General features: G+C 44.2%; 1 protein-coding gene across 1 annotated transcript; it reads right to left on the reverse strand.

Annotated features, from left to right (window-relative positions):
- Nucleotides 1-11,160: 11,160 nt before the first annotated feature.
- Nucleotides 11,161-33,648, reverse strand: LOC141203931 (dynein axonemal heavy chain 12-like). Its single transcript, XM_073663896.1, has 3 exons — nucleotides 33,568-33,648; nucleotides 32,170-32,452; nucleotides 11,161-11,169 (listed from the first exon to the last, which is right to left on the reverse strand). The coding sequence occupies exons 1-3, from the start codon at nucleotides 33,615-33,617 to the stop codon at nucleotides 11,161-11,163; spliced, it is 342 nt and encodes a 113-aa protein (XP_073519997.1). The 5' UTR covers nucleotides 33,618-33,648.
- Between the last annotated feature and the right edge of the window lie 38,441 nt (nucleotides 33,649-72,089).

Genomic DNA, 72,089 nt, shown 5'->3' on the forward strand with positions numbered 1-72,089 from the left:
ACACACCCATGACACATGCAATCCCCAGGAGAGCCAGTGCAGACACCGCTGGAATAGTGCTGGCACTGGAGGTGAGTATAGGTGTTATTATTTTACTGGGGGACACACATATGGATTGAGATGTAGTTGTCTGAGTAATGGAAAACCCCTTTAAGCCTCCATACACAATAGACTAAGCTAATAGTCTAAGGGGACATCCAGACTCTTCCCTGACAGATGAGGTCAGAGGAGGTAAAATTCAAACTGCCTGACCCTTAATGCCCGACCCTTTTGTTATTCAGGTGATAAGCTGCTGCCAGAGCCGTTTGGCAGTGATTTTCACAGTTCTCCACTTTGAAAACACATGAACATTTAACCAAGCCAAACCTTCTCGTGTATGAGAGTTGGGAGAGGTAGTGGACGGCCGAACCAGCAATCAACTTTAGTTATTGTGTGTGGCCACCTTAACTTGTGTGTGCAAGTCACAGATGACCACAGGTATTTAGACTCTTTGCAGTGTATGAGCAGCGCTGTAGAATTGGTGTCTGGATGCACCATTATGTATTTTACACTTTTTCAGAGAGTGAGGAATATTCTGTATGTAGTATGTGGTAATTGTCTGTATATCCTGTACTCCATGTGTGTATGTGTAAGTAGTAGCTGTGCATAATATAAATATATATGGTTTTATCTTATTTTCTTACCTTGTCCTCGACACGGTTCAATCTTGACCCAATTGTATTAGAGCCTCGATCTTTCACTTTATCTGGAAATAAATAAAAGTAAAAAAAAGTCATTTTTAAATTTACTATTAGAAATTAGCATTTTTTGGGTCCACTGGCATTCAACCAAATTTGTGAAACTGTTTACGATTTACAGTTCAGAGAATATAACATGAGAAACGATTTACCTATTCTTCCACAAAGCGATGAAATATGGCATCCTTATTCTGGACAACCTCTTAAAAAAAGGCTTTCCCATTGTTACAAATGACGGCATGTTGCTTGGATTTGCCATCATATGGTGTCAGATTATTACCATTACTATTGTTAATTTCTCTAAAACATAGCATTTATTCCATTTCATAGTGGTAGGAAGTGGAATCTATCCAGAAAGAAACAGCGAGGGCTTCCCCAATGACTGGTCCAGTCTGTAAGAAAGGAAAAAAATCACTGGTGTAATCAAAAAGTATTTTTATTGAAGAGAAATTCCACCTAAAACTTGCAAACTGTCTCTTCCAGTGCAACCTATTAGAAGTAGCAATCCTAAAAGTCAATATCAACCTTTTAACAAGCCTTGCCACATGATTTAGGATAAATGGCAAACTAGAATCTCAATTTGCAGCCATGGTGTTTCGGGGTGTTGCCCCTCAGCAGTGCAAAGCATGAGATCTGATTTAGCTGTGTGAGAGACTTCAGAAGGAAAAACTTTACCCCTTAGATCCCAGTGAGGAGAGTGAAATGCCAGAGTAAGGAGGCTTATAAACCATGCAATGGCTCCCCGGGGAGCTTATGAGCCTCCTTACACTGGCATTTTTTAGACAAATTATCTTACTTTTCCTCTAAGGATTCAATTTTCTTCCTTTTTTCTATTACTTTATCACTGTTGATGACTCCCACTGATTTGCTATAGCAATGAGATGTGCACATATATACATATATACAGTTGAAACCAGAAGTTTACATACACTATATAAAAAGACACATATGCATGTTTTTCTCAATATCTGACATGAAATAAGTATAAACCTTTCCCGTTTTAGGTCAATTAGGATTACCATAATTTTTAATATTTGCCAAATGCCAGAATAATGAGAGAGAGATAATGTTTTAAGGCATTTTTATTACTTACTGCAAAGTCAAAAGTTTACATACACTAAGATTACTATGTATTTAAACAATTCTGGACTGTCCATATGATGATGCCATGTGTTTGGAAGCTTCTAATAGTTTTTTGGGCAACATCTGAGTCAATTAGAGACACACCTGTGGATGTATTTTAATGCACACCTGAAACACACTGCTTCTATGTGTAGCATCATGGGAAAGTGTAAAGAAATCAGCCAAGATATCAGGAAGAGAACTGTAGACTTGCACAAGTCTGGCTTATCCTTAGGTACAATTTCAAGATATCTGAAGGTGCCTCGTTCATCTGTACAAACAATTATATGCAAGTACAAACAAGATTGGAATGTCCAGCCATCATACCACTCAGGAAAGAGACGGGTTCTGTGTCCCAGAGATGAACGTGCTTTGGTCCGACATGTGCATATCAACCCCAGGACAAAAGCAAAAGACCTTGTGAAGAGGATGGCAGAAGCTAGTAAGATTGTCAGAGTGACAATTCACAGTGAAACGAGTACTGTATCAACATGGGCTGAAAGACCACTCTGCCAGGAAGAAGCCATTACTCCAAAAGAAACATAAAAAAGCCAGATTAATGTTTGCAAATGCACACAGGAACTAAGACCTTAATTTTTGGAGACATGTCCTGTGGTCTGATGAAACTAGAATTTAACTTTTTGTGCATAATGACCATCGTTAAGTTTAGAGGAAAAAGGGAGAAGCTTAGAAGCCTAAGAACACCATTCCAACTGTGAAACACGGGGGCGGCAGCATCATGTTGTGGGGTTGCTTTGCTGCAAGAGGGACTTGGTGCACATCACAAAATAGATGGCTTCATGAGAAAAGAAGATTATGTGGCAATACTGAAGCAACATCTCAAGATATCAGCCAGGAAGTTAAAGCTTGAGCAGAAATAGGTCCTCCAAATGGACAATGACCCGAAGCATACTGCCAAAATGGTAACAAAGTGGCTTAACCCCATCATGACAAAACCAATTTTTTTTAAATCTGACCAGTGTCACTTTATATAGTAATAACTCTGGAATGCTTCAACATATCCCATAGCTTTCGAGACTATTATAAAGTATCATGCATCACAAAAAACAATGGTAAATTTAGGCTGATATGGTTTGCGTTTATTTATAAAAATATCAGAAACTTGGCAAAAATGTTTTAAAAATTGCACTTTTCAAACTTTGATTGATTATGCCTTTAATCCCAATAGTCATACCACACAAAAACAGTACTAAATAACATTTCCCTCATGTCTGCTTTACATCAGCACCATTTGTAAAATGTTGTTTTATTTTGTTAGCATTTTAGAAGATTTAAAAATGTAGCAGTTATTTTTCATTTTTTTCAAGGAAATTTACAAAACTTATTTTTATAGGGACCTGTTCAGTTTTGAAGAGACTTTGGCTGCGTGCCCACTGTGCGTTTTTCAAGCGTTTTTGCTGCGGAATTTTCGAAGCGAAAACGCTTAAACGCTTGGTAATGCGTGCCCCATGGTCCTCACTGATAACCCGCATGTGCTGTGTGTTGGTATATGCAACAGTTGTGGACTTCTTTGTTTGTGTGAAGGAGGACTTTATGCTGATCTGACAGTAGATGGCGATGTTGTGTAAAGTTTCCTTGTTTACTGTATTGTGAAAGAAAAAAAGTCTCTCTTGTATTTTCTATTTTGTTCTTACTTCCTGATGCAGTACTGTGTGACTGTGCGTTTTTTCCTTTACCTCATGTTCTGAGAAGTAAAAGCTTGTTATCCCATGTAATCTGCTTTGTGAAGTTTTATACTGCAACTGTGGGTATCCAGAAGCTGTGCAACACTGTGCACATGCTGCAGAAATTTACGCTGTGGATTATCATTGCGGAAAAATCTGAAGCATACCCATTAATTTTGGATAAATTTTGGACTGAAGGCATCAAAACTATGAATTAACACATGTGGAATTATATACTTAACAAAAAAGTGTGAAACAACTGAAAATATGTCTTATATTCTAGGTTCTTCAAAGTAGCCACCTTTTGCTTTGATGACTGCTTTGCACACTCTTGGCATTCTCTTGATGAGCTTTAAGAAGTAGTCACCGGAAATGGTTTTCACTTCACAGGTGTGCCCTGTCAGGTTTAATAAGTGGGATTTCTTGCCTTATAAATTAGGTTGGGAGCATCAGTTGTGCAGAAGTCAGGTGGATACACAGCTGAGAGTCCTACTGAATAGACTGTTAGAATTTGTATTATGGCAAGAAAAAAGCAGCTAAGTAAAGAAAAACGAGTGGCCATCATTACTTTAAGAAATAAATGTCAGTCAGTCTGAAAAATTGGGCAAACTTTGAAAGTGTCCCCAAGTGAAGTTGCAAAAACCATCAAGCGCTACAAAGAAACTGTCTCACATGAGGACCGCCCCAGGAAAGGAAGACCAAGAGTCACCTCTGCTTCTGAGGATAAGTTTATTAGAGTCACCAGCCTCAAAAATCGCAGGTTAACAGCAGCTCAGATTAGAGACCAGGTCAATGCCACACAGAGTTCTAGCAGAAAGAGAGGAGGACATTGAGTTTAGCGATAAAAAACATAATTTTTATTAATTCAATTTCTTAAAAACTTGCATACATAATTTAACATACAGTTTAAGATGTAAAGATGGGTACCCAGTGAGGGCTGAAGTGCCCAGTCACACAGCACATACACAGGTCGCAGAGATCAGCTGCATTTATTGGACAAAAATGGGGCAGTACTTATACCAGGCACTTTGCAGAGAGAAAAAAAACGGGAAGGGGGGGGTTAAACATATATTGGTAGTCCATACAATATTACGTGCAGAGGTCCATGTAATAATCTCCCCAATGAATCATAAAGTGCAGGTGTCTTGCGCAAAGAAAAATAAATAATAATAGTAGTAATCCATTCAATGTTCCATGCAAAAGCTCTATGTAATAGATTACCCAGTAGATTGTATAATCACAGTCCCTGCAATAATGTGCCACTAATGACAGGTGAGATACATATACATGGGAGCCCTCAGTAAAGAATGTATTAGGCATGCCATAAAAGCATGAATATAAGAGGAGCTTCCCCAAAAAGTAGAGAGTCAGAGAAACAGTCAGAAACAATGCATACCCATGTGTGTGCAGCCCGCACCAGGTCGTCAGCCTATCCCCGAACCCACGCTCTCGCCGTATGGCTTCCTCAGAGTTCTAGCAGCAGAAACATCTCTACAACAACTGTTAAGAGGAGACTTTGTGCAGCAGGCCTTCATGGTAAAATAGCTGCTAGGAAACCACTGCTAAGGACAGGCAACAAGCAGAAGAGACTTGTTTGGGCTAAAGAACACAAGGAATGGACATTAGACCAGGGGAAATCTGTGCTTTGGTCTGATGAGTCCAAATTTGAGATCTTTGGTTCCAACCACCGTGTCTTTGTGCGACGCAGAAAAGGTGAACGGATGTTCTCTACATGCCTGGTTCCCACCGTGAAGCATGGAGGAGGAGGTGTGATGGTGTGGGGGTGCTTTGCTGGTGACACTGTTGGGGATTTATTCAAAACTGAAGGCATACTGAACCAGCATGGCTACCACAGCATCTTGCAGCGGCATGCTATTCCATCCGGTTTGCGTTCAGTTGGACCATCATTTATTTTTGAACAAGACAATGACCCCAAACACACCTCCAGGCTGTGTAAGGGCTATTTGACCAAACTGAGAGTGATGGGGTGCTACGCCAGATGACCTGGCCTCCACAGTCACCAGACCTGAACCCAATCGAGATGGTTTGGGGTGAGCTGGACTGCAGAGTGAAGGCAAAAGGGCCAACAAGTGCTAAGCATCTCTGGGAACTCCTTCAAGATTGTTGGAAGACCATTTCCAGTGACTACCTCTTGAAGCTCATCAAGAGAATGCCAAAAGTGTGCAAATCAGTTATCAAAGCTAAAGGTGGCTACTTTGAAGAACCTAGAATATAAGACATATTTTCAGTTGTTTCCCAAATTTTTTGTGTTAAGTATATAATTCCACCTGTGTTAATTCATAGTTTTGATGCCTTCAGTGTGAATGTACAATTTTCATAGTCATGAAAATACAGAACAATCTTTAAATGAGAAGGTGTGTCCAAACTTTTGGTCTGTACTGTATGTATATGTATATATATATATATATATATATATATATTATTTAGAATCATTTATTTTTATTTCAGACATGTAGTTCATACACATTCTAAAATATGTAGATCTATATTCTTTCTATTTGAACAAAGGAAATGTTTGATGCCTAAAAGGAGTTTTCATAAGTGATCTCTTGAGCAGCTCAGAGCTGTGCAGTCTCCTTACTTCCTGATTTCTGGCAGGACGGGCTCTTCTCCCAGAGTGATAGCTCTGATGAGCAAGCACACAGCCACAGACAGTGAGAGCCTAGATACTGGGTGCAGGAATTGTGATTCTACAGGATGGATAAGAGCATCTCGTCAAAAGCCTAAAGGGAGAAGGCAGGGAGCAGCTAACTGGTGTATAGAAATGAATGGGCTGGACAGAGATAACGGTATGTTAGGAATTAACTTTTCTCCTGGAATGTGACTACTGCACACTCTCCAGCCACTAGTAGACCTTGGTAAACTCCAAGGAAATGAGCTTTACACTATGTAAGATAAAAGCTCTCATTGCAGGAGAATGACAGCAGATAGAAAAAGCAAGTCAGTGGCAAACTTGTGTATTTTCATGCTGTTTAACTAATTAAAGCAACTTAGTAATTTGAGAATACCTGTTTATTGACAAAGGTGTTATGAGACTTAATGAGGTTGTCTGGTTTAGAAACCACTTGCACATACTTGGGGCACTATACAGGTTAATAGTGGGGATTCTCCGTTGTAAACCTGAACCCATTTTATGCAGACTAGAGAGCAGTTACATGGAGTCATTCCCACTTTGAAGGTCCCAGTACTTCATTCATTACATAGCTTATTGATTTCACTGGATACTGTGCAGTACCTCCTGTTTCCTTTGGTGGCAGTGCAGGAGAATTAAATGCTTGTTGCCAGATTTTCAACAAATGGCTTATCGCTGAGATTGCCAGCAACAGATCATCCTTTAGTCAGCATATTGGGGCCCTTCTAACAAAAAGACATTAACTAATGCAGACATTCCTTTTAAGTACAAAGCATATGCCAGTATACTATCTGCAAAGTAAAAAATAAATAAATTCTTAAGTGCTTAAAAGGAACGTGTCCTCTGTTTAACCCCTATCTGCCCTACATGTATAGTGCATGTTGGGTGCGAGTGTGTGGAGTGGACTCTGCAACTCCACCCGCAATATACCTGCAGATTCCAGCTGTGTTATACTGCCGGTATTTGTCTGTAAAAGCCGCTATTAGAGCAGCTCTGGTTGCTGCTGTTAACCCCTTAGATGCTGCAGTAAATCCCTGACCATGGTAGTTAAGGTGCGATGTCCCAGAGGTTCACCATTTTGGATGCCCATGGGATGTTGCCTTCCACCCCCCTTCACTAAGTGAAAGTGCTGCTTATGGATTTCAGTGGCAACCATGAGCCTGCTGACCGCCCCCATGGCTGCCATGTTGGTACATGAAAAAGTGGGATTGAAACATCGTATATAACCCAAAAAATGTTATTAATGAAAACCTCAGCAATTAACAAGCCCTCATAAAGCTCTATCGACCGAATCTCTGAAATATTTTCACCATCAAAATAAAACTATACAAGTTTGATATCTGGTTTTTCAAGTTTGCTCGACATGAAGAATCATGTTCACAGGTCATTTTCACTGCACAATGAAACCTTAGAAACAAAACCCAAATACAATGAAAAACGCAATCCCATTTAACTTCGCTTGGAATTTTTGTTCCAGTTTTCCAGTATATTGTAGGGTAAAAAAAAAACAGCCCTCATACAGCTATGTCACACGAAAGGGGAGAAAGAAGGAGAGGAACAAAGAAAAAGCCCAAAAACTAAAACTGTCCATGGTGAGAAGGGATTACATTAAATTTACTTTAAATGTCATTTTTTTTAGATTTTCACTTTTTAACATCACAATCAAAAAAAAACAATCCTGAAGTCTTACAATTTTCACACTGGCCACTAGTCCTAAGAATAGACTCATTGTGAAGGAAGGGTGAGGAGGTGAGCTGTGACTATCATTTATAGTGAATGGTGGCTACTTTATCTGCTTTATATAGAGGTGTCATCTTTCATTGTCATTTTCAGTCATGATAATAAAACTGCTGAAAAATCTTCTGCATACAACAGGAAATATGAAACTAATTTTGGCCAGGGTGATAATTGCAGGATCTGTGGGTGTGTTTTTTTAGTTTAGATGGTTACTATAGTGGAAAAAAAAGTAAAAAAAAAATAATAAATTTCATGTTAAAAGGTAATTTAAACAATTGGTTATTTTTTGATAACACATTCTCTTTAACTTCTCTAATAAGATGGCAATATTGCACCGCTGCAAAAATAGGAAGAAGTAGTTTGTCAATTTTAAAGCAGCTTCTTGGAAACTAATGACTTAGTCATTGATATAACATCCTGACAAAATGACTGTTCACTGTCTGTTTCTGAGAAATTAATTCAAAGGTCACAACCGATATGGCTGCACTTCCTATTATCACTTTTGGAAAGACAGACAGTGGATAATGATTATTTCTATTATATATGATCTACGGTATATTCTGATTTGCTAAAAGTGAGATAAGTGACAAGTCTATTGGAAGTAGCAATCCTGAAAGTCAATATCGACCCTTTAACGAGCCTTGTCACATGACTTGGGATAAAAGCCAAACCAGAATCTCAATTTGCAGCCACGGTGTTTCAGGGTATTGCTCCTCGTCAGTACAAAGCATGAGATCCGATTTGACTGTATGAGAGGCTTCTCACTGGGATCTAAAGGGTCATTTTTCTCCTTGTGGAGATTGACATGCCTGGCATGCCAGTGTATATATAGATACTCGGCACTCAAATATTCAGAATGATAATGCAATTCTTTATTTCATAAAGAAATCCCAAAATTCAATGTAACGTTTCAGCCTTATGCAAAAGGCCTTTTTCAAACACTGAGACATAAATGACACAGATAAAGAAATCAATATTACAAAATTAACACCACAATAGAATTTTTTATTTTAATTTTTTTATTATAAGAAAATAACATCCTGTTGTATTGTTGAAATCACTTGAGATTTATTTAAATATAAAGACATTATTATATAATGTCAAATTAATGTGGGAATTCACTTACTTCATTCAAAATAAATGACAATATGACCAATTAAATTTCAATATCTCATATACAGTTGAAACCAGAAGTTTCCATACACTATATAAAAAGACACATAGTATCTGCATGTTTCTCTCCATATCTGACATGAAATCAGAATAAACCTTTCCTGTTTTAGGTCAATTAGGATTACCATCATTTGTAATATTTGCCAAATGCCAGAATAATGAGAGAGCGAGAATGCAGTAAGTAATAAAAATGCTTAAAACCAAGTCAAAGCTTTCCATCCATTTCATTAGTATTTGGTACCATTGTCCTTAAAGTGAATGACTTGGGTGAAACATTTGGGATTTCCTCCCACAAGCTTCTCACAATATAAGGCTAAGTGCCCACGTTGTGGAAATGAAGCATGCGCAATTCCACGCTCGTTTATCCTGCGTTTATCGCGCTTTTTCCACATGCGGAATTCCACGCGCATTTATCCTGCGTTTATCGCGCGTTTTCCACATGCGGAATTGCCTTGCGTTTTTTATTGCATTGCAAAGGCAATTCCGCTTGCGGAAACGCAAAATTAATTGACATGCTGTGGATTATTGCGCGCATCAAAAACGCTGCGGAAAAATCCACAGCATGGGCATAGAACTTGCGGATTCCCCTTGGGGACCATGGGGGGCAGATTACCTAGCGTTTCACAAGCGTTTAACCTGAGGAAAGTCCGCAGCATATACGCTTGTAAAACGCTACGTGGGCACATACTCTTAGGTCGGAATTTGGGCCCATTTCTCCTGACACAACTGGTGTAACTGATCCAGGTTTGTAGGTCGTCTTGCTCGCACCGGCCTTTTCAGCTTTGCCCATACATTTTCAATAGGACTAAGATCAGGGCTTGGTGATGGCCGCTCCAAAACATTGACTTTGTTATCCTTAACCCCTTATTGACCAATAGACGTCTTTTTACTGATCTGCAATATAAGAGACTAGCGTTCCCCGACAGGTGACTATCCTGTAGCTGTCACCTGTACATTATAGCTGACAACTTGCTGCATCAGCCATGATCAGTGTTGGCACAGACCATGGACGTTTAACCCCTTTGATTCTGTTGTCAATAGTGATTATAGAATCTAAATAGTTAACACAGTGTGGGGGCTTCTTTTTAACTTTATCGGCACCTTGATATCTTGATTGTGTGGTCCTGATGTTTGCCTTGGCAGCTCATGGCCAAATAACTACCTTTAAAGTATGCCGGCTATAATTGCCTGTTCAGAAGTTATCAAAATCTAGATTGTAAAAATAAACTTTTTCATTCTTGTCATTCCACTTTCCATTACTTCCTGAAAAGAACCAGAAGGGTTAATGAACTATATGAAAGCAATTTTAAATACGTTGAGGGGTGCAGTGTTTAAAATGGTAACACTTTTGGGTGGTTTCCAACATATAAGACTCGCAGGCTAAGTGCCCACGAAGCAAAAATGCTCCGGATTTTTTCTGTATCTCCCTGGCAGGAAAAATGCATGCGGATTTTACATGCGTTTTTCCTGCCAGGTAGAAGCGTTTGTCAAGCGTTTTTGCATGCGGGTTGTCAAGCGCTTTTCCAAGCGATTTTAGCATCGCTTGGAAAAGTGCTTGACAACTTGGTCACACTATATAAATCCTTGCAACCGGTATGGATTTATATAGTGTGACCAAGTTAATAGTTAAAAAAAGAATAAAAATGGTAAACAAAAAAAACATTCTACTCACCTTCCGATGGCCCCCGGTCTCCTTCTCCGGTGCGTCCGGTGTCTTGGGCGGCTCGCGATGGTGTAAAAGGACTTTCCATGACGTCATTTAGTCTTGTGACAGGTCAAGCGACCGCCGACATCAGCGGTCACGTGACCTGTCACATGACTAAATGACAATAATTAATAAAGACTAAGCTCAACTATTGAAAAAGAAGGGTGCCAGGAATACAACACATGCATCCATGTAGATAAAGATTCCGGCACACCAAATAATATAGAAAAGTCTCATATAGGTGATAAAATAGTAGATGCTTTATTTCTCCAATATCAACTGGTTCAAATCGTGGTCAGTATACAGTTGCCCAACGTTTCAACCCCAACAGGGTTTTCCTCAGGGGCATCAGAAGAGCTTAAAAACCAGAGCATAAACATAAATAAAGACATAAGTGAGATACAATATAGTAGATAATACAATCAGTAATATATACAAAAATAGGTACATGTTGATGGAACAAGACGAGGGGGAAAAAAGGGGGGGGAAGGGGGCTAGGGGGAGGAAAAGGAGGGGAAGGGAGAAAAAAGGGAAAGTATTAGGTAGAACAACGGGAGTAAAGAGAAAAGGGAGCGTATACACTCAAAACAAAAGGAGCGGACCGTTGTAAAGTGAAAGAATTTCAAGATACCTAGTTGCTATGTACTGCTTAATATCTGGGAATCTATCCACGTTACTGCAGAGAAGCTCAGGATAAATTACAATAAAGAGAACCAGTCGTTGTTGTCGTAAGGGAAAAATGTCAGCCGGCAATAGTAGCTGTGGATAGACAGCAAAGGGAAAATGAGTCACCAGTATCCAGATATAACCTGTATCAAGCCACGAAAATACTTGCCTTAAGCAATAATAGTGGTAATGGCCGAGGAGGTATGCCTACGGGGTATGGTAAGTGGACCTAAGACCAGAAAAAGTGGGTAAATACCGAAGTCTACATGGGGTCATGATGATCAGCCCAGAAGGCTCTTACCTATGTGCCTCTTGGAAAGTGTATCCTGCCGGTGGTGGTGTGGTGTCAGGAGCGGTGACGGTGTTTAAATAGCGCTGTGTGACTTCCTGCTTCCGGAGTGCGATGACGCAACATCAGGTCTCGTGAAACGCAACTTCCGGTTGCGTGGAATGCATGACAGCGCATGCGCGCGACACAATGGGTGAGATATACATAGAGGGAAAAAAACAGCGCGTGCGCAGGATGCACACTGTGGAATCACCCCCCCCGTCTTTCCCCTTCTCCCTGCATGTACCATCATATACTTTCTGTATATGTTTCCCCAGCCTTTCTCCTCTTATGTATATGTTTATTCATTTTTTCCTTCTCCCAGGCATACATTAACATTTCCCCAATATGGTCCTCCTCTTCATCTATATTACCCTTATCCATTTTTAGCTGCCGCTCCCTGAACTCCTAATGGCTTTCTTTAGGTTCACTCAGCTGCACAGTACGCAGTACATAGCAACTAGGTATCTTGAAATTCTTTCACTTTGCAACGGTCCGCTCCTTTTGTTTTGAGTGTATACGCTCCCTTTTCTCTTTACTCCCGTTGTTCTACCTAATACTTTCCCTTTTTTCTCCCTTCCCCTCCTTTTCCTCCCCCTAGCCCCCTCGCCCCCCCTTTTTTCCCCCTCGTCTTGTCCCATCAACATGTACCTATTTTTGTATATATTACTGATTGTATTATCTACTATATTGTATCTCACTTATGTCTTTATTTATGTTTATGCTCTGGTTTTTAAGCTCTTCTGATGCCCCTGAGAAAAACCCCGTTGGGGTTGAAACGTTGGGCAACTGTATACTGACCACGATTTGAACCAGTTGATATTGGAGAAATAAAGCATCTACTATTTTATCAACTATATGAGACTTTTCTATATTATTTAGTGTGACGGAATCTTTATCTACACACATGACTAAATGACGTCATGGAAGGTCCTTTTACACCACCACGAGCCGCCGAAGACACCGGACGCACCATACAGGAGACCGGGGGCCATGAGAAGGTAAGTATAATGTTATTTTTTATTTTATTCTTTTTTAACTACAGGTACTATGGTACCCGGGTCTGGAGGAGAGTCTCCTCTTCTCCAGACCTGGGTACCATCCGCACATTGAATCACTTAATATCCACATGTGTACATGTAGTCATTAAGATATTATGCAAATCAATGGAAGTCAATGGCGGCAATTACGCCGCGTTTCCGCAAAATTAATGGATATGCTTCAGATTTTTCCGCAATGATAATCCGCAGCGTAAATTTCCGCAGCATGTGCACAGTGTTGCACAGCTTCTGGATACCCACAGTTGCAGTATAAAACCTCACAGAGCAGATTACAGGGGATAACAAGCTTTTACTTCTCAGAACATGAGGTAAAGGAAAAAACACACAGTCACACAGTACTGCATCAGGAAGTAAGAACAAAATAGAAAATACAAGAGAGACTTTTTTTCTTTTACAATACAGTAAACAAGGAAACTTAACACAACATCGCCATCTACTGTCAGATCAGCATAAAGTCCTCCTTCACACAAACAAAGAAGTCCACAACTGTTGCATATACCAACACACAGCACATGTGGGTTATCATTGAGGACCATGGGGCACGCATTACCAAGCGTTTAAGCGTTTTCGCTTCGAAAATTCCGCAGCAAAAAACGCTTGAAAAACGCACAGTGGGCACGCAGCCTCAAAGTCACTTCAAAACTGAACAGGTCCCTATAAAAATAAGTTTTGTAAATTTCCTTGAAAGAAATGAAAAATAACTGCTACATTTTTAAATCTTCTAAAATGCTAATAAAATAAAACAACATTTTACAAATGGTGCTGATGTAAAGCAGACATGAGGGAAATGTTATTTATTTCTGTTTTTGTGTGGTATGACTATTGGGATTAAAGTCATTATCAATCATAGTTTGAAAAATGAAATTTTTAAGACATTTTTGCCAAGTTTCTGATATTTTTATAAATAAACGCAAACCATATCAGCCTAAATTTACCATTATTTTAAAGTATTCTGTATCACAAAAAACAGTCTCAAAAGCTATGGAATATGTTATTCCAGAGTTATTACTACATAAGGTGACACAGATTTAAAAAAATTGGTTTGGTCACGAAGGGGTTAAGCCACTTTGTTACCATTTTGGCAGTATGCTTCGGGTCATTGCTCATTTGGAGGACCCATTTCTGCTCAAGCTTTAACTTCCTGGCTGATGTCTTGAGATGTTGCTTCAGTATTGCCACATAATCTTCTTTTCTCATGAAGCCATCTATGTATTTTGTGATGTGCACCAAGTCCCTCTTGCAGCAAAGCAACCCCACAACATGATGCTGCCACCCCCATGTTTCACAGTTGGGATGGTGTTCTTAGGCTTCTAAGCTTCTCCCTTTTTCCTCCAAACTTAACGATGGTCATTATGCACAAAAAGTTCAATTCTAGTTTCATCTGACCACAGGACATGTCTCCAAAAATTAAGGTCTTTGTTCCTGTGTGCATTTGCAAACATTAATCTGGATTTTTTATGTTTCTTTTGGAGTAATGGCTTCTTCCTGGCAGAGTGGTCTTTCAGCCCATGTTGGTACAGTACTCGTTTCACTGTGAATTGTCACTCTGACAATCTTACTAGCTTCTGCCATCCTCTTCACAAGGTCCTTTGCTTTTGTCCTGGGGTTGATATGCACATGTCGGACCAAAGCACGTTCATCTCTGGGACACAGAACCCTTCTCCTTCCTGAGTGGTATGATGGCTGGACATTCCAATCTTGTTTGTACTTGCATATAATTGTTTGTACAGATGAACGAGGCACCTTCAGATATCTTGAAATTGTACCCAAGGATGAGCCAGACTTGTGCAAGTCCACAATTCTCTTCCTGATATCTTGGCTGATTTATTTACACTTTCCCATGATGCTACACAAAGAAGCAGTGTGTTTCAGGGGTGCATTAAAATACATCCACAGGTGTGTCTCTAATTAACTCAGATGTTGCCAAAAAAAACTATTAGAAGCTTCCAAACACATGGCATCATCATATGGGCAGTCGAGAATTGTTTAACCACTTCGCTCCAGAGCCTGTTTTTGCCTTCGTGACTGTGCCAATTTTTTCAATTCTGACCACTGTCACTTTATGAAGTAATTACTCTGGAACGCTTCAACGGATTCCCCTGATTCTGCGAATGTTTTTTCTTGACATATTGTACTTCATGATAGTGGTAAAATTTCTTCGATTTTATTTGTGAAAAAATCGGAAATTTGGCGAAAATTTTGCAATTTTCAAACTTTGAATTTTCATGCCCTTAAATCAGAGAGATATGTCACACAAAATAGTTAATAAATAACATTTCCCACATGTCTACTTACATCAGCACAATTTTGGAACCAAAATTTTTTTTTGTTAGGGAGCTATAAGGGTTAAAAGTTGACCAGCGATTTCTCATTTTTCTAATAAAATTTACAAAAACATTTTTTTAGGGACCACATATTTGAAGTCACTTTGAGGGGTCTTTATGACAGAAAATACCCAAAAGTGACACCATTCTAAAAACTGCACCCCTCAAGGTGCTCAAAACCACATTCAAGAACTTTATTAACCCTTCAGGTGCTTCACAGGAATTTTTGGAATGTGGAAGAAAAAAATGAACATTTAACTTTTTTCACAAAAATGTTACTTTAGACCCATTTTTTTTTATTTTCGTAGGGGTAACAGGAAAAAATGAACCCAAAAGTTTTTGTGCAATTTATCTTGAGCGCGCTGATACCCCATATGTGAGGGAAAACCACTATTTGGGCGCACTGCAGTGTTCGGAAGGGAAGGAGCGCCATTAGACTTTTTGAATGTAAAATTTGTTTGAATAACTAGCAGATGCCATGTTGCGTTTGGGGAGCTCCTGGTGTGCCTAAACAGTGGAAACCCCCACAAGTGACACCATTTTGGAAACTAGACCCCTTAGGGAACTTATCTAGATGTGTGGTGAGCACCTTGAACCCCAAGGTGCTTCACAGAAGTTTATAATATTGAGCTGTAAAAATAAAATTTTCACATTTTTCCCACAAAAAGGTTTTTCATCCCCTAATTTTGCATTATCATAAGGGTAATAGGATAAATTGCACCATGAAATTTGTTGTGCAATTTCTCCTGAACACGCCGATACCCCATATGTGGGGCAAAACCACTGTTTGGGCGCAGGGAAGGAGCGCCATTTGACTTTTTGAATGTAAAATTTGCTTGAATAATTAGTGGACGCCATGTTGCATTTGGGGAGCCCCTGATGTGCCTAAACAGTGGAAACCCCCCACAAGTGACACCATTTTGGAAACTAGACCCCTTAGGGAACTTATCTAGATGTGTGGTGAGCACCTTGCACCCCCAGGTGCTTCACAGAAGTTTATAATATTGAGCCGAAAAAATAAAATGTTCACATTTTTCCCACAAAAAATGTTTTTCTTCCCCTAATTTTGCATTATCATAAGGGTAACGGGAGAAACTGCACCATTAAATTTGCTGTACAATTTCTCCTGAGTATGCCGATACCCCATATGTGGGGGAAAACCACTATTTGGGTACACTGCAGGGTTTGGAAGGGAAGGAGCGCCATTTGACTTTTTGAATGTAAAATTTGAATAATTAGTGGACGCCATGTTGCATTTGGGGAGCCCCTGATGTGCCTAAACAGTGGAAACCCCCCACAAGTGACACCATTTTGTAAACTAGACCCCTTAGGGAACTTATCTAGATGTGTGGTGAGCACATTGGGAGACATAATAAACAAATCAGTAGCAGGTGAAGAATTGGTTTTATTTATTTTTTACGCCTTTCCTCGTGCGGTATAAGTGATGAGATTACTTTATTCTTCGGGTCGGTGCGATTACAGAGATACCAGATTCATATTGAGTTTTTATGATTGACAGCTGTCACACACTAAAAGACGCTTTTTTTTGTAAAATCTAGTTTTTGTGTCGCCATATTTTGAGAGCTATAATTTTTCCATATTTCGACCCACAGAGTCTTGTGACGGCTTGTTTTTTGCGGGACGAGTTGACATTTTTATTCGTACCATTTTTGTGTACGTGAAATTTTTTGATCGCTTTCTATTCCGCTTTTTGGGAGGTAAAATTAACAAAAACCAACAATTCAGGAATTGTTTTTTGAGGTTTTTTTTATGCCGTTCTGCGTGTGGTAAAAGTGATGAGGCAGCATTATTCTTCGGGTCAGTACGTTTACAGCGATACTACACTTACTGTATATTTTTTTATGTTTTGGCGCTTTTACACAATAAAACAATTTTATAGAAAAAATATTTTTTTTGCATTGCTTTATTCTGAAGCTATAACTTTTTTATTTTTCGGCTGATGGAGCTCTATGGTGGCTTGTTTTTTGCGGAATAAGATGACGTTTTCAGCGGTAGCATTTTTATTTCCATTTTGCTTTTTGATCGCATTTTTTTCCACTTTTTGTTTGGCGATATGAGGAAAAAGCATAGTTTTTTGCTCCGTTTTTTATTTATTTTTATTACGGTGTGCACAGAAGAAGTTAATTAGTGTGACAGTTTTATAGCTCGGGTTGTTTCGGATGCGGCGATACAAAATAGGTGTACTTTTTTTGTTTTTGCATAAGTATATACGGATTTATCGATTTAATATTTTATTTATTTTGTGATTTTTTTTTAGTAGTTTGAAAACATTTTTTTTACATTTTTACTTAGTCCCTGTATGGGACAGTAATTTTTATTTTTCTGATCACTGATCTCATGTAATGTAATAGACATATATTACATTACATGAGATCTTTGCTGACTGTTTCACAGTCAGTGTCTCCTGCCAGGCTTCAGCTGCAGGCTGAGCCTGGCAGGACACCATATATGGCAGATCTGAAGGCGGTCATGTGACCTCCAGCTGCCATAGCAACGCCAGGTCCTGGAAGGTATCAGGGGTCGTCGGAGAGGTAAGTAGACGACCCCCTCTCCTCCTGCTGTCTTCTATATGCCGCGATCACTATAGATCGTGGCATATAGAAGACAGCAAAGGGTTAACATCACTGGGACCTGATCCAATCAGGTCCCGATGATGTTCCCTGTCAGAGCTATCGCTCTGCACCGCACCCTCAGCGCTTGCAGGACCCTCGGGGTCCTGAGTGCTGCGGGACCACCCACCGTTTTTAAGCGTCCGCGCTGCACAGAGCCCAGGCTGCGCGGACTTTTATCTACAGTGGGCGGTCGGGAAGTGGTTAAATTTAAAAAAAAAGTTTCACAAAGTAAAATAGAGAGTTACCTTTTTGTTATCATCTAGGACTGTGTTCATACTTTCTATCCCTAGCGTATCAATAGGTCCATCAAAGATAACCCATTTTCTTTCCGGAGTCTCAGATAACGCAAACTGCCGGAAAGTATTAGCGACTATCCCATCGGTCCACTGCAAATGAAGAGAGGCATCAATAAAATTGCTCTTCCCATAAAATCCAATACAATCCCACAATTGAAAGGATTATTAAAGGGAACGCCTTGGATTATGATATTGATGATACACATGTATTGACTACACGTGGCCCCTATTGAAGTGAATGTGCCGGCACCGGGAGAGACCGCAAGTAAGTGATTTGCATATATGCGGTCACATGCCAACTAGAAGTGCGTGACCTCACTCAAAGCAAGTGTATTGAGTGAGGCCAGACACAGTCTAGTCAGAATGTATCTGGAAGTATGCAAACTTATGCTAATTTCTGCCATAAATAATACAATTTGTTGCTTCCATGTCTGATGGGGAAAATAAAATAGTTTCCAATTTTTGTGCAAACAGGGAGTAAGTCATAATAAAATGATTGTCCGGCAATGTATGGCTGGGGTCTATGTCTCTGAAGGAACCCCTTCTACCATGTCCATAAGCCATAAAAGGGGAGATTTTCCCATTTTCAGCAAAGGTATTAGTATTATAAACAATAATTCCAATCATAGACGAACCTCATGTGACACTGGATCAAACTGCCCGAACAGCTGCCCCATGGTGATGGCTTTAGGGTTCACTGTCCGGTAAATCACTTTTTCTTCTTCGCACCCTCGCTCATTCATAAGAGACAGCGTATCAGCGAGGACGTGGAGGACCTTCGTTTTTCCAGAGAACGGCTCTCCAACCAACATAAAACTGTACGGGATAAACAAAATGCAGCATGGTCCATTGTATAAAATGGAAACAGAGAAGAATAAATCCCCCGTCCCATGGACTTCTGTAGTTACAGCTTACCCGTGTCTGACAATCATCATCTCATACGTCTGGATCATGTCCTCCAGGAAGACCTTCTCGGGCTGGATGTTGTGTCCAGCACAGCTCTCCTGTGCGCATTCCAGTAAACCCTGAGCAAAAGGAAGGTAAAATATTTCATCAGTCTGTTTACAGTGGATCCAATTAGAGGTGGGAGAATACATTTTCAGGACCCAGATCAGTATTCTGTGGCCGCTGGACAGGACCCCTGAGAGCCGCCTCTTAGCTGCCGGCATCCCCGACTCCTCTTCTGATTATATGGCCTGGTGTACATCATGCTGCAACCATAACGTCATGCCAGGCCGGCTAATCTGAAGAAGAGCCGGGGGGCAGGAAGAAATAAGGTGTCTCTCAGGGGTCTCATTCAGTTCCCACCACTGACCTGATGTCACGCACAGTGTAGGAAAGACAAAGTACGACACAAAGGGATGAGGGGAAGGGAGCCCAGACACTAGGGAAAGGGGGAAATGGAGACCTGCAATCACCCTGTCTCCCCTACCGACTCTATATTGGTTCCTCACCAATTGCCGCACAGGAACCTATCCCTGTATTTCCTTAGCGCTTGGCCCTGGATAGGGAAGGGGGGGTGAGCACTAGTCGATCCCCACTGACAACTAAAGACAGCAAGGGGAGACAGACACAGGGGAAGTAGCTTAGCTTGAGTCGACTTCAGAGAGATGGCACACACATCCTCTTAGCACCAGAGAGGAAGTAAGAACTGCACTTGCTCCAAGCCTTCACAAGGGGACATGTGAATATCACTGGCACCTCTGTGTAGCAACCAGGAAGTATTTAAACACCCAGGCCTGATTGTCAATTACAGCAGGAGGGAGGTAGCCGCTGGGTCCTACAGTGAGACCGCTAAGAAGATGTCTGTAATGCGAAACGAAGGGATCTCCTGCAACCAACTGCAGCGCGACTGTCTGTCACATCTGACGCACCCATGACACCTGGCCATTGGATCAGTCTCCTGCGAATCGATTCATTCATCTAAAAAAAAATTCTCCATAACCTACAACTAAACTAGTGATAAATCACTCACAGATGTTTTAACCATTTTTTTTTCTACATCAGATCATCCTGCATTGGAGGTATAAGTGAGCCCCCTTACCTCTGGTGCCCCTGTGCAGCTGCCCAGGTTGCACTAATGGGACCGGACGATGAGTGACAAGGTCATGTAACCCAATTCCAAAGCAGTGGATCAGGATCGGGTGATTTCAATGGGATTGGTCTACCATCTACTGTGTATCGGGGCCTCATGACAGATTATGTTGGGGGACATAAAAATCGGGCGGTTGGAATTTAATCACCCGATCCTTACTTTCTGACCCTGAAATTAGCAGCTGCCATAAGATTCTGGCAGCGACTCTGTCATAGAGAAAACAGGAGCGAGCATTCCTGAATATGGGGGAGCCGGGAAAGATAACTGTCATCCAAATGATAGCTGGCCAGCTATATAGGACCTATCACTTGCCATTAATATGCAATTTTATTACCTGGTGTAAATGCCGCTGTTCTCCTGAATCCGGTGTTGTTTTCTTTTGCTCCTGCGCCTCTCCATTCCTGAGATATAGCCTCTTTATAGAAATCTAGTTCATAATTTTTAATAGCCAAGTGGGCATGGTCATCAAGTCCTCTCTGTGGGAGTCTTCAGGAAGGCCTTGCCCAGTTGGCTTAAAGGGCTAGAGGAGAGCGACAGATGTCAGGAACGGAGAGGAGCAGGAAGAAAAGAAAAACAATGCCGGAGTCAGGAGAACAGCGGCATTTACATATTTATGGCGAGGGACAAGTCCTCTTTAAGTCTTGGAAAACCCCTTTAAGACACTATTATATTTTAATACCTTATAGTCGGCTTCCGGAAGTTGAATGCCAGGGAACAGGTCGCTGGTAATCCCATTGAACAGAGGAATATCAGGAGACAAAGATTTGGGTTCGTTTACATACTTAATTGACCGCAAGAGCTAAATAGAATGAAAAAGGATTAAATGATAAAATAATTCATATACAATATGACATGAAACAATATTAAAAGTGAGGAACCCCATTACAAAGGAGCAGTCAGTTCTTGTGGTATGTCTGTATTAGTAAAGAATAGTATTCTCCAAAAAATAAGGATGAAACCTCTTTTCCTAAAACTCTACATTGTATCGTCCCTCTGTTATACCTCCTGGAAATGTAATGTATATATAATCTATATAGGGGACAACCCTATACAATCTGACTGTGCCCAAACAGTGGTGACATTGTCAGACTGTGTAGGGGACTCGTTATTGACAGATTTCAATTAATTCCTACATTTCCAGGAATGATAAAAGAGGAATGGAACGCTGCTGAGTTGCACTAAAATATGCTGCAGAATTGTTTTTCCATAGGGAATACATGTGGCCTCTGTGTTACTGTTAATTGCCGGCTGCAGAATGAGTTAAGTGAGATACTGTCAGTGAACTCGTTTTTGCTGGCTGACGGGGAGTTTGTAAATGTTTTATCTGTCTTTTTCTGAGCTCCTCTCAGTTTATTTATGACCACAGACCTTATCAAAATTGAATGTGCAGGGAATCAAAAAGCCGGTGAAAGCCAAGCGATGCAACATTTTTAATAAAACCCAATTGTTAAAATGATTTTTAGCCTAAAATACATGCTATTAAGTTAAAAATCAAAACTGTCCCATAAGATGAACAAGCTACGTGTTTAACAACTATAGTTTTGACACTTTTGCACAGATGAGATCTAACAAGCCAGGAACAGTAATGTACAGAAATTATTTGCAAGTCTCTGTCTGCTACTATAAAATCATACAGCTGTAATTTTTGTGATCCAAATGCTTCTCGGTAAGATGGTAATGTTGTCCTATACGAGATGTAAAGCGACCAACAGTTCAGAACTTACAAGAATATCTTCATTTTCATGGGGGAATTTCAGCTTCAGATTGCCAGCAGCGGTCAGCACAGCCTTTACTGCACGCATCCCATAATCATAATGAAACTGGGACGAGAGCGGCTCCGAGCACAGCCGGTAAGTCATTACCATCTTCACCGAGAGAGGTTTAGCGTGCAGAAAACCATAAGAATAAAGGCAGATCTCCGCAATCAGAGCATAGTTGGGGACCATCATTGCTACAGTCCGGAAAAGAACCTGAAATGCGCAAACCAGATGGGTCAGTCAACAAATGAAACTAAATTACTGTAAACTAGGCATAGAGCCGGGGAACCCATTATGTCCATTTACACTATCCTCCACCCCAGACCTAAAAGTGATGTGTCTATTCCACATCAGAGGAAAGTCAGTCAAAGTGTGGTTAAAGGGGTATTCCCATCTCCAAGATCCTGTCCCAATATGTAATAGGTGTAATAATAATAATGTTTGCAAATATCTCCAATTAGAAATGTAGTATAGTTCTTCTGATTAGCTATGTTGCTTAAACCCATGTGCAGGACATTGCAGTAGCTTAGGTATCCATGGTTACGAGCACTCATAGTAACAGTTAGTTACTTGCTAGTGGTCGTAACCATGGATACCTAAGCTACTGCTATGCCCTGCACATGGGTTAAGCGACATAGCTAATCAGAAGAACTATACTACATTTCCAATTGGAGGTATTTGCTATTAATATTATTATTACACCTATTACATATTGGGATAGAATCTTGGAGATGGGAATACTCCTTTAACACTTTCCAAATCTCTCTCCACACCTCTACTGTGTCCATTTTGGAAAATAGGAGAACGGGACATCAATATTAAGGAGCTTGCAGAAATGAGGGCATCCGGTGTTGTGATTATACATAGGAAATGAACAATCTCATATAGGTTTGGGGGAGAATAATCCCTTTGATGAAATCTTATGTTTCTTTTGTAAACCTAGTATTTACTTGAAAGTTTGTGAACCCCTCAAAAATTTCTGTATTACTGCATAAATTTGACTTAAAGCTACATCAGTCTGTGAGGTCACAAAGGAACTCAAGGTAACCTCTAAGCAACTAAAGGCCTCTCCTCAGATTAGCTAATGTAATTGTTCATGAGTCCACCATCAGAAGGACAATGAACAACAATGGCGAGCATGGCAGGATTGCAAGGAGAAAGGCAATGCGATTTAAAATGTCACTGCTAAAACTCACCTGGGCACATCAATAGGTAACTGGAATAATGCTTTGTGGAAGGATGAGGCCAAGATAGAGATTTTAAGTGAGAAGCTATATGTTTGCAGAAAGAAAATACTGCATTACAGCATAAGAACCTCCTATCATCTATGAAACACAAAGATGGTAATCGTAACATGCTTTGGGCCTGTTTTGCTGCACTTGGCCAAGGACGGCTGCCATCATTGATGGAACAATGAATTCTAAAATCTATCAGCAAATGCTAAAGGAAAATATCAGGATATCAGTTCATGTACTGAATCTCAAGAAAACGTGGGTCATGCAGCAAGACAATGGCCCAAAGACACAAGTCGTTCTACAAAAGAATGGTTGAATAAACATAAAGTTTTGGAAAGGCCGAGTCATAGTCCTGAGCTGAATCCTATAGAAATGTTGTGGAAGGGCCCGATGCAAGGCACTGGGACTCTTTACCTTGAGGTTATCCGGCAGCTCAGAAGGTCCCGCGGAGCCAGGATTCATGGTAATGGCTACGAAGCAATTTGGGTTAAACTTCAGTTCGGTTCCTTCGAAGTTGAACATGTCCATCTTCATCTGGATGGCTCTCTGGATGCGGAGAATCTGTTGGGCCACCATGGACAACACCTCCAGCTCAATACGGTTAAACTCATCAAAACACGCCCATGCTCCCGATGATGCCAGCCCTTGGAAAAACTAAAAAAAAGTATATACAGTACAGACCAAAAGTTTGGACACACCTTCTCATTTAAAGATTTTCTGTATTTTCATGACTATGAAAATTGTACATTCACACTGAAGGCATCAAATTATTAATTAACACATGTGGAAAAATATATACTTAACAAAAAAAGTGTGAAACAACTGAAAATATGTCTTATATTCTAGGTTCTTCAAAGTAGCCACCTTTTGCTTTGATGATTGCTTTGCACACTCTTGGCATTCTCTTGATGAGCTTCAAGGGGTAGTCACCGGAAATGGTCTTCCAACAATCTTGAAGGAGTTCCCAGAGATGCTTAGCACTTGTTGGCCCTTTTGCCTTCACTCTGCGGTCCAGCTCACCCCAAACCATCTCGATTGGGTTCAGGTCTGGTGACTGTGGAGGCCAGGTCATCTGGCGTAGCCCCCCCATCACTCTCCTTCTTGGTCAAATAGCCCTTACACAGCCTGGAGGTGTGTTGGGGTCATTGTCCTTTTGAAAAATAAATGATGGTCCAACTAAACGCAGACCGGATGGAATAGCATGCCGCTGCAAGATGCTGTGGTAGCCATGCTGGTTCAGTATGCCTTCAATTTTGAATAAATCCCAAACAGTGTCACCAGCAAAGCACCCCCACACCATCACACCTCCTCCTCCATGCTTCACGGTGGGAACCAGGCATGTAGAGTCCATCCGTTCACCTTTTCTGCGTCGCACAAAGACACGGTGGCTGGAACCAAAGATCTCAAATTTGGACTCATCAGACCAAAGCACAGATTTCCACTGGTCTAATGTCCATTCCTTGTGTTCTTTAGCCCAAACAAGTCTCTTCTGCTTGTTGCCTGTCCTTAGCAGTGGTTTCCTAGCAGCTATTTTACCATGAAGGCCTGCTGCACAAAGTCTCCTCTTAACAGTTGTTGTAGAGATGTGTCTGCTGCTAGAACTCTGTGTGGCATTGACCTGGTCTCTAATCTGAGCTGCTGTTAACCTGCGACTTTTAAGAACCAAGAATATAAGACATATTTTCTGTTTCACACTTTTTGGTTAAGTATATAATTCCACATGTGTTAATTCATAGTTTGATGCCTTCAGTGCGAATGTACAATTTTCATAGTCATGAAAATACAGAAAAATTTTTAAATGAGAAGGTGTGTCCAAACTTTTGGTCTGTACTATATAATCAAAACATGTCAGCAGAACATCGGTTGGAGTCAGTTTATTATCTGCAATGGAGCAGCTTAACATTGTATGTACCTTTGACATTGCTATGTAGTCCAAACCATCAGAGCAGTTAAAGACCACACACTGCACGGCCAGCGCCTTGGCCAAATCTTTGGTGGTCTCAGTTTTTCCTGTGCCGGCCGGACCTTCTGGAGCTCCACCAAGATTTAGATAAAAAGCACCGATCAACCAATGAAACATGAAAGAACTGGTATGAAATATCAATAAACTTTCTAAGAATTTTCATGCATCATACAAAAGTCAAAAAGATTTCTGAGCATAACCCATCACATCATAGCAGAGTCCGCTAGCATCTGTCAGTGAGCGGAGTGATGACCAGGCGTGGGGAGTTGTCCAGGTACTCATAGGCGGACTTCACATTGCAGTTGATGATTCGCACTCTCGCATTCTCATTCTCCCAGTAATAGCGGAGTTGGGCAAGCCACTGGAAGTCTGTTTCATGAGAAACTCCTGAGCAATGTAGGAAAAGATAGTCAACCTCTAAGACACTGCAGAATCACAAGGGAGAGTTTCTAAAGGGAAGGTAAATGCACATACATTATAGGACAAAACTCCTAGTCACCGAATTCTGCGTTTTTCATTTAGTCCCATTGCCCACGGTGTATAACATCCGGACTCTCAGCCCCCAGTTTATAAAATCCGGCCTCTCGCCTCCCCCGGTGTATAACATCCGCCCCTTGCCCCTAGTTTAGTATAACATCCGCCCCTTGCCCCTAGTTTAGTATAACATCCGCCCCTTGCCCCTAGTTTAGTATAACAACCATCCCCTCGCCCACGATGTATAATATCCGTCCCCTCGCTCCCTCCCCCTGGTGTATAACATCCGTCCCCTCAACCCCACTGTATAACATCCAACCCCAAGCCATCCATTGCATAACATCCGGCCCCCAGGGTATAACATCTGGCCCCCAGCCCCGGTGTATAACATCTGTCCCCTCGCTCCCTCCCCCTGGTGTATAACATCCGTCCCCTCGCCCCCCCGCCAGTGTATAAAATCCATCCCCTCAACCCCACTGTATAACATCCAACCCCAAGCCATCCATTGCATAACATCCGGCCCCCAGGGTATAACATCTGGCCCCCAGCCCCGGTGTATAACATCTGTCCCCTCGCTCCCTCCCCCTGGTGTATAACATCTGGCCTCTCGCCTCCCCCGGTGTATAATATCCGTCCCCTCGCTCCTAGTGTATAACAACTATCCCCTCGCCCACGATGTATAATATCCGTCCCCTCGCTCCCTCCCCCTGGTGTATAACATCCGTCCCCTCGCTCCCTCCCCCTGGTGTATAACATCCGTCCCCTCGCCCCCCCGCCAGTGTATAAAATCCATCCCCTCAACCCCACTGTATAACATCCAACCCCAAGCCCTCCTTTGCATAACATCCGGCCCCCAGCCCCGGTGTATAACATCTGCACCCTCGCTCCCTCCCCCCGGTGTATAATATCCGTCCCCTCGCCCACGGTGTATAATATCCGTCCCCTCGCCCACGGTGTATAATATCCGTCCCCTCGCCCACGGTGTATAATATCCGTCCCCTCGCCCACGGTGTATAATATCCGTCCCCTCGCCCACGGTGTATAATATCCGTCCCCTCGCCCACGGTGTATAATATCCGTCCCCTCGCCCACGGTGTATAATATCCGTCCCCTCGCCCCTGGTGTATAATATCCGTCCCCTCGCCCCTGGTGTATAATATCCGTCCCCTCGCCCACGGTGTATAATATCCGTCCCCTCGCCCACGGTGTATAATATCCGTCCCCTCGCCCACGGTGTATAATATCCGTCCCCTCGCCCACGGTGTATAACATCTAGCCCCTCGTACCCCTAGGGTATAACATCTGGCCCCTCGGCCTTGTATAACATTAAGACTCTCGCCCCCCACCAGTGTATAACATCAATCCCCACGCCCCCCGGTGTATAACATCCGCCCTCCCATGCTGTGTGCTGTTACTAACATATGACAGAACGGCTGGTGGTGCAGAGCTCTCTGATACCAGCACGGTCCTGTAATAGGAGCCACCGGGGTAACAAGTCTGGATATTAAATTTCTTCCCTCCTAAATCTTCCCCCATCACATGTGAGTGATATTATTAAGGAGTAGAAGGAACTGCAGCAACTCAGGAGACCCCGGAACATTACAGAGCGGGGTCACTGAGTGCTGAGGAGCAGAGGGCAGAACGCTCTCCTGACTCCATTGGTAACAACATCACCACAAACACTCCGCCCCCGCCAGGAGCTTCATGGCCGAGCAGCTGCATGCAGCCTTACATCACCAAGCACGATGCCGAGCGTCAGATGGAGTGGTGTGAAGCCGCCACCACAGGACTCTGGAGGAGACCTGTTCTGTGCAGTGACGGATCACACTTCTCTATCTGGCATCTGATGGACGAGTCTGGATTTGGTGAATGCCAGGAGAACGTTACCCTATTAACTGCATTGTGCCCGCTGTACAGTTCGGTGGTGGAGGTATGGCCTTGTTTTTAGGGGTTGGTCTAGGCCCCTTAGATCCAGTGAAAAGATATCTTAATGCTTCAGCACAAGACATTTTAAACAATTGTAGCTTCCAACCCTAAGGGAATAGAAGAGCAGAACGGTTTCACACACGTTCTCAACCTCAACCCCACTAAACACCTTTAGGATGATTAATTAGAAAAAATACTGCACAATGGCAGCATAAATATGTCACCGCAACATAGGGAAGAACAATGTCAGTCACACATCAATTACATTGCCATATGTCTGCTCAGGCTTAGAATGGCTGACCATTCGGAGAATTACATAATACCTACAAAGAAACCGAACAAAAGGTCATTAAAGGAATTGACATAAAACCCTTTATTAGTACATCCATGGTTATGGAAGGACACCGCACAGAGGAGAGCACACACACCATTGATAGAAAATATTACACACCGCACCTAGGCCATCCAAAACACTGACTATAAAGAATATCAACTGTGGCAATGAGTCATATACAGGCGATGCAGACACCTACAGATGCCAAAACATTCATATACAGTTATATGAAAAAGTTTGGGCACCCCTATTAATCTTAAGCTTAATGTTTTATAAAAATTGGTGTTTTTGCAACAGCTATTTCAGTTTGATATATGTAATAACTGTTGGACACAGTAATGTTTCTGCCTTGAAATGAGGTTTATTGTACTAACAGAAAATGTGCAATCTGCATTCAAACAAAATTTGACAGGTGCATAAGTATGGGCACCCTTATCATTTTCTTGTTTTAAATACTCCTACCTACTTTTTACTGACTTACTAAAGCACTTTTTTTGGTTTTGTAACCTCATTGAGCTTTGAAGTTTATAGCCAGGTGTATGCAATCATGAGAAAAGCTACTTAAAGTGGCCACTTGCAAGTTGTTCTCCTGTTTGAATCTCCTCTGAAGAGTGGCATCATGGGCTCCTCAAAACAACTGTCAAATGATCTGAAAACAAAGATTATTCAACATAGCTGTTCAGGGGAAGGATACAAAAAGCTGTCTCAGAGATTTAACCTGTCAGTTTCCACTGTGAGGAACATAGTAAGGAAATGGAAGAACACAGGGACAGTTCTTGTTAAGGCCAGAAGTGGCAGGCCAAGAAAAACATCAGAAAGGCAGAGAAGAAGAATGGTGAGATCAGTCAAGGACAATCCTCAGACCACCTCCAGAGAGCTGCAGCATCAACTTGCTGCAGATGGTGTCACTGTGCATCGGTCAACTATACAACGCACTTTGCACAAGGAGAAGCTGTATGGGAGAGTGATGCGAAAGAAGTCGTTTCTGCAAGCACGCCACAAACAGAGTCGGCTGAGGTATGCAAAAGCACATTTGGAGAAGCCAATTTCCTTTTGGAAGAAGGTCCTGTGGACTGATGAAACCAAGATTGAGTTGTTTGGTCATACAAAAAGGCATTATGCATGGCGGCAAAAAAACACAGCATTCCAAGAAAAACACTTGCTACCCACAGTAAAATTTGGTGGAGGTTCCATCGTGCTTTGGGGCTGTGTGGCCAATGCTGGCACCGGGAATCTTGTTAAAGTCGAAGGACGCATGGATTCCACTCAGTATCAGCAGATTCTTGACAATAATGTTCAAGAATCAGTGACAAAGTTGAAGTTACGCAGGGGATGGATCTTTCAGCAAGACAATGATCCAAAACACCGCTCCAAATCTACTCAGGCATTCATGCAGAGGAACAATTACAATGTTCTGGAATGGCCATCCCAGTCCCCAGACCTGAATATCATTGAACATCTGTGGGATCATTTGAAGAGGGCTGTCCATGCTCGGCGACCATCAAACTTAACTGAACTGGAATTGTTTTGTAAAGAGGAATGGTCAAAAATACCTTCATCCAGGATCCAGGAACTCATTAAAAGCTACAGGAAGCGACTAGAGGCTGTTATTTTTGCAAAAGGAGGATCTACTAAGTATTAATGTCACTTTTCTGGTGAGGTGCCCATACTTATGCACCTGTCAAATTTTGTTTGAATGCAGATTGCACATTTTCTGTTAGTACAATAAACCTCATTTCAAGGCAGAAACATTACTGTGTCCAACAGTTATTACATATATCAAACTGAAATAGCTGTTGCAAAAACACCAATTTTTATAAAACATTAAGCTTAAGATTAATAGGGGTGCCCAAACTTTTTCATATAACTGTATAGTGACCACCATCTCAATATGCATAAATGACTACTGCCCCATAGACGTCATTGTAAGTACACCCCAAGATTGCTTTACTGTGACAAGATCAATTGTGTCCTATGAAAACTCAAAGAAAAGAGGGGGGGATATAACATAGATATGGAAAGAACATAGGAATGGGGTGAAATGTATGAAGGTGCTCTGCATATTGAGCTGTGATATCTGTAGAGGGACGGACTCCATATTAACATCCTGTATATGGATTTAGAATAGGGGGCCATAAAAGCCCCTGTAGGTGTAATGTGGAGGGGGCACAATACCTTTCTCCATGTAGTGTATGATAAATAGAACATGGTATTGGAAAGTTTGGTGCCAGCCATGATGTTTGCACAAACCTGTTTGGATCATTTCCATGCCCACGTCACGAGCGTGCCCCTCTATGGTGACGAGAGCCCCCAATGTGGTGCGAGTCTGCTGGGACAATTTGCCTCCTCGCACAAGCTCCACAATATCATTTAGCTGGAGCTGCAGATTATCATAGGAGTTTTTCAGGCCCTACAAGAAGGATGTAACGGTGAAATCATCTGCAGAAACATTCATAGAACATACATATTGCAAGGGGGCTGAAATCTATACAGATTATAAGCTGCAGACTAGATTGAGAACTCCACAATATGCAGGCACTTTATAATGTACACAACAATTTTACAACATATCTTTATAGAAGTTGGAGATCTGGATTGAACCCAGAGCCCCAAATACCCAGATGTACCTCTATAAAACCCTGCCACAAACAGCATGGAAAACTCAATGCAGATGGATTCATTTTATGCTGGTATTATGGGAAATCCCATACAATGTCTTCCCTTATTGGTAGATATGACGCGAGTAGAGATGAGCGAATGGATTTGCAGGACTCTGGTCCAACAGTCGGGTCAGTATTCCACGGCCCCAGGACCGGAGCTCCATGAACCGGCATCTCCGGCTCCTCTTTTGATGTCGATGTCATAGTTGTGGTGTGAGGCACAAATGACATCACGCCTGGCCGGCTAATCAAAAGAGGAGCCAGGGATGCCGGCATGTAAGAGGCGGTTAGCAAGGCACCCATCCAACAGCCACAGACTACTAACCTGCTCTCTAAGACCAAGGTCCTGCAAATTTAGTTGCTCATCTCTAGACAAGATGCATGAATCAATGCAAAATCCCAACAATACTATGGAGCCTTTTGGGTACCTTCAAGATATTGAGCCGCTGTACAACTGCAACCCCCAGGAGAAGACCCCTGGGCAAGAACAGTACATGGGCTCTTTGCAGTCTAATAACGTGCTGTGAAATAAGCTACTTGCATCTTTTGATGTGAATGTGGGTCCCCTTACCTCTGTTGCACCAATGGTATATCCGCCCCTGGAAACTCCTATAAGCTGCGTCCCTGGGAATGACAGTCTATTAGCAGGAGAACACATGAAGTCTGTCTATGAATGTATATATATGTATTTCTCCCAGAAAATTATTACAATTACACATGTTTTGTTGTTCACATGTTTATTTCATTTGTGTGTATTGGAACAACACAAAAAGAAGATATTGGTCAACAATTTTGGTTCTCAAGTCCTCAGACAGTTCTCTTTTCCTCTTTCTGTTCTCCCTACTTAGTGTGGCACGTAACAACGCAAAGATTGAGTCAACTTTTCCCCTTTGTATCGGGTTTCAGATGTGATTTTCATATTGCCCACACCTGTTACTTGCCACAGGTGAGTTTGAATGAGCATCACAAGCTTGAAACAAAATTGTTTACCCACAATTTTGGAAAGATGCCAACAATTTTGTCCGGCCCATTTTTGGGGTTTTGTGTGAAATTATATCCAATTTGCCTTTTTTTCTCTGTTTTTTTTGTGTTGTTCCAATACACACAAAGGAAATAAACATGTGTATAACAAAAAATACACATGCAATTGCAATAATTTTATGGAAAAATACTTCAAGGGTGCCAACACTTCCGGCCATGACTGTTTCTAGTGAAGCCACCTTGATCAGTAAAGGAGCTTATGCCGTACCTCTGGGCCACTGCCGATAGCTTCATGCACTTCACTTGTCCAGAACATCTGAGACACACAGAGCACGGCCTGTCCCGGCCATTCCCTCACCCAGTCTTTTCTTGCAGTCTCAGGGTATGCCTTTTAAAAAACAAAGTTAAATTACGTTGACAGAAGCATTTAAGAGAGGGACAACCTTACTAGTATTATCCAGCAAATTCATTTCTACCGATTGCAGGTAGAAGATCTGCTACCTGGCTCTATAGCAAGAGATACATCATCCACAAATCATTCACTGCTGCCAAATAATCTTATACAAATATAAAAGTACTAGATTAGTTCCAATTAATGCTTTTGGTCTGTAGGTAGATCCGTACCATTCGTGACCGAGCAATAACATCATGCACGCTCCTTAACATGACATCTTCCCCTTGGATGAGCCACTTCTCCACGGCCCCCCGAGCCTCGGAGGTGGAGATGGTCTGGATGAGCTCTACGCGTTCCCCCTCGGTGCTGTACATGGCTTTGATGTCCAGGTTAGGAAGGAACTCCAGCTTTGCGATGCCTTCAAAGCCCTTCTTTAGATGTGGTTGGACCCGCAGAGGATCTTTAGTCTCAGAGAGAATTTCTAGCATTTCGTCGTTGGACAGGAAGAAAAAGCTAAAGCGAAAATGCACAATATGATAAAAATGTCATTAAAGTATTGGGTCAGGCGCCATTTGTATTAGTGTCTGTGAGAAAATAGAAAAGCAAAGCTTTAAAGTAAAGATTCAGTCCCCATACACATTGGATTAAAATAGTTTAAACCTGACGATTGCAGCAGGACCGGCCTACCCACTGATGTGTATGGGGGTCTCCTGACTCTCCCCCGATAGAGGATGTCAGGGCCAGAAGGATCGGGCAGATGGAATTTCAATACCCGGTCTTTCGGTTCTCAGGGGAGATAACCCGCTGCCGGAGGTGTCCAGTACCGACTTTCTCCTCTCTCCCCATTAAAAACACATGACTGTTCAGCAGAATATGTGGGAGTCAGGAGAAGTAGCCAAATAACCATTCAGACCACGGGTATCTCATATCTCATGCGTATGGCTAGCTTAAAGGGGCTATCCAGTTTTGGGAACTTTTTTTATTTAACTGAAATGGGTATTCCCATCTCCAGGATTCTACCCCAATATGTAGTAGGCGTCATAATAATAATATTAGCAAATAGCTCCAATTAGAAGTGTAGTATAGTTCTTCTGATTTGCTTTGTCGCTTATCCCATGTGCAGGGCATTGCAGTAGCTTAGGTTACGACCACTAGCAAATAACTGTCACTATATGAGTGGTCGTAACCATGGATACCGAAGCTGGGGAAAGCGACATAGCGAATCAGAAGAACTATACTACATTTCTAACTGGAGGTATTTGCTAATATAATTATTATTACTACGCCTACTACATATTGGGATAGGATCTTGGAGATGGGAATACCCATTTAATTGCGAGTATTTGCGATAATTCAGTTTCATTAAAAATGTTGCACCGTTAGGCTTTTTGTTTCCTGCACATTCAGCTTTGATGTGATCTGTGGTCATAAATCGGCTAAGAGGAGCTGAAAAAAGACAGATTAAAAATAAGTCCAATAGCCAGCGCAACACAGAGCCAATAGAAGGCAAACAGTGCAAAATTATTAATGAAATCCAATTACAAAAATGATTTCAATGCGTTTAAATAAGAAAAAAAAAATTCTTTAAGGAGTATATAGAATCATTGCAACAAGTGAAAGGACTATACCGTGGGAAAAAAAGCCTCTTCTTCTCCAGATAGGCATTCAGCCCTTTCATGATTTTATCCAGAAGCACATTGCTGTCCTGAAGTTTCTCCAGAAGTCCGGTCAGAGAAGTGGCGCTTAAAGCCTAAAACAAAGTAGATAGCCCATAAGTAAGATTCCATTATATAGTTATAGAGACTGAAAAAAGGTCACATTCATTGACTATTGTGCCAATAGTTCATATTAAAAAAATAATTAGAACATACAGTTATATGAAAAAGTTTGGGCACCCCTATTAATCTTAAGCTTAATGTTTTATAAAAATTGGTGTTTTTGCAACAGCTATTTCAGTTTGATATATGTAATAACTGTTGGACACAGTAATGTTTCTGCCTTGAAATGAGGTTTATTGTACTAACAGAAAATGTGCAATCTGCAGTCAAACAAAATTTGACAGGTGCATAAGTATGGGCACCTCACCAGAAAAGTGACATTAATACTTAGTAGATCCTCCTTTTGCAAAAATAACAGCCTCTAGTTGCTTCCTGTAGCTTTTAATGATTTCCTGGATCCTGGATGAAGGTATTTTTGACCATTCCTCTTTACAAAACAATTCCAGTTCAGTTAAGTTTGATGGTCGCAGAGCATGGACAGCCCTCTTCAAATGATCCCACAGATGTTCAATGATATTCAGGTCTGGGGACTGGGATGGCCATTCCAGAACATTGTAATTGTTCCTCTGCATGAATGCCTGAGTAGATTTGGAGCCGTGTTTTGGATCATTGTCTTGCTGAAAGATCCATCCCCTGCGTAACTTCAACTTTATCACTGATTCTTGAACATTATTGTCAAGAATCTGCTGATACTGAGTGGAATCCATGCGTCCCCATCCATCCATCCTGGGTAGGTGTATATGCCCCGCCATCCATCCATCCTGGGTAGGTGTAGATGCCTCTCCATCCATCCATCCTGGGTAGGTATACATGCCCCTCCATCCATCCTGGGTAGGTGTAGATGCCTCTCCATCCATCCATCCTGGGTAGGTATACATGCCCCTCCATCCATCCTGGGTAGGTGTATATGCTTCTCCATCCATCCTAGGTAGGTGTATATGCCCCGCCATCCATCCATCTTGGGTAGGAGTAGATGCCCCGCCATCCATCCATCTTGGGTAGGAGTAGATGCCCCTCCATCCATCCATCCTGGGTAGGTGTAGATGCCCCTCCATCCATCCTGGGTAGGTGTATATGGTCCTCCATCCATCCATTCTGGGTAGGTGTATATGCCCCTCCATTCATCCATTCTGGGTAGGTGTATATGCCCCTCCATCCATCCATCCATTCTGGGTAGGCGTAGATGCCCCTCCATCCATCCATTCTGGGTAGGTGTATATGCCCCTCCATTCATCCATTCTGGGTAGGTGTATATGCCCCTCCATCCATTCTGGGAAGGCGTAGATGCCCCTCCATCCATCCATTCTGGGTAGGTGTAGATGCCCCTCCATCCATCAATCCATCCTGGGTAGGGGTATATGCCCTCCATCCATCCATTCTGGGTAGGCGTAGATGCCCCTCCATCCATCCATTCTGGGTAGGCGTAGATGCCCCTCCATCCATTCATCCCGGGTAAGGTGTAGATGCCCCTCCATCCATCCATCCTGGGTAGGTGTAGATGCCCCTCCATCCATCTATACATCCTGGGTAGGTGTAGCTGCCCCTCCATCCATCCACTCATCCTGGGTAGGTGTAGATACCCAGGATGAATGGATGGATGGAGGGGCAAGTGTAGATGCCCCTCCATCCATCCATCCTGGGTAGGGGTAGATGCCCCTCCATCCATCCATCCTGGGTAGGTGTATATGCCCCTCCATCCATCCATTCTGGGTAGGTGTATATGCCCCTCCATCCATCCATCCTGGGTAGGCGTAGATACCTTTCCATCCATCCATCCTGGGTAGGTGTATATGCACCTCCATCCATCCATGCATCCATCCAATCTGGGTAGGTGTATATGCCCCTTCATCCATCCATTCTGGGTTTGCGTAGATGCACCTCCATCCATCCTGGGTAGTCTATTCTGGTAGGTGTATATGCCCCTCCATCCATCCATCCATCCTGGGTAGGAGTATTTGCACCTCCATCCATCCTGGGTAGGTGTATATGCCCCTCCATCCATCCTGGGTAGGTGTATATGACCCTTCATCCATCCATCCATTCTGGGTAGGCGTAGATGCCCCTCCATCCATCCATCCATCCTGCGCAGTCTATTCTGGTAGGTGTATATGCCCCTCTATCCATCCATCCTGGGTAGGTGTATATGCCCCTCCATCCATCCACTCTCGGTAGGTGTAGATGCCCCTCCATTCGTCCATTCTCGGTAGGTGTAGATGCCCCTCCATCCATCCATTCTGGGTAGGTGTATATGCCCCTCCATTCATCCTGGGTAGGAGTATTTGCCCCTCCATCCATAGTGGGTAGGTGTATATGCCCCTCCATCCATCCATCCTGGGTAGGTGAATATGCCCTTCCATCCATCCTGGGTAGGTGTATCGGCCTCTCCATCCATCCTGGGTAGGTGTATATGCCCCTCCATCCATCCTGAGTAGGTGTATTTCCCCCTCCATCCATCCATCCTGGTGGGTATGTGCCCCTCTCCATCCATCCATCCTGGTGGGTATGTGCCCCCCCCCTCCATCCATCCTGGTGGGTATGTGCCCCCCCCCTCCATCCATCCTGGTGGGTATGTGCCCCCCCCCTCCATCCATCCTGGTGGGTATGTGCCCCCCCCTCCATCCATCCTGGTGGGTATATGCCCCCCCCCTCCATCCATCCTGGTGGGTATATGCCCCCCCCCTCCATCCATCCTGGTGGGTATATGCCCCCCCCCTCCATCCATCCTGGTGGGTATATGCCCCCCCCCTCCATCCATCCTGGTGGGTATATGCCCCCCCCCCTCCATCCATCCTGGTGGGTATATGCCCCCCCCCTCCATCCATCCTGGTGGGTATATGCCCCCCCCTCCATCCATCCTGGTGGGTATATGCCCCCCCCTCCATCCATCCTGGTGGGTATATGCCCCCCCCTCCATCCATCCTGGTGGGTATATGCCCCCCCCTCCATCCATCCTGGTGGGTATATGCCCCCCCCCCTCCATCCATCCTGGTGGGTATATGCCCCCCCCCTCCATCCATCCTGGTGGGTATATGCCCCCATATATTCAATGCGAAGGGAAAAAAAACAAAACAAACGCTTCTACTCACCTTCCACGTTCCCACGCAGCGCTGTGTCTGTGTTGCCTGAAGATGTCGGCGGTGATAACAGCTGAGAGGCTGAGATCACCGCACGGCGCCGCTGCAGATACTCACTCGGGACGTCCACTCCTAGGCATTTCCTCCCCGGCAGCTCCTGTCATGGCATGCTCTGACTGAGCAGTGCGTGCGACGACAGGGGGAATGTACAGCTTACACTGCAGGCTCCACAAAGATGGCTGCAATCTCCTCCCACGGCTGCGACCTGAACAGCCAAGGGGGCGTGCCCAGGTCACAGCTAGAGGCAGGAGGAGCGGCCTGTAATGTTAGAGAAAGGGTCGGTGACAGACTACTGTCTCTTATGGCCAGGGCTGCCGTAAATGAGGTGTGTAAGAGCGCTTCTTACACACCCCCCAAATAAAAATGGCAGCCCCTAGTGGCCAATGTAAAAATAAATAAAAAACTAATAAAGTGGTACATTTAATTTTGTATTAAAAATAATTGATTACATAATTATTAATACAAAACATAAAATCGTGGCCCCTTCCCTGTAAGAATAGCACATGGCTCTTTTCACGTCTGGTTATTCTTCTAGCAGGTAGAATATGCTCCGTTATAGACCGTGGACAGGTTTACAGCTCTATTTATTGTGGACGATTGATCTGCAAATCAGAACTGAGACCGGTCCGATTTTCATCCGATTTGTAGATAAAGATCATCTATTGAAGTCAACGAGTCTGTCAGAAAAATGGCCAGAACCAACCATGTTGCCTGTACTGCTTGTTTTCCAGTGTCTATAGGCCGGGCAAGCGAGGCGAGGAAACCTTTAGCTTTTTACTTTACATATAAAAAAATATGCCCCACTGAGGAGAAAAACTGACACTGACCAAAATCAGATGAAAATTAGAAAAAAAACACTGATTAAAACCTGACATGTGAACGGGGCCTTAATCAGATGTCAGCAGGGTTGGACTGGGGTGTCTGGGGCCCACAGGGGACGCTGACTCTAGGGGCCACCTCCAGCAATATGCAGATCGCTCTTCTCTGCTCTCCCTGTTATAGTGGAGCAGTGACCGGCGGCTCCTCACATCTACTCTGCACAGACTACAACAGGGATGGACAATTTCTGTAGTTTGCATGAAAGGGCTTCTTTGGTTAAAACAAGTCATCACAGATTCATGGGCTACACAGGATAGGTGATCACTTATTGATTGGAAGAATGGGGAAGTTTTATCCCTGACAGGACACTTATCCCCATTTAAAATGCAGCGACAGGTGGGACGTCTGACCACAGCCTCATTCTTTCTCTTGGGGGCTTCCAAAAAAGAGCAGCGCTCACAGCCCCTGAGGGAATGAATGGATCAGTGGTCGAGTCGCACATGAGCTCCAGTGTAATGGGGAGAAAAGCTCCACAGTCTGCCGATCGCTGCAGGTCCCAGTAGTCAGACCCCCACCAATCAATAAGTTATCACTTATCCTGTGGAGAGGGGATTACTTGTTCTCCCCGGAGAACCCCTGTGAGTGCATCTCTGACGCTCTGCTCCAAGTATTTCATCTCTAAGGCCACAGCCCCACTATCAGTATTCAGTCAGGATTTTTTCTCAGGAGTGGGAGCCAAAACCAGGTGAGGAACAATCAGAGAAAAGGTAGAATAGAAACAAGTCACCAATTCTGTATTTATCACCCACTCCTGCTTTTGGCTCTCACTACTGAGAAAAAATACTGACCAAATACTGATAGTGAAGCCGTGGCCTCATGGAAAAAAATCTTTTCCTAGTTAATCTCAGCGAGAACAAATGACCGCCATACACAACATAATCCACTATAACAACACCAATAATATCACATACAAAAGGGACAAATATCACCACACCATGACCAGACCACATATTACCACCACATAGTGACCAAATAATACAATACTGATCAGGAATACAAACCACAATACTAACAACACTGTCACTATACATATGAGCTCTGTATATAGTGTCAGTGTACATGTAATACAGTGATCACCGGTGACATTATACACAGGAGCTCTGTATGTAGTGTACAGGTAATACAGTTATCACGAGTGACATTATACACAGGAGCTCTGTATATAGTGTATAGGTAATACACTGGTCACCAGTGACATACACAGGAGCTCTGTATATACTATATAGTGTAAGTGTACAGTAATACACTGACTCACCAGTGATGTCTCTAGGTGAAGTTCTTCATCTTCGCTTTTCCTCATCTGGCACAGTCCACCATCACTTCTTCCAGCCAGGAATCATCTCTGCAGAAAATAACACACAGTTATCAATAACTGATCTCTTTTAGAGCACATTCCCACTTTTCCCCAGGCTTCTACACTACACCAGTTGAAGAAATAAAGCGACATAGTGGCGCCCTGCACAGTAACAGGACCCCCCTTTTGTCCCCTCTTACGGAAAACAGTTTCCTAAAAATAAAATTATATTACAGAAGTAATGTCCCTAATTGGACTCTAAAGTAATAATGTTCCCCACTCGCCATCATAAACTAATAAAGTTCCTCAATCTGGCCCCTAAACAGTAATAAAGTCCCTTGTCCAGCGTGGCCCCCCATCTATCCATCCTGACCCCCCCCCCCATATATCCATTCTGGTCTCCATGTGTCCAGCCTGCCCCTCCCATATATCCATCCGGGCCTCCATGTGTCCAGCCTGCCCCCTTTCATATATCCATCCTGTCCCACTCATATATGCATCCCACCCCACCCCATATATCTATCCAGGACCCCATGTGTCCAGCTTGCCGCCCTTCACCTCCATGTGTCCATCCACGTCCCCATGTGTCCAGCTTGCTGCCCTTCACCTATATGTGTCCATCCAGGTCCCAATGTGTCCAGTTTGCCCCCCTTCACCTCCATGTGTCCATCCAGGTCCCCAACTTGGCCCCCTTCACCACCATGTGTCCCCTTATGCGTCCATCCAGCCCTCCCCCCCCTTCAGCCCCGTGCCTCCATCCATATGTCTCCCCATGCGTCCAACCAGCCCCCCCCTTTCTGCCCCATGCCTCCATCCATATGTCTCCCAATGGGTCCAGCCAGCCCCCCCTTCAGCCCCATGTCCCCATCCATGTCTCCATGGGTCCAGCCAGCCCCCCTTCAGCCCCGTGCCTCCATCCATATGTCCCCCATGCGTCCAGCCAGCCCCCCCTTCAGCCCCATGTCCCCATGGGTCCATCCAGCCCCCCCCTTCAGCCCCATGTCCCCATCCATGTCCCCATGGGTCCAGCCAGCCCCCCCTTCAGCCCCATGTCCCCATCCATGTCCCCATGGGTCCAGCCAGCCAGCCCCATGTCCCCATGGGTCCAGCCAGCCCCCCCCCTTCAGCCCCATGTCCCCATGGGTCTAGCCAGCCCCCCCTTCAGCCCCATGTCCCCATCCATGTTCCCATGGGCCCAGCAAGCCCCCTCCCCTTCAGCCCCATGTCCCCATGGGTCCAGCCAGCCCCCCCTTCAGCCCCATGTCCCCATCCATGTCCTCATGGGTCCATCCAGCCACCCCTTCAGACCCATGTCCCCATGGGTCCAACCAGCCCCCCCTTCAGCCCCATGTCCCCATCCATGTCCCCATGTGACCAGCCTGCGAACCCTCCATATATGGATGATGACCAATGCTGGGAACACTCACCCAGAAAAACGTGGATATTGCACTTGACTTGAAGTTGAAGCAGGGAGAGCTGTAGCCAGACCTGCAGCCTTGTTTCCAGGGTTATGGTGAGAGAGCAGAGTGCTGGTCACCGCATACTCAGCCCAGGAGCCGGCTTAAAAGGCAAGAGAGCAGGAGAGAAGAGGGCGGTGCGCGGTGCTGGTGCGGTGTTCCATACCCGGACGGGAGCCGGTGTTACAAGGCCAATTCCAAGGGAGCAGGAGCCGGGACTGGAGAGCAGAGCGCGGCGTCGGCGTATCAAAAGCCGGCAGGGGAGCAGGGAGAGGAGAGCGCGACGTCAGCGTGTCACCTGACAACACACCACTGCCAGCCACCAGCGGCAAAGCAGAGCGCGGTGCGTGTCACCGCCCACCAAGAACACGTCCTCAGTCATGTGACTATGCGCGTCACCCGCTGTCACCACTGAATAGAATGAGCGCCGCACGCGACGCTACAATTCCTTCGGCTGCGCTTTTAAAGGGCCCTCACTTTTTAAGAGCCCCCGCTACCAATTCTCTCACTATCTCATCGGGGCCCACCGGGAATTTTTCCAGCTATCACACCAGGCCAGTCCTACCCTGCGCGCTGGCATCGGGGCCCCCTCCTCAAATACTTACCTCTCCCGTTCCCAGCAACTCCTGTGTCTTCAGCGTCTTCGGAGTCTGTCGTCACTACCGTGCGCCCTCTGTCTTATCTAGCAATCCATAAGTATAATGCAAACTATGGGGCCATTATACAGCATGGAGCAATCTATGGGGCCATTATACAGTATGGAGGAATCTATGGGGCCATTACAGCATGGTGCAATCTATAGGGCCATTCTACAGCATGGAGCAATCTATGGAGCCATTCTACAGCATGGAGCAATCTATGGGGCCATTCTACAGCATGGAGCAATCTATGGGGCCATTCTACAGCATGGAGCAATCTATGGGGCCATTCTACAGCATGGAGCAATCTATGGGGCCATTCTACAGCATGGAGCAATCTATGGGGCCATTCTACAGCATGGAGCAATCTATGGGGCCATTCTACAGCATGGAGCAATCTATGGGGCCATTCTACAGCATGGAGCAATCTATGGGGCCATTCTACAGCATGGAGCAATCTATGGGGCCATTCTACAGCATGGAGCAATCTATGGGGCCATTCTACAGCATGGAGCAATCTATGGGGCCATTCTACAGCATGGAGCAATCTATGGGGCCATTCTACAGCATGGAGCAATCTATGGGGCCATTCTACAGCATGGAGCAATCTATGGGGCCATTCTACAGCATGGAGCAATCTATGGGGCCATTCTACAGCATGGAGCAATCTATGGGGCCATTACAGCATGGAGCAATCTATGGGGCCATTACAGCATGGAGCAATCTATGGGGCCATTACAGCATGGAGCAATCTATGGGGCCATTACAGCATGGAGCAATCTATGGGGCCATTACAGCATGGAGCAATCTATGGGGCCAATACAGCATGGAGCAATCTATGGGGCCATTACAGCATGGAGCAATCTATGGGGCCATTACAGCAGGGAGCAATCTATGGGGCCATTCTACTTATGGAGCAATCTATGGGGCCATTCTACAGCATGGAGCAATCTATGGGGCCATTACAGCAGGGAGCAATCTATGGGGCCATTCTACAGCATGGAGCAATCTATGGGGCCATTACAGCATGGAGCAATCTATGGGGCCATTACAGCATGGAGCAATCTATGGGGCCATTACAGCATGGAGCAATCTATGGGGCCATTACAGCATGGAGCAATCTATGGGGCCATTACAGCATGGAGCAATCTATGGGGCCATTACAGCATGGAGCAATCTATGGGGCCATTACAGCATGGAGCAATCTATGGGGCCATTACAGCATGGAGCAATCTATGGGGCCATTACAGCATGGAGCAATCTATGGGGCCATTACAGCAGGGAGCAATCTATGGGGCCATTCTACTTATGGAGCAATCTATGGGGCCATTACAGCATGGAGCAATCTATGGGGCCATTATACAGCATGGAGCAATCTATGGGGCCATTACAGCATGGAGCAATCTATGGGGCCATTACAGCATGGAGCAATCTATGGGGCCATTACAGCATGGAGCAATCTATGGGGCCATTACAGCATGGAGCAATCTATGGGGCCATTACAGCAGGGAGCAATCTATGGGGCCATTCTACTTATGGAGCAATCTATGGGGCCATTACAGCATGGAGCAATCTATGGGGCCATTATACAGCATGGAGCAATCTATGGGGCCATTATAAAGCATGGAGCAATCTATGGGGCCATTATAAAGCATGGAGCAATCTATGGGGCCATTATACAGCACGGAGCAATCTATGGGGCCATTATACAGCACGGAGCAATCTATGGGGCCATTACAGCATGGAGCAATCTATGGGGCCATTACAGCATGGAGCAATCTATGGGGCCATTACAGCATGGAGCAATCTATGGGGCCATTACAGCATGGTGCAATCTATGGGGCCATTACAGCATGGTGCAATCTATGGGGCCTGTACAGCATGGTGCAATCTATGGGGCCATTCTACTTATGGAGCAATCTATGGGGCCATTACAGCATGGAGCAATCTATGGGGCCATTATACAGCATGGAGCAATCTATGGGGCCATTATACAGCATGGAGCAATCTATAGGGTCATTACAGCATGGAGCAATCTATAGGGCCATTATACTTATGAAGCAATCTATAGGGTCATTATACTTATGGAGCAATCTATAGGGTCATTATACTTATGGAGCAATCTATAGGGCCATTACAGCATGGAGCAATCTATGGAGCAATCTATAGGGCCATTATACAGCATGGAGCAATCTATGGAGCCATTATACAGTATGGAGCAATCTATGGGGCCATTAAGGAGCATGGAGCAGTCTATAGGGCCATTACGCAGCATGGAGCAGTCTATAGGGCCATTACGCAGCATGGAGCAATCTATAGGGCCATTACAGCATGGAGCAATTTATGGGGCCATTACAGCATGGAGCAATCTATGGGGCCTCTACAGCATGGAGCAATCTATGGGGCCATTCTACTTATGTAGCAATCTATGGGGCCATTAAAGCATGGAACAATCTATGGGGCCATTATACAGCATGGAACAATCTATGGGGCCATTATACAGCATGAAGCAATCTATAGGGCCATTATACTTATGGAGCAATTTATAGGGCCATTATACTTATGGAGCAATCTATAGGGCCATTATACTTATGGAGCAATCTATGGGGCCATTATACAGCATGGAGCAATCTATGGAGCCATTATGCAGCATGGAGCAATCTATCGGGCCATTATACAGCATGGAGCAATCTATGGAGCCATTATACAGTATGGAGCAATCTATGGAGCCATTATACAGTATGGAGCAATCTATGGGGCCATTATACAGCATGGAGCAGTCTATAGGGCCATTACGCAGCATGGAGCAGTCTATAGGGCCATTACGCAGCATGGAGCAGTCTATAGGGCCATTACACAGCATGGAGCAATCTATAGGGCCATTACAGCATGGAGCAATCTATGGGGCCATTACAGCATGGAGCAATCTATGGGGCCATTCTACTTATGTAGCAATCTATGGGGCCATTACAGCATGGAACAATCTATGGGGCCATTATACAGCATGGAACAATCAATGGGGCCATTATACAGCATGGAGCAATCTATAGGGCCATTATACTTATGGAGCAATTTATAGGGCCATTATACTTATGGAGCAATCTATAGGGCCATTATACTTATGGAGCAATCTATAGGGCCATTATACTTATGGAGCAATCTATGGGGCCATTATACAGTATGGAGCAATCTATGGGGCCATTATACAGTATGGAGCAATCTATGGGGCCATTATACAGTATGGAGCAATCTATAGGGCCATTATACAGCATGGAGCAATCTATGGAGCCATTATGCAGCATGGAGCAATCTATGGGGCCATTAAGCAGCATGGAGCAATCCATAGGGCCATTAAAGCATGGAGCAATCTATGGGGCCATTACAGCATGGAGCAATCTATGGGGCCATTACAGCATGGAGCAATCTATGGGGCCATTACAGCATGGAGCAATCTATGGGGCCATTATACTTATGGAGCACTCTGTGGGGCCATTATACAGCATGGAGCAATCTATGGGGCCATTATACAGCATGGAGCAATCTATGGGGCCATTATGCAGCATGGAGCAATCTATGGGGCCATTATGCAGCATGGAGCAATCTATGGGGCCATTATGCAGCATGGAGCAATCTATGGGGCCATTATACTTATGGAGCAATCTATAGGGCCATTACAGCATGGAGCAATCTATGGGGCCATTATACTTATGGAGCAATCTATAGGGCCATTACACTTATGGAGCAATCTATAGGGCCATTATACTTATGGAGCAATCTATGGGGCCATTATACTTATGGAGCAATCCTTGGAACCATTATGCAGTATGGAGCAATCTATGGGGCCATTATGCAGCATGGAGCAATCTTTAGGGCCATTACAGCAAGGAGCAATCTATGGGGCCATTATACTTATGGAGCAATCTATGGGGCGATTATACAGCATGGAACAATCGATGGGGCCATTATACAGCATGGAGCAATCTATGGGGCCATTATACTTATGGAGCAATCTATAGGGCCATTACAGCATGTAGAAATCTATGGGGCCATTATACTTATGGAGCAATCTATAGGGCCATTAGATCATGGAGCAATCTATGAGGCCATTATACTTATGGAGCAATCTATAGGGCCATTACAGCATGGAGCAATCTATGGGGCCATTATACAGCATGGAGCAATCTATGGGGCCATTATACAACATGGAGCAATCTATGGGGCCATTACAGAATGGAGCAATCTATGGGGCCATTACAGCATGGAGCAATCTATGGGGCCATTACAGCATGGAGCAATCTATTGGGCCATTACAGCATGGAGCAATCTATAGGGCCATTACAGCATGGAGCAATCTATAGGGCCATTACAGCATGGAGCAATCTATAGGGCCATTATACTTATGGAGCAATGTATGGGGCCATTATACTTATGGAGCAATGTATAGGGCCATTATACTTATGGAGCAATCTATGGGGCCATTATACAGTAGGGAGCAATCTATGGGACCATTATACAGCATGGGGCAATCAATGGGGCCATTATACAGCATGGAGCAATCTATGGGACCTTTATACTTATGGAGCAATCTATAGGGCCATTACAGCATGGAGCAATCTATGGGGCCATTATACAGCATGGAGCAATCTATGGGTCCATTATACAGCATGGAGCAATCTATGGGGCCATTATCCTTATGGAGCAATCTATAGGGCCATTACAGCATGCAGCAATCTATGGGGCCATTATACAGCATGGAGCAATCTATGGGGCCATTATACAGCATGGAGCAATCTATGGGGCCATTATACAGCATGGAGCAATCTATGGGGCCATTATACTTATGGAGCAATCTATAGGACCATTACAGCATGGAGCCAATCTATGGGGCCATTATACTTATGGAACAATCTATAGGGACATTATACAGTATGGAGCAATCTATGGGGCCATTATGGAGCATGGACCAATCTATAGGGCCATTATACTTATGGAGCAATCTATGGGGCCATTACAGCATGGAGCAATCTATGGGGCCATTATACAGCATGGAGCAATCTATGGGGCCATTATACTTATGGAGCAATCTATAGGGCCATTATACTTATGGAGCAATCTATGGGGCCATTATACAGCATGGAGCAATCTATGGGGCCATTATACTTATGGAGCAATCTATGGGGCCATTATACAGCATGGAGCAATCTATGGGGCCATTATACTTATGGAGCAATCTATGGGGCCATTACAGCATAGAGCAATCTATGGGGCCATTATACAGCATGGAGCAATCTATGGGGCCATTATACAGCATGGAGCAATCTATAGGGTCATAACAGCATGGAGCAATCTATGGGGCCATTATACAGCATGGAGCAATCTATGGGTCCATTATACAGCATGGAGCAATCTATGGGGCCATTATCCTTATGGAGCAATCTATAGGGCCATTACAGCATGCAGCAATCTATGGGGCCATTATACAGTATGGAGCAATCTATGGGGCCATTATACAGCATGGAGCAATCTATGGGGCCATTATACAGCATGGAGCAATCTATGGGGCCATTACAGCATGGATCAATCTATGGGGCCATTACAGCATGGATCAATCTATGGGGCCATTACAGCATGGATCAATCTATGGGGCCATTATACTTATGGAGCAATCTATAGGGCCATTATACTTATGGAGCAATCTATAGGGTCATTATACTTATGGAGCAATCTATGGGGCCATTATACAGTATGGAACAATCTATGGGGCCATTATACAGCAGGGGTCAATCTATGGGGCCATTATACAGCATGGGGCAATCTATGGGGCCATTATACAGCATGGAACAATCTATGGGGCCATTATACTTATGGAGCAATCTATAGGGCCATTACATCATGGAGCAATCTATAGGGCCATTATACTTATGGAGCAATCTATAGGGCCATTACAGCATGGAGCAATCTATGGGGCCATTACAGCATGGAGCAATCTATGGGGCCATTATACAGCATGGAGCAATCTATGGGGCCATTATACAGCATGGGGCAATCTATGGGGCCATTATACAGCATGGAGCAATCTATGGAGCCATTATGCAGCATGGAGCAATCTATAGGGCCATTACAGCATGGAGCAATCTATGGGGCCATTATACTTATGGAGCAATCTATGGGACCATTATACTTATGGAGCAATCTATGGGGCCATTATATAGCATGGAGCAATCTATGGGGCCATTATATAGCATGGAGCAATCTATAGGGCCATTACAGCATGGAGCAATTTATGGGGCCATTATACAGCATGGAGCAATCTATAGGGCCATTACAGCATGGAGCAATTTATGGGGCCATTACCGCGTGCAGGAATCTATAGGGCCATTATACTTATGGAGCAATCTATGGGGCCATTATACAGTAGGGAGCAATCTATGGTGCCATTATACAGTAGGGAGCAATCTATGGGGCCAATATACAGCATGGAGCAATCTATGGGGCCATTATACTTATGGAGCAATCTATAGGGCCATTACAGCATGCAGCAATCTATGGGGCCATTATACAGCATGGAGCAATCTGTGGAGCCATTATACTTATGGAGCAATCTATGGGGCCATTATGGAGCAATCTATAGGGCCATTACAGCTTGGAGCAATCTATGGGGCCATTATACTTATGGAGCAATCTATGGGGCCATTATGGAGCAATCTATAGGGCCATTACAGCATGGAGCAATCTATGGGGCCATTATACTTATGGCGCAATCTTCATCCATCCTGGGTAGGTGTATATGCCCCTCCATCCAACCTGGGTAGGTGTAGATGCCCCCTCCATTCATCCATCCTGGTTAGGTGTAGATGCCCCTCCATCCATCCTGGGTAGTCTATTCTGGTAGGTGTATATGCCCCTCCATCCAACCTGGTTAGGTGTAGATGCCCCCTCCATCCATCCATCCTGGTTAAGTGTAGATGCCCCTCCATCCATCCATCCTGGGTAGGTGTATATGCCCCTCCATCCATCCTGGGTAGGTGTAAATGCCCCTCCATCCATCCATGCTGGGTAGGTTTATATGCCCCTGACTAGCCCAGGGGAATGGGTATGACTCGGTACCCGGGCCTTTAGGGATGTCGCGGTGGTCGGCTCCCGGGCCCGTACCCTGGGGTCGCTCCTTTAAAAGGGTTGGTGATTTGTGAAGTTTATAAAAGAGTTTGTGTCGCCACCTGTGGTTTCTGGTGAGGATCACCAGCGCTGCGCAGTCCACTGAGGCCGGTGATAAGGCAGCTCGATGGTATAGCTTCCCACAGGTGGAGCTAGGCCTCAGGGCAGCGTATGGACGGGGAAAGCAGGACGGAGAGACCCAGCCGGGTCAGAGCAAGAACAGGGACAGACACGATTGTCACTTCAGTACCTTTTACTGATGGAAATTCAGGCACGTCCCAGAGCACTGTAGGGTGAAGGGTGCACGTCAGGATCCTCCCCAATGAGCGGGTTTTGGGCCTCCTGTTTCTTGCCTCTGCGTAGTAAGTTTCTGACCTTCCTGGAGCAAGGCCTAACTTTGTCTCTGTCCTGCGCTGGCTGACCTTGTGGTAGGGCCTTTTCTTGGATTACACGCTCCCGACTTAAGGGGCCTATGTGTCTCCTGGCTCTATTACGTATCAGCACTTTTGCGATACTGGGACTTGTAGTTCTCCAGGGATTCTGGTTATATCTTACTGGGTGGTGGAGATCCCGGTAAGCTTCGGACCCGATGTCCGGTAACTGCTTCTTCGGGGTGAGCTAGTTAAGCTCCTCTGCACCCTATGTATTAACTCTCCACTCGCCTTCGGCCTACTCGGGCCCTCACTAGGCTATACACACTAACGGCAGCTTGCCGCGCTTCACCGATCTTATGGCGCCGGCACACCTAAAGCTCACCTCTCTGAGCTACAACTGAGTCTAGAACGTGCTCCACTGCAGAATGACCTCTCTCAGGCTTTTGCACTGCAGGAACTCTCTCAACAGGTTTGCTTTCTGTCGACTCCAGTCTAGACTAACTGCTGCCTGGCTCCACCTTCCCTTATATATCTATCCCTAACGGGCTCCCTCTGATGGTCTGAGGTGGAAGGTGGAGATGTGTGAATGGTTATGGGGGCCTCTTGTGGAGGAATCCATCAATACACCCTGCTAGGATCTGTGATACCAAGCGCAGCTAGGCGTCACACATCCCCATCCATCCTGGTTAGATGTATATGCCCCTCCATCCATCCATTCTGGGTAAATGCATATGCCCCTTCATCCATCCATCCATCCATCCTGGTTAGGTGTAAATGCCCCTCCATCCATCCCGGTCAGTATATGCCCCCCTCCATCCATCCATCCTGGTGGATATATCCTCCCCTTCATACTGGTGGGTATATGCCCCCCCTCCATCCATCCTGGTGGGTATATGCCCCCCCCTCCATCCATCCTGGTGGGTATATGCCCCCCCCTCCATCCATCCTGGTGGGTATATGCCCCCCCCTCCATCCATCCTGGTGGGTATATGCCCCCCCCTCCATCCATCCTGGTGGGTATATGCCCCCCCCCTCCATCCATCCTGGTGGGTATATGCCCCCCCCCTCCATCCATCCTGGTGGGTATATGCCCCCCCCCTCCATCCATCCTGGTGGGTATATGCCCCCCCTCCATCCATCCTGGTGGGTATATGCCTCCTCCTCCATCCTGGTGGGTATATGCCCCCATATATTCAATGCGAAGGGAAAAAAACCAAAACAAACGCTTCTACTCACCTTCCACGTTCCCACGCAGCGCTGTGTCTGTGTTGCCTGAAGATGTCGGCGGTGATAACAGCTGAGAGGCTGAGATCACCGCACGGCGCCGCTGCAGATACTCACTCGGGACGTCCACTCCTAGGCATTTCCTCCCCGGCAGTTCCTGTCATGGCATGCTCTGACTGAGCAGTGCGTGCGACGACAGGGGGAATGTACAGCTTACACTGCAGGCTCCACAAAGATGGCTGCAATCTCCTCCCACGGCTGCGACCTGAACAGCCAAGGGAGCGTGCCCAGGTCACAGCTAGAGGCAGGAGGAGCGGCCTCTAATGTTAGAGAAAGGGTCGGTGACAGACTACTGTCTCTTATGGCCAGGGCTGCCGTAAATGAGGTGTGTAAGAGCGCTTCTTACACACCCCCCAAATAAAAATGGCAGCCCCTAGTGGCCAATGTAAAAATAAATAAAAAACTAATAAAGTGGTACATTTAATTTTGTATTAAAAATAATTGATTACATAATTATTAATACAAAACATAAAATCGTGGCCCCTTCCCTGTAAGAATAGCACATGGCTCTTTTCACGTCTGGTTATTCTTCTAGCAGGTAGAATATGCTCCGTTATAGACCGTGGACAGGTTTACAGCTCTATTTATTGTGGACGATTGATCTGCAAATCAGAACTGAGACCGGTCCGATTTTCATCCGATTTGTAGATAAAGATCATCTATTGAAGTCAACGAGTCTGTCAGAAAAATGCCCAGAACCAACCATGTTGCCTGTACTGCTTGTTTTCCAGTGTCTATAGGCCGGGCAAGCGAGGCGAGGAAACCTTTAGCTTTTTACTTTACATATAAAAAAATATGCCCCACTGAGGAGAAAAACTGACACTGACCAAAATCAGATGAAAATTAGAAAAAAAACACTGATTAAAACCTGACATGTGAACGGGGCCTTAATCAAATGTCAGCAGGGTCGGACTGGGGTGTCTGTGGCCCACAGGGGACACTGACTCTAGGGGCCACCTCCAGCAATATGCAGATCGCTCTTCTCTGCTCTCCCTGTTATAGTGGAGCAGTGACCGGCGGCTCCTCACATCTACTCTGCACAGACTACAACAGGGATGGACAATTTCTGTAGTTTGCATGAAAGGGTTTCTTTGGTTAAAACAAGTCATCACAGATTCATGGGCTACACAGGATAGGTGATCACTTATTGATTGGAAGAATGGGGAAGTTTTATCCCTGACAGGACACTTATCCCCATTTTAAAATGCAGCGACAGGTGGGACGTCTGACCACAGCCTCATTCTTTCTCTTGGGGGCTTCCAAAAAAGAGCAGCGCTCACAGCCCCTGAGGGAATGAATGGATCAGTGGTCGAGTCGCACATGAGCTCCAGTGTAATGGGGAGAAAAGCTCCACAGTCTGCCGATCGCTGCAGGTCCCAGTAGTCAGACCCCCACCAATCAATAAGTTATCACTTATCCTGTGGAGAGGGGATTACTTGTTCTCCCCGGAGAACCCCTGTGAGTGCATCTCTGACGCTCTGCTCCAAGTATTTCATCTCTAAGGCCACAGCCCCACTATCAGTATTCAGTCAGGATTTTTTCTCAGGAGTGGGAGCCAAAACCAGGTGAGGAACAATCAGAGAAAAGGTAGAATAGAAACAAGTCACCAATTCTGTATTTATCACCCACTCCTGCTTTTGGCTCTCACTACTGAGAAAAAATACTGACCAAATACTGATAGTGAAGCCGTGGCCTCATGGAAAAAAATCTTTTCCTAGTTAATCTCAGCGAGAACAAATGACCGCCATACACAACATAATCCACTATAACAACACCAATAATATCACATACAAAAGGGACAAATATCACCACACCATGACCAGACCACATATTACCACCACATAGTGACCAAATAATACAATACTGATCAGGAATACAAACCACAATACTAACAACACTGTCACTATACATATGAGCTCTGTATATAGTGTCAGTGTGCAGGTAATACAGTGATCCCCAGTGACATTATACACAGGAGCTCTGTATATAGTGTCAGTGTACATGTAATACAGTGATCACCGGTGACATTATACACAGGAGCTCTGTATGTAGTGTACAGGTAATACAGTTATCACGAGTGACATTATACACAGGAGCTCTGTATATAGTGTATAGGTAATACACTGGTCACCAGTGACATACACAGGAGCTCTGTATATACTATATAGTGTAAGTGTACAGTAATACACTGACTCACCAGTGATGTCTCTAGGTGAAGTTCTTCATCTTCGCTTTTCCTCATCTGGCACAGTCCACCATCACTTCTTCCAGCCAGGAATCATCTCTGCAGAAAATAACACACAGTTATCAATAACTGATCTCTTTTAGAGCACATTCCCACTTTTCCCCAGGCTTCTACACTACACCAGTTGAAGAAATAAAGCGACATAGTGGCGCCCTGCACAGTAACAGGACCCCCCTTTTGTCCCCTCTTACGGAAAACAGTTTCCTAAAAATAAAATTATATTACAGAAGTAATGTCCCTAATTGGACTCTAAAGTAATAATGTTCCCCACTCGCCATCATAAACTAATAAAGTTCCTCAATCTGGCCCCTAAACAGTAATAAAGTCCCTTGTCCAGCGTGGCCCCCCATCTATCCATCCTGACCCCCCCCCCCCATATATCCATTCTGGTCTCCATGTGTCCAGCCTGCCCCTCCCATATATCCATCCGGGCCTCCATGTGTCCAGCCTGCCCCCCTTCAAATATCCATCCTGTCCCACTCATATATGCATCCCACCCCACCCCATATATCTATCCAGGACCCCATGTGTCCAGCTTGCCGCCCTTCACCTCCATGTGTCCATCCACGTCCCCATGTGTCCAGCTTGCTGCCCTTCACCTATACGTGTCCATCCAGGTCCCAATGTGTCCAGTTTGCCCCCCTTCACCTCCATGTGTCCATCCAGGTCCCCAACTTGGCCCCCTTCACCACCATGTGTCCCCTTATGCGTCCATCCAGCCCCCCCCCCCTTCAGCCCCGTGCCTCCATCCATATGTCTCCCCATGCGTCCAACCAGCCCCCCCCCTTTCAGCCCCATGCCTCCATCCATATGTCTCCCCATGGGTCCAGCCAGCCCCCCCTTCAGCCCCATGTCCCCATCCATGTCTCCATGGGTCCAGCCAGCCCCCCCCTTCAGCCCCGTGCCACCATCCATATGTCCCCCATGCGTCCAGCCAGCCCCCCCTTCAGCCCCATGTCCCCATCCATGTCCCCATGGGTCCAGCCAGCCAGCCCCATGTCCCCATGGGTCCAGCCAGCCCCCCCCCTTCAGCCCCATGTCCCCATGGGTCTAGCCAGCCCCCCCTTCAGCCCCATGTCCCCATCCATGTTCCCATGGGCCCAGCCAGCCCCCTCCCCTTCAGCCCCATGTCCCCATCCATGTCCCCATGGGTCCAGCCAGCCCCCCCTTCAGACCCATGTCCCCATCCATGTCTCCATGGGTCCAACCAGCCCCCCCTTCAGACCCATGTCCCCATCCATATGTCTCCCCATGGGTCTAGCCAGCCCCCCCTTCAGCCCCATGTCCCCATCCATGTCCCCATGTGACCAGCCTGCGACCCCTCCATATATGGATGATGACCAATGCTGGGAACACTCACCCAGAAAAACGTGGATATTGCACTTGACTTGAAGTTGAAGCAGGGAGAGCTGTAGCCAGACCTGCAGCCTTGTTTCCAGGGTTATGGTGAGAGAGCAGAGTGCTGGTCACCGCATACTCAGCCCAGGAGCCGGCTTAAAAGGCAAGAGAGCAGGAGAGAAGAGGGCGGTGCGCGGTGCTGGTGCGGTGTTCCATACCCGGACGGGAGCCGGCGTTACAAGGCCAATTCCAAGGGAGCAGGAGCCGGGACTGGAGAGCAGAGCGCGGCGTCGGCGTATCAAAAGCCGGCAGGGGAGCAGGGAGAGGAGAGCGCGACGTCAGCGTGTCACCTGACAACACACCACTGCCAGCCACCAGCGGCAAAGCAGAGCGCGGTGCGTGTCACCGCCCACCAAGAACACGTCCTCAGTCATGTGACTATGCGCGTCACCCGCTGTCACCACTGAATAGTATGAGCGCCGCACGCGACGCTACATTTCCTTCGGCTGCGCTTTTAAAGGGCCCGCACTTTTTAAGAGCCCCCGCTACCAATTCTCTCACTCTCTCATCGGGGCCCACCGGGAATTTTTCCAGCTATCACACCAGGCCAGTCCTATCCTGCGCGCTGGCATCGGGGCCCCCTCCTCAAATACTTACCTCTCCCGTTCCCAGCAACTCCTGTGTCTTCAGCGTCTTCGGAGTCTGTCGTCACTACCGTGCGCCCTCTGTCTTATCTAGCAATCCATAAGTATAATGCAAACTATGGGGCCATTATACAGTATGGAGCAATCTATGGGGCCATTATACAGCATGGAGCAATCTATGGGGCCATTATACAGTAGGGAGCAATCTATGGGGCCATTCTACTTATGAAGCAATCTATGGGGCCATTACAGCATGGAGCAATCTATGGGGCCATTATACAGCATGGAGCAATCTATAGGGCCATTATACAGTAGGGAGCAATCTATGGGGCCATTATACAGCATGGAGCAATCTATGGGGCCATTATACAGCATGGAGCAATCTATGGGGCCATTATACAGCATGGAGCAATCTATGGGGCCATTATACAGCATGGAGCAATCTATGGGGCCATTATACTTATGGAGCAATCTATAGGGCCATTACAGCATGGAGCAATATATGAGGCCATTATACACTATGGAGCAGTCTATGGGGCCATTATACAGTAGGGAGCAATCTATGGGGCCATTATACAGCATGGAGCAATTATGAGACCATTACAGCATGGAGAAATCTATGGGGCCATTATACAGCATGGAGCAATCTATGGGGCCATTATACAGCATGGAGCAATCTATGGGGCCATTATACAGCATGGAGCAATCTATAGGGCCATTACAGCATGGAGCAATCTATAGGGCCATTATACTTATGGAGCAATCTATGATGCCATTATACTGATGGAGCAATCTATGGGGCCATTATACTTATGGAGCAATCTATGGAGCCATTATGCAGTATGGAGCAATCTATGGAGCCATTATGCAGTATGGAGCAATCTATGGAGCCATTATGCAGTATGGAGCAATCTATGGGGCCATTATGCAGCATGGAGCAATTTATAGGGCCATTACAGCATGGAACAATCTATGGGGCCATTATACTTATGGAGCAATCTATGGGGCCATTATACAGCATGGAGCAATCTATGGGGCCATTATACAGTAGGGAGCAATCTATGGGGCCATTCTACAGTAGGGAGCAATCTATGGGGCCATTATACGGCATGGAGCAATCTATAGGGCCATTACGACATGGAGCAATGTATAGGGCCATTACAGCATGGAGCAATCTATGGGGCCATTATACAGCATGGAGCAATCTATGGGCCCATTATACTTATGGAGCAATCTATAGGGCCATTACAGCATGGAGCAATCTATGGGGCCATTATACTTATGGAGAAATCTATGGGGCCATTGCAGCATGGAGCAATCTATGGGGCCATTATACTTATGGAGCAATCTATGGGGCCATTACAGCATGGAGCAATCTATGGGGCCATTACCGCATGGAGCAATCTATGGGGCCATTACCGCATGGAGCAATCTATGGGGCCATTATACTTATGGAGCAATCTATGGGGCCATTATACTTATGGAGCAATCTATGGGGCCATTATACAGCATGGAGCAATCTATGGGGCCATTATACAGCATGGAGCAATCTATGGGGCCATTACAGGATGGAGCAATCTATGGGGCCATTATACTTATGGAGCAATCTATAGGGCCATTACAGCATGGAGCAATATATGAGGCCAATATACACTATGGAGCAGTCTATGGGGCCATTATACAGTAGGGAGCAATCTATGGGGCCATTATACAGCATGGAGCAATCTATGAGGCCATTACAGCATGGAGCAATCTATGGGGCCATTATACTTGTGGAGCAATCTATAGGGCCATTACAGCATGGAGCAATCTATGGGGCCATTATACAGCATGGAGCAATCTATGGGGCCATTATACAGCATGGCGCAATCTATAGGGCCATTACATCATGGAGCAATCTATGGGGCCATTATACTTATGGAGCAATCTATAGGGCCATTATACTTATGGAGCAATCTATGGGGCCATTATACTTATGGAGCAATCTATGGGGCCACTATACTTATGGAGCAATCTATAGGGCCATTATACTTATGGAGCAATCTATAGGGCCATTATACAGCATGGAGCAATCTATAGGGCCATTATACAGTAGGGAGCAATCTATGGGGCCATTATACAGCATGGAGCAATCTATGGGGCCATTATACAGCATGGAGCAATCTATGGGGCCATTATACAGCATGGAGCAATCTATGGGGCCATTATACAGCATGGAGCAATCTATGGGGCCATTATACTTATGGAGCAATCTATAGGGCCATTACAGCATGGAGCAATATATGAGGCCATTATACACTATGGAGCAGTCTATGGGGCCATTATACAGTAGGGAGCAATCTATGGGGCCATTATACAGCATGGAGCAATTATGAGACCATTACAGCATGGAGAAATCTATGGGGCCATTATACAGCATGGAGCAATCTATGGGGCCATTATACAGCATGGAGCAATCTATACTTATGGAGCAATCTATGGGGCCATTATACTGATGGAGCAATCTATGGGGCCATTATACTTACGGAGCAATCTATGGAGCCATTATGCAGTATGGAGCAATCTATGGGGCCATTATGCAGCATGGAGCAATTTATAGGGCCATTACAGCATGGAACAATCTATGGGGCCATTATACTTATGGAGCAATCTATGGGGCCATTATACAGCATGGAGCAATCTATGGGGCCATTATACAGTAGGGAGCAATCTATGGGGCCATTCTACAGTAGGGAGCAATCTATGGGGCCATTATACGGCATGGAGCAATCTATGGGCCCATTATACTTATGGAGCAATCTATAGGGCCATTACAGCATGGAGCAATCTATGGGGCCATTATACTTATGGAGAAATCTATGGGGCCATTGCAGCATGGAGCAATCTATGGGGCCATTATACTTATGGAGCAATCTATGGGGCCATTACAGCATGGAGCAATCTATGGGGCCATTACCGCATGGAGCAATCTATGGGGCCATTACCGCATGGAGCAATCTATGGGGCCATTACCGCATGGAGCAATCTATGGGGCCATTACCGCATGGAGCAATCTATGGGGCCATTACCGCATGGAGCAATCTATGGGGCCATTATACTTATGGAGCAATCTATGGGGCCATTATACAGCATGGAGCAATCTATGGGGCCATTATACAGCATGGAGCAATCTATGGGGCCATTACAGGATGGAGCAATCTATGGGGCCATTATACTTATGGAGCAATCTATAGGGCCATTACAGCATGGAGCAATATATGAGGCCAATATACACTATGGAGCAGTCTATGGGGCCATTATACAGTAGGGAGCAATCTATGGGGCCATTATACAGCATGGAGCAATCTATGAGGCCATTACAGCATGGAGCAATCTATGGGGCCATTATACTTGTGGAGCAATCTATAGGGCCATTACAGCATGGAGCAATCTATGGGGCCATTATACAGCATGGAGCAATCTATGGGGCCATTATACAGCATGGCGCAATCTATAGGGCCATTACATCATGGAGCAATCTATGGGGCCATTATACTTATGGAGCAATCTATAGGGCCATTATACTTATGGAGCAATCTATGGGGCCATTATACTTATGGAGCAATCTATGGGGCCACTATACTTATGGAGCAATCTATAGGGCCATTATACTTATGGAGCAATCTATAGGGCCATTATACAGTATGGAGCAATCTATGGAGCCATTATGCAGTATGGAGCAATCTATGGAGCCATTATACTTATGGAGCAATCTATAGGGACATTACAGCATGGCGCAATTTATAGGGCCATTACAGCATTGAACAATCTATGGGGCCATTATACTTATGGAGCAATCTATGGGGCCATTATACTTATGGAGCAATCTATGGGGCCATTATACAGCATGGAGCAATCTATGGGGCCATTATACAGCATGGAGCAATCTATGGGGCCATTATACAGCATGGAGCAATCTATGGGGCCATTATACAGTAGGGAGCAATCTATGGGGCCATTATACAGTAGGGAGCAATCTATGGGGCCATTAGACTAATGGAGCAATCTATAGGGCCATTACAGCATGGAGCAATCTATGGGGCCATTATACAGCATGGAGCAATCTATAGGGCCATTACAGCATGGAGCACTGTAAAGGGCCATTACAGCATGGAGCAATCTATGGGGCCATTATACGGCATGGAGCAATCTATAGGGCCATTACGACATGGAGCAATGTATAGGGCCATTACAGCATGGAGCAATCTATGGGGCCATTATACTTATGGAGCAATCTATGGTGCTATTACAGCATGGAGCAATCTATGATGCCATTATACAGCATGGAGCAATCTATGGGCCCATTCTACTTATGGAGCAATCTATAGGGCCATTACGACATGGAGCAATGTATAGGGCCATTACAGCATGGAGCAATCTATGGGGCCATTATACTTATGGAGCAATCTATGGGGCCATTGCAGCATGGAGCAATCTATGGGGCCATTATACTTATGGAGCAATCTATGGGGCCATTACAGCATGGAGCAATCTATGGGGCCATTACCGCATGGAGCAATCTATGGGGCCATTACCGCATGGAGCAATCTATGGGGCCATTACCGCATGGAGCAATCTATGGGGCCATTAACGCATGGAGCAATCTATGGGGCCATTACCGCATGGAGCAATCTATAGGGCCATTATACAGTAGGGAGCAATCTATGGGACCATTATACAGCATGGGGCAATCAATGGGGCCATTATACAGCATGGAGCAATCTATGGGACCTTTATACTTATGGAGCAATCTATAGGGCCATTACAGCATGGAGCAATCTATGGGGCCATTATACAGCATCGAGTAATCTATGGGTCCATTATACAGCATGGAGCAATCTATGGGGCCATTATCCTTATGGAGCAATCTATAGGGCCATTACAGCATGGAGCAATCTATGGGGCCATTATACTTATGGAGCAATCTATGGAGCCATTACAACATGGAGCAATCTATGGGGCCATAATACAGCATGGAGCAATCTATGGGGCCATTATACAGCATGGAGCAATCTATAGGGCCATTACAGCATAGAGCAATCTATGGGGCCATTATACAGCATGGGGCAATCTATGGGGCCATTACAGGATGGAGCAATCTATGGGGCCATTATACTTATGGAGCAATCTATAGGGCCATTACAGCATGGAGCAATATATGAGGCCATTATACACTATGGAGCAGTCTATGGGGCCATTATACAGTAGGGAGCAATCTATGGGGCCATTATACAGCATGGAGCAATCTATGAGGCCATTACAGCATGGAGCAATCTATGGGGCCATTATACTTGTGGAGCAATCTATAGGGCCATTACAGCATGGAGCAATCTATGGGGCCATTATACAGCATGGAGCAATCTATGGGGCCATTATACAGCATGGAGCAATCTATAGGGCCATTACATCATGGAGCAATCTATAGGGCCATTATACTTAAGGAGCAATCTATAGGGCCATTATACTTATGGAGCAATCTATGGGGCCATTATACTTATGGAGCAATCTATGGGGCCATTATACAGCATGGAGCAATCTATGGGGCCATTATACAGTAGGGAGCAATCTATGGGGCCATTATACAGTAGGGAGCAATCTATGGGGCCATTATACAGTAGGGAGCAATCTATGGGGCCACTATACAGTAGGGAGCAATCTATGGGGCCATTATACAGCATGGAGCAATCTATGGGGCCATTAGACTAATGGAGCAATCTATAGGGCCATTACAGCATGGAGCAATCTATGGGGCCATTATACAGCATGGAGCAATCTATAGGGCCATTACAGCATGGAGCAATGTAAAGGGCCATTACAGCATGGAGCAATCTATGGGGCCATTATACGGCATGGAGCAATCTATAGGGCCATTACGACATGGAGCAATGTATAGGGCCATTACAGCATGGAGCAATCTATGGGGCCATTATACTTATGGAGCAATCTATGGTGCTATTACAGCATGGAGCAATCTATGATGCCATTATACAGCATGGAGCAATCTATGGGCCCATTATACTTATGGAGCAATCTATAGGGCCATTACAGCATGGAGCAATCTATGGGGCCATTATACTTATGGAGAAATCTATGGGGCCATTACAGCATGGAGCAATCTATGGGGCCATTATACTTATGGAGCAATCTATGGGGCCATTACCGCATGGAGCAATCTATGGGGCCATTACCGCATGGAGCAATCTATGGGGCCATTACCGCATGGAGCAATCTATGGGGCCATTATACTTATGGAGCAATCTATGGGGCCATTATACTTATGGAGCAATCTATGGCGCCATTATACTTATGGAGCAATCTATAGGGCCATTATACTTATGGAGCAATCTATAGGGCCATTATACTTATGGAGCAATCTATGGGGCCATTATACAGTAGGGAGCAATCTATGGGGCCATTATACAGTAGGGAGCAATCTATGGGACCATTATACAGCATGGGGCAATCAATGGGACCATTATACAGCATGGAGCAATCTATGGGGCCATTACAGCATGGAGCAATCTATGGGGCCATTACAGCATGGAGCAATCTATGGGGCCATTACAGCATGGAGCAATCTATGGGGCCATTACAGCATGGAGCAATCTATGGGGCCATTATACTTATGGAGCAATCTATAGGGCCATTATACTTATGGAGCAATCTATAGGGCCATTATACAGTATGGAGCAATCTATGGAGCCATTATGCAGTATGGAGCAATCTATGGGGCCATTATGGAGCATGGAGCAATCTATAGGGCCATTATACTTATGGAGCAATCTATGGGGCCATTACAGCATGGAGCAATCTATGGGGCCATTACAGCATGGAGCAATCTATGGGGCCATTATACAGCATGGAGCAATCTATAGGGCCATTACAGCATAGAGCAATCTATGGGGCCATTATACAGCATGGAGCAATCTATGGGGCCATTATACTTATGGAGAAATCTATGGGGCCATTGCAGCATGGAGCAATCTATGGGGCCATTGCAGCATGGAGCAATCTATAGGGCCATTATACTTATGGAGCAATCTATGGGGCCATTACAGCATGGATCAATCTATGGGGCCATTATACTTATGGAGCAATCTATAGGGCCATTATACTTATGGAGCAATCTATAGGGCCATTATACTTATGGAGCAATCTATAGGGCCATTATACAGCATGGAGCAATCTATGGAGCCATTATGCAGCATGGAGCAATCTATGGGGCCATTGTGCAGCATGGAGCAATTCATAGGGCCATTACAGCATGGAGCAATCTATGGGGCCATTATACAGCATGGAGCAATCTATGGGGCCATTATACTTATGGAACAATCTATAGGGCCATTACATCATGGAGCAATCTATGGGGCCATTATACTTATGGAGCAATCTATAGGGCCATTACAGCATGGAGCAATCTATGAGGCCATTACAGCATGGAGCAATCTATGGGGCCATTATACTTATGGAGAAATCTATGGGGCCATCATACAGTATGGAGCAATCTATGGAGCCATTATGCAGTATGGAGCAATCTATGGGGCCATTATGCAGCATGGAGCAATCTATAGGGCCATTACAGCATGGAGCAATCTATGGGGCCATTATACTTATGGAGCAATCCATGGGACCATTACAGCATGGAGCAATCTATGGGGCCATTATACAGCATGGAGCAATCTATGGGGCCATTATACAGCATGGGGCAATCTATGGGGCCATTATACAGCATGGGGCAATCTATGGGGCCATTACACTTATGGAGCAATCTATAGGGCCATTACAGCATGGAGAAATCTATGGGGCCATTATACAGTATGGAGCAATCTATGGAGCCATTATGCAGTATGGAACAATCTATTTGGCCATTATGCAGTATGGAGCAATCTATAGGGCCATTACAGCATGGAGCAATCTATGGGGCCATTATACTTATGGAGCAATCTATGGGGCCATTATACAGCATGGAGCAATCTATGGGGCCATTATACAGCATGGAGCAATCTATGGGGCCATTATACAGCATGGAGCAATCTATGGGGCCATTATACAGCATGGAGCAATCTATAGGGCCATTATACAGCATGGAGCAATCTATAGGGCCATTACAGCATAGAGCAATTTATGGGGCCATTACCGCGTGGAGCAATCTATGGGGCCATTATACTTATGGAGCAATCTATAGGGCCATTACAGCATGGAGAAATCTATGGGGCCATTATACTTATGGAGCAATCTATAGGGCCATTATACTTATGGAGCAATCTATAGGGCCATTATACTTATGGAGCAATCTATGGGGCCATTACAGCATGGCGCAATCTATGGGGCCATTATACAGCATGGAGCAATCTATGGGGTCATTATACAGTAGGGAGCAATCTATGGGGCCATTATACAGTAGGGAGCAATCTATGGGGCCATTATACAGCATGGATCAATCTATGGGGCCATTATCCTTATAGAGCAATCTATAGGGCCATTACAGCATGGAGCAATCTATGGGGCCATTATACTTATGGAGCAATCTATGGGGCCATTACAGCATGGAGCAATCTATGGGGCCATTACAGCATGGAGCAATCTATGGGGCCATTATACAACAGGGAGCAATCTATGGGGCCATTATACTTATGGAGCAATCTATGGGGCCATTATACAGTAGGGAGCAATCTATGGGGCCATTATACTTATGGAGCAATCTATAGGGCCATTACAGCATGCAGCAATCTATGGGGCCATTATGGAGCATGGAGCAATCTATAGGGCCATTATACTTATGGAGCCATCTATGGGGCCATTATACAGCAATCTATGGGGCCATTATACAGCATGGAACAATCTATGGGGCCATTATACAGCAGGGAGCAATCTAGGGGGCCATTATACAGCAGGGAGCAATCTATGGGGCCATTATTCAGCATGAAGCAATCTATGGGGCCATTATACTTATGGAGCAATCTATAGGGCCATTACAGCATGGAGCAATCTATGGGGCCATTACAGCATGGAGCAATCTATGGGGCCATTACAGCATGGAGCAATCTATGGGGCCATTACAGCATGGAGCAATCTATGGGGCCATTACAGCATGGAGCAATCTATGGGGCCATTACACTTATGGAGCAATCTATGGGGCCATTATGCAGCATGGAGCAATCTATAGGGCCATTACAGCATGGAGCAATCTATGGGGCCATTATACTTATGGAGCAATCTATGGGACCATTACAGCGTGGAGCAATCTATGGGGCCATTATACAGCGTGGAGCAATCTATGGGGCCATTATACAGCATGGAGCAATCTATGGGGCCATTATACAGCATGGAGCAATCTATGGGGCCATTATAGAGCATGGAGCAATCTATGGGGCAATTATACTTATGAAGCAATCTATAGGGCCATTACAGCATGCAGCAATCTATGGGGCCATTATACAGCATGGAGCAATCTGTGGAGCCATTATGGAGCAATCTATAGGGCCATTACAGCATGGAGCAATCTATGGGGCCATTATACTTATGGAGCCATCTATGGGGCCATTATACAGCAATCTATGGGGCCATTATACAGCATGGAACAATCTATGGGGCCATTATACAGCAGGGAGCAATCTATGGGGCCATTATACAGCATGGGGCAATCTATGGGGCCATTATTCAGCATGGGGCAATCTATGGGGCCATCTATGGGGCCATTACAGCATGGAGCAATCTATGCGGCCATTATACTTATGGAGCAATCTATGCGGCCATTATACTTATGGAGCAGTCTATAGGGCCATTATACTTATGGAGCAATCTATAGGGTCATTATACTTATGGAGAAATCTATAGGGCCATTATACTTATGGAGAAATCTATGGGGCCATTATACTTATGGAGAAATCTAAAGGGCCATTATACTTATGGAGCAATCTAAAGGGCCATTATACTTATGGAGCAATCTATGGGGCCATTATACTTATGGAGCCATCTATGGGGCCATTATACAGCAATCTATGGGGCCATTATACAGCATGGAACAATCTATGGGGCCATTATACAGCAGGGAGCAATCTAGGGGGCCATTATTCAGCATGGAGCAATCTAGGGGGCCATTATTCAGCATGGAGCAATCTAGGGGGCCATTATTCAGCATGGAGCAATCTATGGGGCCATTATACTTATGGAGCAATCTATAGGGACATTACAGCATGGAGCAATCTATGGGGCCATTACAGCATGGAGCAATCTATGAGGCCATTACAGCATGGAGCAATCTATGAGGCCATTACAGCATGGATTAATCTATGCGGCCATTATACTTATGGAGCAATCTATAGGGCCATTATACTTATGGAGCAATCTATAGGGCCATTATACTTATGGAGCAATCTATAGGGCCATTATACTTATGGAGCAATCTATAGGGCCATTATACTTATGGAGAAATCTATGGGGCCATTATACAGTATGGAGCCATTATGCAGTATGGAGCGATCTATGGGGCCATTATGCAGCATGGAGCAATCTATGGGGCCATTATGCAGCATGGAGCAATCTATGGGGCCATTACAGCATGGAGCAATCTATAGGGCCATTACAGCATGGAGCAATCTATGGGGCCATTATACTTATGGAGCAATCTATGGGACCATTATACAGCATGGAGCAATCTATGGGGCCATTATACAGCATGGAGCAATCTATGGGGCCATTATACAGCATGGGGCAATCTATGGGGCCATTATACAGCATGGGGCAATCTATGGGGCCATTACACTTATGGAGCAATCTAAAGGGCCATTACAGCATGAAGCAATCTATGGGGCCATTATACAGCATGGAGCAATCTATGGGGCCATTATACTTATGGAGCAATCTATAGGGCCATTATACTTATGGAGCAATCTATAGGGCCATTACAGCATGGAGCAATCTATGCGACCATTATACTTATGGAGCAATCTATAGGGCCATTATACTTATGGAGCAATCTATAGGGCCATTATACTTATGGAGCAATCTATAGGGCCATTATAATTATGGAGCAATCTATAGGGCCATTATACAGTATGGAGCAATCTATGGAGCCATTATGCAGTATGGAGCAATCTATGGGGCCATTATGCAGCATGGAGCAATCTATAGGGCCATTACAGCATGGAGCAATCTATGGGGCCATTATACTTATGGAGCAATCTATGGGACCATTACAGCGTGGAGCAATCCATGGGGCCATTATACAGCATGCAGCAATCTATGGGGCCATTATACAGCATGGAGCAATCTGTGGAGCCATTATACTTATGGAGCAATCTATAGGGCCATTACAGCATGCAGCAATCTATGGGGCCATTATACAGCAGGGAGCAATCTATGGGGCCATTATACAGCAGGGAGCAATCTATGGGGCCATTATACAGCATGGGGCAATCTATGGGGCCATTATAAAGCATGGAGCAATCTATGCAGCCATTATACTTATGGAGCAATCTATGGGGCCATTATACTTATGGAGCAATCTATAGGGCCATTATACTTATGGAGCAATCTATAGGGCCATTAGACTCATGGAGCAATCTATAGGGCCATTATACTTATGGAGCAATCTATAGGGCCATTATACTTACGGAGCAATCTATAGGGCCATTATACTTATGGGGAAATCTATGGGGCCATTACAGCATGGAGCAATGTATAGGGCCATTACAGCATGGAGCAATCTATGGGGCCATTATACTTATGGAGCAATCTATGGGACCATTACAGCATGGAGCAATCTATGGGGCCATTATACAGCATGGAGCAATCTATGGGGCCATTATACAGCATGGAGCAATCTATGGGGCCATTATACAGCATGGAGCAATCTAGGAGGCCATTATACTTATGGAGCAATCTATAGGGCCATTATACTTATGGAGCAATCTATAGGGCCATTACAGCATGGAGCAATCTATAGGGCCATTACAGCATGGAGCAATCTATACGGCCATTACAGCATGGAGCCATCTATACGGCCATTACAGCATGGAGCAATCTATAGGGCCATTAGACTCATGGAGCAATCTATAGGGCCATTACAGCATGGCGCAATCTATGGGGCCATTATACAGCATGGAGCAATCTATGGGGCCATTATACAGCATGGGGTAATCTATGGGGCCATTATACAGCATGGAGCAATCTATGGGGCCATTATCCCTATGGAGCAATCTATTGGGCCATTACAGTATGGAGCAATCTATGGGGCCATTATACTTATGGAGCAATCTATAGGGCCATTACAGCATGGAGCAATCTATGGGGCCATTATACTTATGGAGCAATCTATAGGGCCATTACAGCATGCAGCAATCTATGGGGCCATTATACAGCAGGGAGCAATCTATGGGGCCATTATACAGCATGGGGCAATCTATGGGGCCATTATAAAGCATGGAGCAATCTATAGGGCCATTACAGCATGGAGTAATCTATGCAGCCATTATACTTATGGAGAAATCTATAGGGCCATTATACTTATGGAGAAATCTATGGGGCCATTATACAGTATGGAGCAATCTATGGAGCCATTATGCAGTATGGAAAGAGAGGAGAGAACAAGGCGCAATGGGTGACTCAGTATTGCAATTGTTAGAGGGGTGTGAGGATGGCTACTAACCTTACGAAGTTGTGCACCTCTGCACAACCCCAGTGTAAAGCTCCACAAGCTCCGCTCTGTTGGTGGCTGTCATCTATTTCCAGCGGCGTTCACAGATCCTGATCTCTCGGTGGTGGATCACGTGGTCAGGTTAGTTGCATGTAACGCCGAGATGGACGCCCAGCTTCACCAACATCGAGAGACGGAAAAATCTTGCAGAATCGTCAACAGATAAGAACTGTGTTTAAGACTTTAAAATCTAAATTGCTGGATCATTATGGACTTTTATGTGACCAATAGAGAGAAATTTAGATTATCTCTGATCATTACAGCCCTTAGTAAAGACTCTAAAGATGGCGACAGATGCATATATACTAATCCAACTATGCTGAATGATACAGATCAAAAAAGGTTACGTGGACTGTTTTTGAACTTAGAAAATAATAGCAAAATAGAAATAACTAATCACGTAGACACGATGTTTTTAGAACATTACATTAAGGATAACATAATACCCAAGGGATTGAGAATGAATCTCAACTCATCCTTTCCTCAGGATATTGTTTTTACTGAAAGATGGGACAGGTGTATTTCTGATTGCTCAACAACACTGATCAGATTGTTGATTGATAAAAGGAATACTCTGGCTATGCATGCTTTAGAAACAATAGCTAAAATTAAAGGGGATTTGGAGTTCTTTTCTTCATCTGCGGAATATTTTGCCACAGATAATGAGGTAAAACTAAGACTGGCTAAGTTTGAAAATGATTTAATAAATAAAAAAGCCAAAAAATATGAAAGATATAAAAGACTCTAAAAAAGAAAAATCCAATCACCACTTCAAATTTCACCTGTTCCCATCATCTCTATGCAGAGAACAACTAGGGATAATCCATCATCCCCTATTCTAAGCAATGATCCTGATAACCATACAAAACAAGTGAATAGTTTTCAAAAACAGTTTTTTATGAATAAAAAACAACAAGCAATATATGAGACTCATAAAAAGAAGTTATCCATTAACAATAATTACAAGAAAAATACTGCATTTAATTCTAATTTGGAAAAAAATAATGACCTTATAATAGAGGGAATGTGTATGGAAATTACTCCTCCCTCCATACTGATTACTGATCCACCTATTTTATCCACACAAGCAGCAGATGTAGAATCTATTGCTAATCCGTCTACTATTTCCACACAAGTAGCAGATATTGATGAACTGAACTTCACATTACATATTAACACACAGGAGATATCCCATAGTGGATCTAATATCTCAGAGCTTTCTAGTGCAATACAGACTCCTATTGCTGGGGAGTCATCTGGTCAGATCCCGATAGCGGATACACTGAATATTTTAAATCAAGGGAGACCTTCTGATAAAACAAGTGGTATAAACCACATAAAACCCCCTATAAACAGAATGACATCCTTGGAATTATCTCCGATTTTGAATGAAAATAGTATCTTGATAAATCCTCAAACACAGAATGCAGTTGCATCTCAAACTAATAAAACGAAAATTACACATTTTTTTCACGTGGTCCCCGGACGTTGTCCAAAACGAAAAAGAAATTTAGGGGATGTAGAGGGAGTGGAAAAACCCGAGGCCTCAATAACAAAAATAGTCCAAATGCCGAAATTGAGACACAATCCAAATATAAAGAAAATGAAATCTTGCCAATGAACCAGAATACAAATTCCCTGCAGATAGAAACCCCTATCGGTTGTGGGGGCATTTTTAATATTTCTAGCTATGTGCTATCTGAAGCTGAACGATCCTTGTTAGGTCGAGGATTATCTTTCTGTCCAGCTGTCCCATTTAATAATTTCACTTTGTTCTGTGATTTAAATGAATTTATAAGGAAATTGACACTAAAAAGACATTTTCTATTGGAAGATAAGAGAAAATCACATCCTATTAGTTCATGCTCAACAGTATCCCCCTCCATTCAAGAATCTAATATACCAGGCCCCCCATTACTGGACCCTTTCACTCATGTAAATGTGAAGGGGAAAAATAATTTTTATCCATTACATCACAAAGGTTCACACCTTGAAACTTTCCAACAATTAATTTTGAGGGACCTTAGGACATTCCCCCCAATTTCTAAAAAAGTGAACAACTTGAGCTACCAGGAGAAATGTGCATTAAAAACCCTTCAGGATAATAAAGAAATAATTATAAAGAGAGCAGATAAGGGAGGGGGGACTGTGATAATGAACAGAGGCTGGTACATCAAGGAGGGCCTCAGAATCTTAGACGACTCAAACTACTACGTGAAATTAGAAGCAGACCCATCTGTAACCATTTTTTTGGAGTACAAAGGACTTGTAGCAGGGGCCTCTACAGCTGGCTTCCTCAATAAAAAAGAAAAATCCTTTTTAGACATTAAAAAATTCAAAGTCCCTTATTTTTATTTTTTACCCAAAATTCATAAAGATAAATTTAATCCCCCTGGACGTCCTATTATTTCTGGTATTAATTCTATCACATCCAACTTATCCCACTATATTGATCTTTTTTTACAGAAGTACGTTTTATCCCTAGATTCTCATTTAAAGGATTCCACACATTTAATTAGACTATTGAGAGAATTACCCCCTCTTCCAGGCTGTCTTCTTATTACACTCGATATAAGCTCTCTTTATTCCAATATCACACATGTATTGGGTTTACAGGCAATTAAAAAATTCCTAGATGAGGACCCTAACTTACAAGATCCTCAAAAAAACTTTTTATTGAGGGGTATAACTTTCATTCTTGAGAACAATGTATTTTCTTTTGAGGGGGTGATGTATCGGCAGCTGAGGGGCTGCGCGATGGGGACGAGGTTTGCCCCCAGTTATGCAAATCTATATATGGGGGCATTCGAGTCTATCCACATCGCGCAATCCCTCGGCGCCGATAAACCCATCGTTATGTACCGCCGCTTTATAGACGATCTGTTTATTATATGGAGGGGAAATACTGTGGAGGCTGCCAAATTTATTGATGAATTAAACTCTAACGACTGGGGTCTTTCCTTTACCTCTACCATATCTGAGAGTAATATTCAATATCTTGACCTTCAGATAAATATAGACAATTCGGGTAAAATATCCACATCTACCCACTTTAAGGAAGTGGATGTAAATAGCTATCTTGAATTTGACAGTGGCCATCTACCCAGCTGGATTAGAAATATTCCATACGGTCAATATTGGCGTGTCAGAAAAAATTGTACACATGATTCGGATTTTTTTCTGGAATCTAAGGTTTTACAAAAACGTTTTAGAGCTAAGGGATACCCCCGGAAATTATTAGAGGATGCTTTCTCCAAAACTAGATCCCTATCACAGAACCTGTGTATCAACAAATCCAAGAATACCAGCCAAGAGCCAAACAACGATTTCAGTTTAAATCTGATTACTACCTATGGTAAACCTACGCAAGTGTTATCCAGTTTATTAAAAAAATACTGGTTCATTTTAAGTAATGATCCAATATTAACTGGTCATTTACCGGAATTTCCTCATGTCATATATCGGAGGAGTAAAAATCTAGGAAACTATATAGCCCCTAGCAATACAACAATTGGTAGAAGACCGAACCATTCAGTTCCTATTAGCAATAATGGATGTTATAAATGTAATGTCCCTAAATGCTTATGCTGTCAATCCATTGATAACGGAGCCAAAACATTCGTCTCTGCGGTCACTGGAGAGATATATCCCATTCGCTTTAGACTTACATGTCAGTCCTCATATGTGATCTATCTGCTCCAGTGCACCTGCGGCCTGCAATACATTGGCCGCACTATCCAGGAAATGCACTCCAGATTAAATAAACATCGCCAAAATATTAGAAACGGCTTTCCCCTACATAGTGTTTCTAATCATTTCTTAAAAGAACATCAAAAAAATCCTAATAACCTAAAACTAACTATCATTGATCATATAGTTGATACACACCCTGATAGACTAAATCGTCTCATTACACGTGAAAATTATTGGATTTTCAAAATGGGAACCTTGTCTCCTGAAGGTTTGAACCTTAATATAGAGAAGACAACTTTTTAAATAATTGTTTTCATATTTTAGCAAATTTATTATATATATCTTTTATATGGAGGAGGAGGGGGGAGGAGAGAGAGAAGGAGGGAAGAGGGGAAAGGAGAGAGGGAGGGGAGGAGGGAGGAGAGAGAGAGAAGGGAGAAAGAGGGGAAGAAAAGGAAAAAGAAAGAAAAAAAAAAAAATTTAAAGAAAAATTTTTTATTTTTTTTTATTTTTGTTTTTTTTGAAAAATTTTTTTTTTTTGGGGGGGGGATTTTTTTTGGAATTTTTTTTTTTTTTTTTTTTTTTTCTCTTTCCTTTCTTCGTCTACTTTTCCTAATTATAATGATAGAAACTGATTGTAATTTTATACTTTATATTTATGTATTGTTTTATGTTGTATGTAAAAATTATTATTATTTTTTTATATAATCTAAAATATAGGGTGGTAGATGACAATATATCCTATGAAGTATTAAGATTATAGGATTCACAAGTTGTTGTTTTTTTACAGCGAATCCTTTTTATAAGAACCCTATATGCTTCATTAGGCATTATTTTATAACAATCCTTTTTACTCTATTGAGCATATATGAACTCAAGGGGTTAATATAGAGGTATTACTCTGTATCTGGCCCCGCCCCTTTTAAGTAATTGTATACCTAGTCAAATGTATATAAGGATCAATTGTTTGCTGCTTGTCACACCTGATGAAGGTGGCTGTGTCCACCGAAACGCGTTGTGTGTATATTAATAAATCAGTCCTTTTAATATTTTTGCCCTGTTATTGGCGCTCTGGTACCGCTATTCATATCCATTTATTATGCAGTATGGAGCAATCTATGGGGCCATTATGCAGCATGGAGCAATCTCTAGGGCCATTACAGCATGGTGCAATCTATGGGGCCATTATACAGTATGGAGCAATCTATGGGGCCATTATACAGCATGGAGCAATCTATGGGGCCATTGTACAGCATGGAGCAATCTATTGGGCCATTATAATTATGGAGCAATCTATGGGGCCATTACAGCATGACGCAATCTATGGGGCCATTGTACAGCATGGAGCAATCTATGGGGCCATTATACAGCATGGAGCAATCTATAGGGCCATTATACAGTAGGGACCAATCTATAGGGCCATTATACAGCATGGGTTAATCTATGGGGCCATTATACAGCATGGAGCAATCTATGGGGCCATTATCCTTATGGAGCAATC

This window comes from Phyllobates terribilis, unplaced genomic scaffold (genome assembly GCF_046119375.1).
Source record: "Phyllobates terribilis strain yellow unplaced genomic scaffold, ASM4611937v1 Scaffold_134__1_contigs__length_4944459, whole genome shotgun sequence".
NCBI lineage: Eukaryota > Metazoa > Chordata > Amphibia > Anura > Dendrobatidae > Phyllobates > Phyllobates terribilis.

Excerpts from the sequence above, each read along its gene's own strand:
- LOC141203931 (XM_073663896.1), bottom strand. The coding sequence starts at position 33,617 with ATGAAAGGGCTGAATGCCTATCTGGAGAAGAAGAGGCTTTTTTTCCCA. Across the intron at positions 32,453-33,567 it reads AAGAGGCTTTTTTTCCCACG|CTTTTTCTTCCTGTCCAACG; the intron begins GTATAGTCCTTT and ends TTTTCGCTTTAG.